This window comes from Phyllostomus discolor, chromosome 2 (genome assembly GCF_004126475.2).
Source record: "Phyllostomus discolor isolate MPI-MPIP mPhyDis1 chromosome 2, mPhyDis1.pri.v3, whole genome shotgun sequence".
NCBI classification, from domain to species: Eukaryota; Metazoa; Chordata; class Mammalia; order Chiroptera; family Phyllostomidae; genus Phyllostomus; species Phyllostomus discolor.
Window position 1 is genome coordinate 190,124,031 of NC_040904.2, and position 72,089 is coordinate 190,196,119.

The following is a 72,089-nucleotide window of genomic DNA, read 5'->3' on the forward strand; positions in this document are numbered from 1 at the left end:
CCTCATTTACTAATGCATCACACTTATTTGTGACTCCTGCTCTTCACAACATTTTTACTTGTTCTATTTGGGACCCTAACTTATGGTCTGGACCACTAGTATGCCTGAAGGCACACACACCATCCACATTTTTTCTTCCCTTATTTTTCCATCTTCCCATTCCAGCAAAGCACAATTAAGTATATATTGGGTTGGCCAAAAAGTCCGTATGGCTTTTTTCTGTAAAACAAAAGACACATTATTCATTTTCACTAACAACTTTATTGATTTGGATATTTTGAGTATGTCAGCTGACTCCAATGTGGTATAACATTGATTATTCTCAATTAATGTCTCGATTTGATTGCCATGAACTTCAACAGGTGCATCCAACCGTAAAGAATTGTCCAGCAAGAAATCTCCAACACGAAACTTCATAAACATTTTGACACATTCAGTAGGTCACAGCACCTTCTCCATTCACTGCACAACTCTTTTTCGCATTTCAGTTGTTTTTACCTTTCTTGAAATAATAAAGCATACCATGCCAAAAATGTTGCTTATTTTCTTTCATCTCCAATATTAAAATGGCTGTACAAAAATTCACCAACTTTGATAAGTTTTGTTTGTTTGTTTGTTTTTGGCCAAGAGAAAAGGTTTAATGAGTAAAAAGCAAAAAAATAAAAAGAAAAGCAAACTAGTGGAAAGAATAGAACATAACTACCACTGAGTCCCTAGATAATTTGGCCCAGTGTCAAAACTGGATGAAAACTATTTATATTATTTAAACCTCTGGATTACTTGAATTAAGAAAACAGAAAAAGAAAGATGAAAGAGAGAAAGTGTGAAAGGAAGCTGAAGGAAGGAAGGAAACTGGTAAGTTTTTTTTAATGCACTCTGGTATGACAGCTGTCACAATGCAATCTAACGAAATTGTTTTGAATGAAGTTAAAGACAGCTAAGTGCTACTAGAGCCATCTCACGGAAACAAATGAACTTTTTGGCCAACCCAACACTTTAGAAACAACAGCTAAGCTTTAGTGGTAGTTTTTAACTTTTTCAGTATGCCCAGAACTATGCATATGTCTCAGTGGTCCACAGACCGTAGGTAGAGACCCCTGCCTATTGGGAAAGTTCAGATTCCTTCAGAAGAATTCCAACCTCTCCTCCTTACCCACCACCCATACCTATTCAATGTCGGCTTGCTTCTGCAGCCACCCACTGAGCTGAAACAGCAACCATCGATCTTTTACCCACTGGCTAAGAGAGTTACCATTATCCTAAGCCATCCTGCAGATTCCCATCAGGAAAATACATTTAATGGAGAATTAGCCTCCAGTGGTAGGCACAACTCATAACACATAGTCACAAATACAGTCCCACTCACCTGTCTGCCTCTTCCTTTCCTTCCACCCTTTTTCTCCTTTCCTTTTTCATTGCCTCCTGACTCCTCTAACTTAGCCTTCACATAAACACACCACGAGCAGCAATGAAATTTGAGGCAAATTTAACAAAATAAGCCATGAGTTATATTTCAATGAACTCCACATGTTTTATCCAGAGGCACCCATCTTAGGATATATTTGTGGTAGAAAGCACCCTGCTACCAGTATTTACAAAAGACCTTCCTGTAATCAACAGCTCACATCTGACAACCACAGAGAATTTCACTGACATTTACTTTTCACTTCTCACCAGACACTTTGACTCTAAGAAGCACAATTTTGATCCATTCACTTTCATTTAGATGAACATGGAAAGTTTTTTTTGCCAAAACTCATTCTTGATCTGAAGCTATTTGAATTGCTTCATTCTGGTTCTGCCACTCAATACTCTAAAAAAATTGCTACGTTCAACAAAACTGATTAGATACCTTCTACGTATAAAAGCCCTCAGAGCACATGACAGTTCTCGACTCGAAGCGCAAAGTCATTTCTGATTTCCATTGCCTCTCCCCTGACCCACCCACTCCCGACAGTGCCAATGTCTACTTCCTCCCAGCGGCTGATGCCCCAGCTTCACATCTCCTGAATGAAACTAACCAATAGATGAGGCCAAAAGAAAGGAAACAGTGTCCAATGGACACCAATAAAAAGTGATGAAATTGGGTCTTGGAATTCCCCTATATTCACGATGTTCCCTGATTTTAATTGAGTCACCTGGAGATAAGACTCTATATAAGAAACCAGTCTTCCCAACCACCTGCTTAATCCAAGAGGCCAAGGAAGTGAATCTATTTAGGGTGTACAGTCTTACTTAAGGACTTTGCTCCACCCACAAGAAAAACATAACCAACCTTTTAGCTGGAATTTCTTTCAAAGCTACCCATCATCTTGTTCCGTTGCTGACTGACTTTTAAAGTCATAAATAATGTTTAAATTAAGGACACCCAATGAATTTGGCATGTAACCGCCAGTTAGCTCCTTACCCATGAGCAAGATCTTACTTAAATACATTAAGTCCTTTAACCTATAAACATCTTCAATAAGTCTGAATATTTTAAAAATATTTAAATTTATTATTTCACATTAGGTCTAACTAAGCACAAGCTGAAATTGCTTAAGTATCACCATTTTATAAACATAGGAGCTTCTTTACAATTACAGGTCAAGTACTTCATCAACCTGGTCCTTGACTTGAAGCTGAAAAAAGCGAAAGGTCTGTGTGAAGGGACCAAAGGACACATCCTCCTCACGGCACGAGCCAGAACCAAAGCTGAAAACAGTAATGACCCGCCATGAGCACTGGGAGCAATGTTCTGCGCCACTGGCACTCCAGCACACAGAGAGGGGGATAACTACGGAATTAGCTGAGTGGATTCCGGACGTAATTCTCAGATTTCAGTCTGAAGAACTCTGTTGGAGGCTTCTTTCTCTTCTTCAATCCCCTTTTTACAAAACGGAGCAGAAATCAAGTCTCTATCAAAGAGATTAGCGGCCTTTCCGTTTCTTCATTCTTCCTCCAGCCACCTTGTTCCTGACCCCAATAGCGCCCTCCGTATCATCGTTGTCCTCAGCATCCTCCCGTGCACGTTTCTTCTTCTCTCCGTGCTCCCTTAACTCCTGCAAGAAAGCAGAAGGACAGGACGGAAAATGAATCACCCTCACTGACAGTTAACACTTCCCGGTCTTCCTTCCTTAAAAATCAAACACGGAGTAACTTCCTAAAACCTCACATTAGCAAGGGGATAAGACCAAAATCCCAAAACACAAAAACTTTAGCCTTACTAGTATCAAATACAAAAAAGTTAAAACAATAAGACATTACTTTCACATGGCAGACTAGCAAAAATTTAAGACACTGGTAATACCTAGTATTGGTCAAAATGTGAGGACATTCACACATACTCTCACTGGTAGAGTAAACTACTCTAGCTTTTCCACAGGGCAATGCGGCATTCCAGGTCAATTCACACGTTAACTGTGTGTACTCCTTAGCCCAACAGTTTATTTCTAAGAATTATTTGAAGGGAACAGACAAGTGTGCAAAGCTATACACGCTACGATGCTCAACCCAGTGCTAGTTAAAATATAAAAAAAAATTAGAGAAAGCATATATATACATCAATGTAAATCATGTTACATATTAGTAACAGAACTCCTTGTAGCCATGAAGAAATGATTGAATGGATCTATATTTGTTGAAATCAAAAAACGTTAATCATATGCAATTAGATGAAATCTAATTATGGCTAAAGAAAGAAAAATAGCAACAGGTTACCAATGGTTCTCTGCAGGGGATGGCTTATGTTTCATTTACTATCTGAATCCTTTCTGGAATTTCTGAACTCTCCACTCAATGCATATGTAAACAAAAATAGAAAACAAAAATTCCCTGCTGGAAGAAAAACAAAAACAAGTCCACACTTGAGCTACTCAGAAGGCACCCCAGGGCTGAGGTTTCCCTAGCCCTCAGACAGAACCTCCGGGAGGAGGTAACACTAGCAAGGCTTCTCCTTAGAGTCTTCTCATCTCCACTACTCCTGGTATTGTTAGTAGCTGTGAAGTTTTCATTAGCTTATCTGGTGCTCATAAAACCATGTAAGGTGTTCACGGTAAGTATTATGCCCTACATCGGGATAGGAGCTGTTTGGTAAAGAACTGCTTTTGAGAAATCAGACACACTGTCCAAGCTCACAGCCAGGCCTTCTGATCTCAAGTCCGAAGGTTTTCCTGCCACACGTGAAACATGAACAGTAGCTGAGAACGTGGTCACTGTGTAAGACTTAGTTCGAACCATGATTCAACCACTTAGTTGTATGGTCTAATGATGGACTGACTATCACTAACTTGAGCATGCCCATCTTAAATTTGGAATAAAATATTATCCAGCTCCTGTAGTCTCTTATGAGGACTAATACAATAGTGTCTAGCACATAGTAACATCAGTTGCAAAGAAGTTGGTAAAAAGTAAGTTGCATACCATTCGGGCAAATCTTTGGGCTTCAGTCACACGTTCTGTCAGCATCATAACCTCGTCATCCTGTGTTGGAAAGACAGGCAGTTTCTTCCCAATTAGGTGTTCTATGCGCTGGAAGAGCTCCACATCATACCTGAGGAAGGGAAATTGGCATGCTTTGGCGGACTGACAATGCAAATGTCGGCCTATTCCAAAACTGTACGACGCATGACACAATGTAACAGTGTTAAAGCAATACTGAATCTACTGTTCCTTTTCCGAATACTGGCTAAATGCAATCTTCTGTGCACAGCACACTGGAAAAACCACCCAACAGCTTTTACTCCCAAAAAAGCACTGGGTACATAAAATGTGTTCCCCTGAAAACAGGATCAGAAATAGTTATTCTACTCGTTTGAGTTGAGGGAAAGGTCACTGCTCTTTGGCTCTAGCAGTTAAAGAAATAAAAAGGCTTTGTCTGTTCCTTCTGTATGTCGAACACTATACTAGACCTTGTGCATCTACATCTCCAATCTTCACTAACATGTGCAGCAGTGAGTTCTTTGTTGTGGGGCTATCCTTTGTACTGTAGGGTGCTTGGCAGCATTCCTGGCCTCCAACCACAGGAGGCACGGTGACAAACAGTTATGATTTCAGACTTTTCCAAAGGGAGGTATTATTATTTCCATCTTACAATGAAGAAAATGGGATTAAGGGAGGTTAAGTAACTATTATAGTAACTGGTGGAGTGAGGTTCCCAGTCAGTCTACTCCGAAGTTCTGCTCCTTGCTCTACACCATTCTGCCCCTAAAGCCCATTCACTTACTGGGTGACAAAGGTAATAGCCTTTCCAGAGCGCCCAGCTCGAGCTGTTCGACCTACTCGATGGATGTAATCCTGAAACAAAAAAGGTAAATTTGAGTTACATGAACTATAAATAACATGAATTAGTTGCCCTCCACACATGCCTGACTAGGGATCAAACCCACAGCCTTTCAGTGTACAGGACAATGCTCTAACCAAATGAGCCACACCAGCCCTTTTCCTTTCTTTTATAGAATGATAAATCTACAAAGCATATCTACATGGTCCCAAAGCATATTAACACGGTGTAGGAAAAATAGCATTAAATCTAGAGACAGAGATAGGTCACCGCTCTGGTTTTACCACCTACCAGCTATACAACTATCTGCAAGTCACATCATCTCTCTGAACCTTGGCTTCTTATCTATAAAACAGGGACAGGAAGACATGCCCAAACTCACAGTTACTGTGCAAGTCAAATGAGGCCGACAGCACCTTGTATACAGCAGTTAAATATACAGCCAAGAGATACCAGTTGTTCTCAGCCAGGGGCAATTTTGCCCTCCCTAGGGGATATTTGGAAAAGTCTGAAAACATATCTGTTTGTCACAATGTCACTGTGGTTGGAGGCCAGGAATGCTGCTAAGCATCCTACAATACAAAGGATAGCCCCCACAACAAAGAACTCACTAGCTCCAAATATGAATCGTGCCGAGGCTGAGAAACCCTAAGAAACACGAAAAACCACAAGCTGTCATTTCTAAAGAAATAAGACTGATGAAGATCAGCATATGTTGCATCTGTTCTCTGACTGTGAGCATCTAATACCTCTCATTAGCTACCTTCATTCACATGTAGTAATATTCTATCTGTGGGCATGTGTAAAATGATAAGTGAACAAATCAGGTTTCCCAGTTTTTGATACTTAACTAATCATAGACAAAAAAAAAGATACTGTAACTAAGGAAAAACAGAAAACATTTCCTTGAGAAATATACTCTGGATACAATGGAATAATACTCAGCCACTGAAAAGAAAGAATTAAAGCCCTGGCTGGCGTAGCTCAGTGAATTGAGCACGGGCTAAGAACCAAAGTGTCCCAGGTTCAATTCCCAGTCAGGGCACATGCCTGGGTTGCAGGCCACGGCCCCCAGCAACCGCACATTGATGTTTCTCTCTCTCTTTCTCCCTCTCTTCCTTCTCTAAAAATAAGTAAATAAAACCTTAAAAAAAAAAAAAAGAAAGAATTAAATCTTGTCATTAGTGAGAACATGAATGATCCTGAGGGCATTATGCTAAGTGAAACAAGTCAGAAAAAAACAAATACCATATGACCTTAACCTATATGCCAAATCTAAAACAAAAACTGAGCTCAGGCTGCCAGAGGTCGGGGTTGGGGATAGGGGAGTGAGATGGGTGAAGGCGGTGTAATAGGTACAAATTTCCAGTTATAAAATAAAAAAGCCATCCATCAGAATATAATACACAGCATGACGACTATTGTTATTAATACTGCACCCCACATCTGAAAGTTGCTAAGAGAGTAGATCTTATAAGTTCTTATCACGTACCCCCCAAAATTTGCTATTATATGTGGTTACGGATGTCAACTTGACTTATTGTAGTGATCATTTTGCAATACATACAAATATCAAATCTTATGTTGTACAGCTGAAACTAATATAATGTTCTATGTGAATTATACCTCAATTAAAGAAGAAAATACACTTTGGCACTAGAAGTCAGATCAGCAGCAGGACTCACCTTGGAATGGGTAGGAATGTCAAAGTTGACCACAACATCCACATGAGGTATGTCCAAACCTCGGCTTGCAACATCAGTGGCCAGAAGAATGGAACGAGCCTTTGCCTTAAACTTATTGAGGGATCCAAGACGCTTGCTCTGAAATGATGAAAAAAGAAGAAATGAAAATAATTTAAGGACTCTTGGAATCTAAGACATACCAACTAGACATGCTAATACAAAAGACAGAAATTTTTTAAACTATATTTCCCCTTAAGTCCAGATTGGATTCATAAGGCAAAAGGAAACACAGAAGCAACAAAAAAATATTTAAGACTAAGACTGGAAAATACAAACATGCAATAAGAATTTTTTACCATGATGGGTAATTGGGAAATAATTTATTAAAAACCCTTAGAGACCAGAGAATCACTATTACAACTAAATAAATCAACTCAATAGCTTCCATTCCAGACAACTACCTGGGAATATTCTAATCTGAGCTTCTGCTATCCTAGAGGAGGAAGTAAACATCCAGACAACACTTTGAAGCCATGGAATCAAACAATAATTGGAAAATGCACTGTCATGTGTTGTTATTGTACAAATCTATCGCTACGTGGTTTATCTTTCTTATGCCACCAGTTCACTGATGACACCAAGGAATCTTTACCTGACTCATCTGTCCATGGAGGGGGATGGCAGTAAATCCAAGATTTCGGAGTAGCAAGGCTGTTCTCTGAGTATTGTTACAGGTGCTGCAGAATATCATAAAGGAGTTTCCAGCCAATTCATTTAGAATATAAACCAGGTAGGTATCCTAAGTTACAAACCCAAAACAATATACATGTAATTGAACCTGGAAGAAAAGGTTGGAGTCCTGGGCATACATTGAGGTAAATCACATAAAAGACTAAGTTTATAGCTGCTTCTCAATTGCACAGACTCCTAGCTGCCTCATACAGCTGAAGCCAAGCACAGAGAGACCTGTACTCAGCAACCAGGAAGTCCTCACACCTAAGGCCCAGCACAAGGGTCCCTCAACTACAAAAAAGCCACATAATAAGCACATAAAACAAAAACTACCTCAAGGATGGGGCTGGGAAGGAATTATATCGTGACTTCATTACTGTGGTTGATTTAGTATGTTGTGAATTCCTGGAATGTTTGGCTCCCCCAGAGATAAACATAATCACAGCACCCTCTCTAAAACAAACAGAAGGAACTCCAATCTGCAGCACGGCTCTCAGCTAATCAAGAGTTGATACATTTTCAGATGCTTTAGTGAGGAAAGAGAGGGAGAGGCAGAAATGATCAAAGTAAACACTTTACCTTGAATTTTGAGGGAATAAAAATGTAATATTGCTGTAATTTCTCAACTGTCTGGTATTTAGAGGAAACAGCACATTTCACAGGATTCTTTAGTGCTGCTCGCTGAAGTTTTTGCACCTGAAGAAACAAAAAAAACCTGGAATAGTACAGATTCCCACAGACTCTTTCTATTTTTACTGTTGTTATTGTTGTTTTTATTTATCAATTCTTTCAGAAAAAAGTAAGAAGTCCTAGAAAATTTCACCTTCTTGGTCATGGTAGCAGAGAACAGAAATGTTTTCCGATCTCGGGGAATCACTTTGAGAATCTTGTCGACCTAAGGCACAAAAAGGAAAGGATATCAATATAACATTTCAAGTGGACACCTGCAATTACTCCTTGTGAAGGAGAGAGAATAGAACAACAAACTGAATACAGCACTGTGGAGGCTGGGGACTCAAAAATTCAATTCAGTCTAGCAACAATTTATGAAATATTTACTATTTGATACCGTGCCAGAAGCTATCAAAAAATGTGACTCAGAGAAAATGAACAATTTAAATTAGTAGATTAGAACTAATGTAAAAGAAAAGTCAAGAGTAGGTATTAATCAACTAAATAAACTATGATGAGAACATCAAAAGACAAAAACAAAAACAGATATTTCGAGGTACATGGAAGAGGTCCAGCCAATGAAATAGAAAATAAAATCTGGGTTTGATCTTTTCCTCATCTCTGAAACCAGAGTCAGAAGACATTCTAAAGAAGACGCCAAGACACTAACGACGGGGAGAACACCACGAATGAAAAAGGCCGCAGAGATGTTTAAACTAGCTGATGATGATGCAGCACTCCACCTGAAGCAGTGTGAAATGAATCGATTTTGAAACAGGGAACTTGAAATGCTCTAAGAGGAAACAAATTGAGAGCTCACCTCTGTCTCAAAATCCATATTCAATATTCTGTCTGCTTCATCCATGACCAAGTATTTGAGAGCTCTTAAGTTGAAACCTTTTGTATTTTCCAAGTGGTCAATCAGTCGACCAGGAGTTGCTGCCAAGAAAGGTTGAGGAGAAAGAGCAATGTTCAAGAACAAGGACAAAAAGAAAGGAAAAAAGTTACCAAGTCCCTTTTCCTCCTCCTCCCGATTTCAGAAATTAAGAAACTAAAGAGGATTACAAAATCTGTTCTTCAGCCCTAACCAGCGTGGCTCAGTTGGTTAGGTGTCATCCTGTAGAGCAGAAGGTCACCAGTTTGATTCACGGTCAGGGCACACGCCCAGGTCGTGGGTTCAGTCCCCAGTTGGGGCACATGCAAATGGTAACCAACCGATGGATGTTTCTCTTCCTTTCTTTCTCCCTTCCTTCCCCTCTCTCTAAAAATAAATAAATAAAATCTTTTTTTTAAATCTGTTCTTCAAAGACTTTCTGATGGAGTAAGCAGTTCGACAGGCATGAAGAGAGCAGCAACTTACAAAATGTCACCTGGGCAGAAAGTCCCGGGTACCTAGCAAGGGGCAAAACTAGGGAAACAACTACTACAGGCCAGGCCCTTGCCCCTATGGTGACCTTTCCTCCCCTAGTATGTCATCAGTCATGCAGTTTAGACCCCTAGAGGTCTAAAGGGGCTGGAGAGGAAGAACAAGGGGCTGGAGAACAGCCTCATCTGCCTCCTATACACAGACAGGCAACGACGACCAGACAGGCCCCAATTGAGGTCAGCTTACAGAAAGAAGCGGTCAGCCCCTCCTGGTTAAAAAGGAGCCCTTTCCCACAGCCTGGGGCAGCTTGACTCTTCATTTCGAGTGTACTTCTGCTTGACTTGCTGAATAAACTTACCCCTGCACTAGAGTTCTTGGCTCTGAATTCTTTCTTAGCCAAACTCAAGAACCCAGGTCCACATCCGCCACTAACATTTCCACACAAGTTACATCAAACATTGGTAGATTTTCTCTAATTCATCACTGCCAGTGTCTTTTACCTTTGGCAATTACTCACCTATTATTATATGTGGTTTTTTTGCCAGGGCCAGGGATTGGGACATTGAATCAATTCCACCTACAATCACAGCTACAAAAAAAAAAAAAAACATAGAAAAGAGATACTTCATTTTTTCCATAGTTCACTGATCATCTCTTAAAGCCAATGCTATATTTCAACTTAAATTTGTTCTTCCCTTAAGTTTATAACTTTCTCCAAAACTAAAATACCAAATCAGCTTTTTGGTTAATAAACATGTTAATTATACTTCCTTCCATTCTCCTTTTACACTCACTCCCAACTAGTGAAGAAACCCTAAGACTCTTTTCCTCTTAGACACTTACCACTCTGCACTCCAATAGATGACCCCAGGGCTTCAAACTGCTCAGAAATCTGGAAGGCCAGCTCTCGGGTGGGAGTGAGAACTAAAGCAAACAAACGCTGGGGCGTCTCCAGCAGCGCATTCAGAATAGGCAAAGCAAAGGCCCCCGTTTTTCCAGAGCCAGTTTCTGCCAGCCCAATGATATCACGACCTAGGAAAGAAAAAAAGAAAGAAAATATCTAACAGCAAAGAAATTGACTGCATTTTCCCACATTTTATGCAATGACACAACATTGAGCACAAAGCAGACACTGAATAAGTACCTGAGGAACTGGGTGCAGAGGAAGGCTGAACAGTCAGAAAACATGGTCTCTGTTCTAGATAAGTTCAAAATCCAGGGATGAGACACACAAGTACATAATAACGTGATGAGGGCTTTAACACAAGCCCCTGCAAAACACAGTGAGAACACCACAGAAGGCATAACTTACTGACCCAAGGAGTCAAGAAAGGCTGAAAGGGGTGATGGATAAATTAAATCTAAACATAAGCACGGAAGGAAAGGAAGGACATTCCCGTATGATGTATGACGAGAGGATGAAAGCTTTAGAACAGCAGTCCCCAACCATTTTGACACGAGGGACTGGCTTCATAGAAGACAGTTTTTCCTCCAAACAGGGCAGTGGGTAGAGGGGAAGAGACAGGAGGCGAAGTTCAGGCAGTGAGCGAGGCTTCACTGGCTCACCTGCTGCTCACCTCCTGCTGTGTGGCCCGATTCCTAACAGGCCTGGGGGCTGGGGACCCCCACTTTATAGTATGCACAGGGAGAGTGAAATGTGCAGTGTGGCTGGAACACAGAAGTCTTAGGGGAAAGGGCAGAAGAACGAGGCTAGAAAGGAAACTCATAAGCTACTCTGAAGAGTTTTGATGTCTTCTTATAAGTAAGAAGACCTGAAGGATTCAAAGCAGGGAATATCTCACCCAGTGTTATCCGTTAGGAAGATAAAGTAGGCCCGCTGGCACAGAGAGGCAACAAGGAGCTTAACAGTCCAGGTCACTTCTTTTGAGGGAAACACATCGTAAGGAATTCCTTGAGAACAGGTCCCCATGGGAAGCCCTCAACTGATGAGATTTGGAAATCACCTCCCAAGCCAAAACCACTAGAACAGTGCCCATGGGAATGCTTCCTGCTGAGCGATGATCTCCACGGATGTTCTATACTCAAATTCTAGCTCCAGCAATAACTAGCTACGTGACTCCAGCCCAGGTACCTAGTCCTGTGAGCCTCAATCTCACCAATAAAATAATCATTCCTACCTTTCAAGCTTGTTATAAGGTTTAAGAACAATAAATGTACTCAGGGCTCAGTAACTGTAGAAACCGACCCCCTCATTAGTACTCAAATTAAAATTTTCAAGTTAACTTTGTAGGAGAAAAGAAAAAAACTTTGTTAGGCTATTTAAATTATTTGTTTCATCAGAATCTGTAGATTCAAATGAGGCATTTATAAACTAGTCATTAAAGTTAGACAAGATCAACAATGGGAATAAACACATTTTCCATGGTGATTATGTCAATCACATTACTCAGTTCCCAGCAATCTTTCATTAACTCCTATTTTCTCTGCATTAAATACAAAGTTTTGACTGAAAATGTTAGAATTATTACCGCCACCTAATTTTGATTCCTTCTTCCCACCTGAGTCACAGAAAGAGAAAGTCTGAATGCCCCGACCCTCCTTTTTGTTGCTTGAAAGCCACGCTGGCACTGCTGGCTGCTGAGGCTTCTCCCCTACAATGGCCTTCATACAGCCCTTACCCTCCTAGCTTCCCTAAACAAGTCGGAAGTGTTTGCTATCTCCTCCATGAAACACTGTCCCTGACCTACTGTGTGTGAAACTGTGCTCGTGACTTTCAGCCCTGCGCTGACCCTCCATTTCTCCTATCATCTCTGGGCCTCTTCCGGCAACCTCACCCATTTCTGGTTTCAGCCATAACCTCTCCGGACATGATGTCTACATCCAGTTCTGGCCTCTTAATCAAGCTCTAATCCCTATGTTCCAACTATGCATTAGTCAACTCAATCTCTTTGATACCTAAAATGATTCCCAACTGAATTCACTTTTCCTGAAATTATTTTTCCTCTTGTGTTTGCTTTTTATATAAGTGGTATAATGACAGTATGTCCTAAACACATAGGCTAGAAACCTTACAATAATCTGAGATTTCCCCACACCTCACCTTCCACTTCAACAAACAGGTTGTAATATTATGATGATTCTTTTGTCATCATTTTCTCTTTTTCATCCTCACTACCATTACCCTACCCATTATTTATTCCCAAACGTATTACAATGGGCTCCTAATTGATCTCCCAGCCTCCAGCCTCTTGTCTCTAAAGTATCCAAGAATACAACTCCAAGGATTTCATTCTTCTGCTAAAAAATAATCTCCAAAGCTGCTCCACTGACTATGAAACAAAGACCAAATTCCTTTACCCAGCACTCAAGTCCTTCATGATCTGGCCCCAATCACCTTACTAATCTTTCCCACCACTCTCTGTTAAGAGCTTGCAGGCCTCCACTCCACACATGCCCACATTCCCCAGTCATCTTGGCTTTTTTTCATGCTCTCCCCTGTGGCTAGAAAGTCCTCCTCTCCCATCATCTCTAAATGTCTAAATTCTATTCAGTCTTTGAAGTTCAATTCAAATGTCTTTCGAAACTCCCCAGCCAAAAAATTCAACAAATGTTCTCTAATACATTTCAATTGCAAGTAATCTATTCTACTCCCTCACTGCACTTTGAAATAACTTTATGTCCCTGTTCACCTTGTGATAAATTTGTGTCTCCTGAAGAAGGCAGAATCTTAACTCCTGGTGCTTTACATTTGTATCACATACTTAGTAACTATTTATGGAATGAACAAATGGAATTTCACAGAATAAGTCTAATTCTTTTTCAGCACAACAGCTCTTCAAAGCATTAAAGCCAATTATCATACCCCACCCCCTAACTTTAGTCTCCTCCAGACCACAGGCACTCAGTTCCTTCAACTATTTGTGGTTATGCTTGATACTGTACCACATTCATTGCCCCTCAGCTGGTCCCTGAACCCTGATCCCCAGAACTGAGCATAGTATTCTAGGTGTGTTCTAAACAGCGTAAAGCACTATTCTCTCCCTGGAGCTAGTTCAGTTCTTAACCTGGCACTTGTGAAAGAGGAATTCAGGACACCATGTAACTTTTATGTGTAAATGTATTCATACTTTTTTTTCTGGGAAGAAACTCTTTAATTTTTATTTGATTCTCAAAGGGATAGGAAACCCGCAAAATGTCACCCTTCTCTTATGGCAATACACCTAAGGTGACATTCACTTTCTCTGAGGATCTCAATGACTTTCCAGTTAACTTCTTGGACTCTCCTTTTACCACCCACACTAATCCTGTCAAGTTCAGCTTTGGAATCTAAGAACAGGATTTCCCCTCTACTCCTATCAAAGTTCCTTCTGTTGGTTTCAGTCCCACTAGTCATAAGCCACTCTTCTGCAAATCTGATAAGCATGTTTAACAGCAGGAGCTCTCAACACCTCTCTATATAACACAGATTCCTGGCACCCTTATGTAAATCTGCCCTTATTTTTCATAATTTCTAACAAGTTTCTTGTTAATACATTTAAATCCAGCGCTTTCTTAAAGTCAGCATCTGCTGCAAACACTAAATCCTCTTATACAAAGTAAGCTCGGTAAAACCCGAGAACTTTTTGAAAAGCCGATAAGCCACCAACTTTTGTCTTTAGTGACCATATTTCTATTTCCCTTCAAGTATGCAAGCAAAAGTTCTCACAAGTGGTAAATAGTTGAGTAGAACTCCATACTAAATCTGTTCCGGGCCATATGTTTAATTTCAACCTACCTTCTAAGGCCAAAGGAATAGCTTCAATCTGGATTTTGGTGGGCTTCGTCCATCCCAACTGGTCACAAGCTTCACACAACACATCTGTCACACCCTTTGAATTCAAAAGAACACATTTAAGCAAACTACACACAGCCACCTCCCTCCTGATTAAATGACTGTCAGGGCCACCCTGCTGGTGACACGTGCATGCATCCCTTACACTTTGATTCAAAACGCACCTACTGTTCGCCTGCTAAGTCGGCATCTTGAGAGCTATGAGACAGTAGCTCAAGACTTAACACTTTCTATTCACCAGGGACAAAGCCAAGTTTCTTACACGTATTTCATTTAATCCTCGTAATTCTACGAAGTATTTCCCCAATTTACAGATGTGGAAAGTGAGGCGCAGAGAGGTAACAACTTGCCTCTAGTGAGAGACTGGGTCAGAATTCAAACCTGGCTCATCCTATCCCAAAGCCCGAGACATTAAAGAATAAATAAATAGAATAAGTCGATTGGCCGCATGTACAACCTCACAGACCGATACAAACGTCGCCACACTAACAGGAAGAGCTAGGCCCCAGCTTTTATACATCACCAGCGGAGACCCAAGGTCTCTGCCTGAGCCTGGCGCCAGCAGCACAAACAGAAAGCAGTGTCATCCACCCTCACCAGGTCTTTAAATGTTTTAGCTTCTTCCTCCTCCAACGCTGGCTGGGGCGCTTCTGTTGAGGAACTATGCTCCTCGGGCGCCGCCATGTTGTTCGGCGGTTCCGGAAGTGGGTGGGCGGTGCGCACTACGCCGGTCAATGTAGTTGTAGTTCTCCTTCAATGGCGTGTTCTGGGCGCCCCCCTGCGGGCTTGTCGGGCTTTGCAACAGCCGACCAGGAGGTGGGGCTTTGCGGAAACTTAGTGGAAAAGTTAGGGATGGATGTAAGCGTGTGGGCTTGTGGAACTGAGCGGAGGGCAGGAGGAGCTTATGACTGGAGCCTCCAATGTGCCCTTCGGGTCCCTTTTAAAAAGCTTTCTCTATCCATTATGTTCCTCACTTTTTTAACCACAGAGTTTTAAACAGGTTAATATCACAGAACTATGCATTATCATTTCTTTTCTTTATTCAGATATTTGTTGAGTGCCTACTATATGCTAGAGCTATGTTAGATGCTTAGTGACAAGGACAGCGTTCCCTACCCGCGTGGAGAAGACAATAAGTAAGTGATTATAGATCCTTTCAAATTATGAAGAGTACTGTGATTTAACAAATGGAGATAAAAATGATAGACTAACCTAGGGAAGGCGGGTTTGGGGCATTACTGCAAGATTAGGGAAGGCCTCTCCGATATTTGAGCTGAGATCTTCACTGCTCAGCAGAAGGAAGTTCCTTCAAGAGCCTAGGGGACCATTATTTCAGGCTGAGGGAACAGTAAATACATAGACTCTAAGGGAGTGTAGCTGGTGAGGCTGTTCTGGAATCTACCACCACTGAGGTAAATTAAGTATATTGCATGCTCTGTGCCCAGCATGCAGGTTCTCACATGGTGCCAGGGTTTTCATTGCAACAGTGTACTGGAGGTGGATAGTGGAAGAAATCTGGTGTCCCTCACTGGGAGAGTGGATAGTAAAAATGTGTACACGGTGTGAACAAACATGCCCATAACAATACGGCTGTATCTCAAAAACCTAATGTTGAGTGAGAAAAGTATAAAAGATATTATGTACATTTAAAATATATGTTCACAAAAAAAGAAAAAGAAAACATATGCGCACAAGATACCACCTTCTTCTGGAACACATACAAACAGAAAAATACACTCTAGACATTTTAGAATAATTGCCTGTGGAAAGAGAGGAATTGGGATGAAACTGGGAATTGGGGATTAAAGACAATACATACACAAAGCAAGAGAGGGGACTTGTGATGATAATGATAATGTGCCTTGCCCCAAGAACTGTCATCTCAACAGGACTCAATTCAGTGTGCCCAAGGACCTTCCCATCACCAGAGCAAAAAAAGCCTCTGACTTAGGAACCCAGTGGTGCCCACAACAACCGGGCCAGGTAGGCTGAGGTCGGAGAGGTGGGCTCAGGTCAGACCCCGAGGTTTTCTCTTGCACAATCATGCTCAGAATTCCTCTGCCGCACAGATTGTTGTTGTTTTTTTTTTCTGTAAAAACAGAAAAGCAGCAGAAGTATTTATTTTGCTCCCCTGAGACTCACTCTCTGATTCCATCTAGGAGAGAAGAATGGGAAGTGAAAAGCGCTGAGAGAAGGTGGAGGACCTGCCTGGGGAGTGAGGGGAGTGGAGCTAAGACACCCGAGAGGGGGAGCCAGGTGGAATCAACTGGAAGGGCCATAAAATTGTATGGAATGTAAGGTCTAAAGTGACCCACGTTTTGTTAAAATGTGTTACAGGAAAGAAAGAAAAAAAAATCACACACAGATTTCTGCAAATCTGGTGCTGCTCCAAAAGGATTTAAATCAACCACCTGCTGTTATACTATAAAACTCTGTCCATTTTAGCCAAGCAAAAATCTTTTCTGTTTGTTCTTGGATAATTCAGCTATAGGCTATATTTAGCACTTCCTCTGGCGCTAGTGTCCCTGAGGTGTGCGATGACGAAGGCAGCAGTGTCTCTCTATGCCTTGGTCCAGGGTGCCGGCAAGGGTTGGACCTCAACCAGCGACAGGCACATGGGTGACAGGGTTCATGTCAGACCAACTGGTGACTGCAGGGGGGTTCCAAAGAGGAAAGCCTGCATCAGCTGAGAGGAGGGTCTGCTTTTGACTATTCCTACCAGGTTTGGAGTGATTTGGACATTTACATTCTGGCCGTAAAAATAATAGAGGTTCCATTCTAGTAACGGAGATGGGTCATATCCTGTGCTTCCAGAACAATGAGGAAGGTTAAACAGGAAATCCTAATGAACCTCAGAATGATGGTGGGGATGGGGTGGGAAGCCTGAAACAACGTACAGGCTTCAGGGTGAAAGGTTAAAGGACTGACCCCACCAAACTCTGAAAGCGTTTCTGCTTTCATGGGCGGGCCCCTTCCAACACACACACATACACGCACATAAAAATTACACTTTATGGCTGCATTAGTACAAAGACAAATATATTAATATTATAAATTAGCCCTGGCTGGTCTGGCTCAGTGGACTGAGCACCAGCCTGAGAACCGAAAGGTCGCCGGTTCAATTCCAGGTCAGGGTACATGCCTGGGTTGCAGGCCAGGTCCTCAGTTGGGGGTGTGTGAGAGGCACCTGATTGATGTTTCTCTAGTACATCAAGGTTTCTTTACCTCCCTTTCTCCCTCCCTTTCCCTCTCTCTAAAAATAAATATAATCTTTAAAAATATATATTAATATTATAAATTAAATATTTTTGACTTAAAAGTTTATTTTTGCTATTGGTTTTAAAAGAACTTAAAAACACTTTGATGGGCCTGTAAAAGTATGGTGGGCACTAAACACAGGTGGGCCTTCCTGGTTGGATTAGGGAAGAGCATGCAGACCATGGTGAAGCCTTCAACAGGCCAGTAACGCTAGGCTGTGTGGGGTGCGAGCATCTTAGGATAGTGGTGGCTCCTGGACCAAAACTCGGGGACAAGCGTGCTGAGGAGGGATCAAACAAGAATCAGTTATTAATCAGCTACTGCTCAAAACCCTCCTAGAAATTGAATACCCTCTAGTCTGTTTGGGAGAAAGTTCACTTATAACAAAGTGCTCTATATTCATCAAGAAGGAGCCAATGCAAATTTTATCACTCAGAAAATTATCTTGAACCATAATTTATCATTACTATGAATATGTATTAATATGTTATGAATATGTATGTTCTAGTGAAGAAAAGACATTTAAGAGCCTGTGGAAGTGAGAGGTCAGGTTCAACGTAGATCAACCTTTTCTCTCTGCTTCGGCTTCTTCCCAGTAAAGGTCCCTCAAAGACTTTGCATTAGTGGCATGCAGTGGTCTGATTTTTCCCTCCAGGTCACTCGGAACCACTAACTAGGCCTGCGATTTCACAGAGGATGCCCACCTGGTGGGGGCCTGATTGTGCCTTTTCCAGCTGCTCTCCCTCTGCTTTTCACTCCCCTCCCCCACCTCCACCCTTGGTCCTTTTCTTCCTGACTCTGCTTTTTTTTTTGTAACATCCCTAAACTACATCATCGTTGTTGTTTTCATGAAAACGACAGAAGTTCATCTTAGTTCATCTTAGCCCTTCGTAATATCACCCATCACAATACACTGTTAAAATATCACAAACACCATAGGAACTCAGCCCCCTTCTGGATGTGTACTCAAATTTGGAGTCCAGTTTTAGGTGAGGGTGCCTTCCATGTGACGGGAATATGAGAAAATCCATGTTTGTGTACATGAATCAAGGACTGGAGTGTAGCGTGAATTTGAGCAGAAAGAACCTGGAGTCAGGGAAACCAGCTTGGAGGTTGTTGCAGACGTTAGGGGACAAAAGTCTGCATGGGTTGTGGCAGCAGTGGAGCGGATGGAAGTGCCTGGGAGAGACATTCGCCCGGAAGGACCTACCTTGGCAAAGCTTTGTCAGAGATAAGGAAAGAGTGATTCGGGATGACAATGGGATTTCAAGGGTGGTGAAACTGGGGCAGTTGTACAGATGAGGAGGTGCGTACAGTCTAGCTTCGGTTGTGCTGGGAAGCAATGCCAGTACACCCGTGAGAGTAAAGAGTGCTTGTTCATTTGTTCATTCAGGCAATGCTCATGGAGCATGTCCTGCGGCAGAAGCTGGAGAGACACTGTGGGGAGGCTTGATGACAACTGAGATTGTTTCCATCATTAAGAGCCTTGGGGGAGGCACAAACATCTGTAACAAAAGGCATCGGGTGATAAGTTTGTATAAGACACACAAGCAGATTGCTGTTAGACATCCAGATGAGAGCAAGCCCACATCCAGCCAAAATCAAAGTGGAGCACTCCAGTGAGGGGAATGGGGTAGGGGGAGCACAGCTAGGACTTTCCTCTTTGCACTTGTTCCCTGAAACCTGCTTTACTCTGCCAATGACCTTCATCTTTGTTTCGTCTCGTCTAATACCCCACAAATTCAAATTTTTTTAAAGATTTTATTTATTTATTTTTTAGAGAGGGAAGGGAGGGAGGGAGGGGGAGAGAGAGAGAGAGAGAAAGAGAGAGAGGGAGAGAAACATCAATGTGCGGTTGCTGGGGGTTATGGCCTGCAACCCAGGAATGTACCCTAGCTGGGAATCGCACAAATTCAAATTTACCGAAGAGAATCCTTTCAGCACTGATGTCATGCACACCAGCCTCCAGCCCAAGACTGGGGAAAGCCTGGGGATGGACATGAGGGGCTCACTGAGGGACTGTGCACGCAGGAGGTAGGAGGGGAAGCGGCCTGGGCCCGCGGCTCAGGGAACACCTGAAGTCCACCAATGGAGGAGAAAGAAAAGCTACTAAGAGAGGCATATAAAGGCTCATGTCACAGACTTCAGGAGAGCAAAGTGTTTTCAGAACTGGGGAGTCAATGATGTCAAATGCTACAGAGAAGTTAGAAAGAATGAAAGTCCAGCAATTCGTAGTGTTCACTGTGCAGAAGGTCAGGAAACAATGTTAGAAGCAAATCATCCACAGACACAGCGTTACCATTTTGAAGTTTTATGATGCCTAAAGGCTTATTCCTTCTCACACCTCTCCTCACCCACAAGTCCCCTGCAGTTTCAGTCCGTGGCTATCATGTTGAAATTGAGCACACACCTCTAACAGGAAGAAAACTGACGAGCAGGCTCAGTGCTGGTTTCAATGGAATGACCCCAAAGAAGTTTCATGTTCAGAGGTTTTTATACAAGATCTGGAATGGCCTGCCAAACCAGTCAGTCACCCCTTCCTTTATATGTGTGCCGTCTCTGTCGATACCTCCAGTCCCAGCACAGCAGCCAGCAGTTGACAAAAAGTTGTTATTAACCACATCCTCTCGTTCCAGGTGTTGTGCTCACAAGAATCATGTTCAGGGCATCTGAGGCAACGTTACAAAATATCTGTGTGTAGGCTTTTATGATCAAAGCTGAAGCTTGATCCTTTTCAAATTGCTCCCACATTGCTTTTTTTCCCCCCCAAATACTAGCCATTTGCAAAATGACATTTTAATTTCTTAGTGGTTAACCTACCAGCATAAGATTCCCTACCTAAATTACCAGGTTGTTAGTGCCATGGATCTAGAAGCTTGTCTGCATGGCTCACAAGTGAGAGTAGGTGGTACAAGGTGAGTACTCAATAAACGTTTTCTGGATGAAGGAATGAATCTGTCCGTTTGTTATTAATGTTGCTGCTATTGTGAGCTATTATTTTATCTTAGGAAAAAACTTACTCTGAGAAGAGCTACAAGTGTTACCCCGGAGTCAGACTGCCAGGCTTCAGATCCTGGGGCTGCTCTTGCTGGTTGTGCACCCTCCCTGTTCCCTCACTTTCTTTATCTAATAATATGGGGTAACTTTAGTCTCCCTCTCATAAGATTTTTGTAAATGTGATAATACATGTCAAATTGTACTTAGAACAGTGCCTAGCAAGTTTTCCATAAACATTACCAATTATTACCATTAAGTAGTCACATTTATTTTCTATATTTACTACCTAAATGTCATTTTATTTAAGCACTGAGGAAAGTATTGTTCTTCAATGGCATTTTGACGGTGCAATTTCAGTAACAAGGGGCGGGCAGAACAAATGTCTACATGTCAACCTGGGAGCCTAGAAAAAGACATGTTTAGCCTAAAAGAAAGGTTTTAGACATCACCCCTTCTCCCTAATTCCATCTACGCAAAAAACTTCTCCCAGTTACAACTATTTGGGTAAATTAAGCAATTGTATCCACACAAATGCTGGAACAAGCCTTGCTACAACTTCTCCCGTGTGTTTGGAAGGCAGAGGCCTTGGCTGTGACTCATTGTCAAAGTTCCGGGCAAATCAGTTCTCAGGCCTGCCTGCACTCCCAACCCTGGGGTTACATTGGAAATATAAAATGGGATTAAACATCATTCTCTGCAGATGTAGCTTCCTATAGATGGGCTTTACCTGTCCTTTCGAGACCACATTGGAGGGTCCCTAAAGTTCCTTCCTGGTCCCTAGAGGGGTCTTGCTTCATCAGCACAATTTCCCCTCCCCTAACAACCCTACGGTTGCTAAGGAGTTATTTCCAGATTTTATCTTTGTTTTATTCCAGACCACAGCAGGATTTACCAGCATTTGCCAGGAGCAAAAAGTTAACATCCACACCTCCTGTCAATTCAACAAGGAAAGATTTATTGCAATTAACTAAAAGGGCACTTGTTATGACAGGAATGCATGTGCTACAGCAAAAACAGGATTCCCGCTTGTGGCTGGCCTTTGCAAACAGTCAGGGTCTTGCCAACACAGCTTTTTTTTTTTTTTCTTGGTTGCACACTCACTAACGGTGCAACATCAGACCCAGGGGTATTTCCAAGGCCGGGAGACTCAGAGGCTGCCACTCTGGGAGATCACCTCCAGGGCAGTAGCTCTTAACCGAATGTAGCAACCACTGCAGGCTCTTTGTTTGGGTCACTGGACCCCCTACCCTGGGTCTACCTTCCTTTTCTTCCTCACAAACAGAATTCTAGGTATACTAGGATTAGCCAATTCTCAGTTAAAAATTACTGCATTTCCCAGCCTATCTTACACAGTCAAGATCAGTGACTCACAAGGTGAAGTTTCCTGGAGATTCATGAGATGATTTTGCCTCCTAATACAGATGCTGTCCCCTTGCCCTCCCTTTCTGCCTCTCTCTAGGTTTTGTGAAGACTAATTTAGCTAATTCTAAATTCCCTTTTGATTACTTCCTGGGTGGCAATTACATTCAATGATTTGGAAAGTGCTGGAAATCTGATTTCTAGATAATAAGAGTATTCCTGTACATGAGTTGGTTACATTTAAAAAATTGATTTACAGTTTGATAACTGAATATTCTAAGTGAATTATTAAATACTTGCTCTTTTCCAAAGTTATCAATTCATACACAGGCAAACTTGAGATTAGGTAATTAATTACAGAGATCAAAAAGTTTGCCCTGACCAGTGTGGCTCAGTCGGTTGGGTGTTGTCCTACAAAGCAAAAGGTAGCCAGAGCACACGCCTGGGTTGTGGGTTTGGTCCTTGGTCAGGGCATGTAAGAGAGAGAACCATTTCTCACATTGATGTTCCTCTCCTCTTTCTCCCCCCCTTCCCCTCTCTCTAAAAATAAATAAATAAAAATTTTTTCTAAAATGTTTGAGGCATAGGCAATTCATTTCAATAAAGAGAAAACTAATTTCACTGCAGTGAAAAAAACATGCAATTCAAAGACTGCTGCATTTAACTGCACCCCTATTTGTCTCTGCATAGTGTCTTTACCTCAATTTCCCAATTCCCTCTTCCTTTTCACACCAAGGTATCGAATGAGAACTACATCAGGTTGACTGTTTGACATACCTGGTCAAGAGTGGCTGCTACACCACCTTTCTCTTTTTTCTCTCCGTACACACTTGTGACTTTGACATTTACCATATTGGAAATGACAGGTGCCTGAGAGTAAATGCATCAAAGCAGTTAGAGAATGTTTGCTAAGGATTTTTTTTTACTAGAGCAGAATGTATTTTTATTGAATCTCCTTTATTGTGAAGGAAAATTACTGGAAAACCTAGAAACTACCAGAAGCACTTAAACCTTTAGTATAAACATATTTATTTTTCAAAATTGGGGCCATTTTCTGAAGTACACTTGTGACCTAAATACCCTTCTCCCTTCTTCCCTTTACAGCATACCATTACAATCTGTTTGTTTACAGAATGTAGGCCTTAAGGAAAAGCCTTATTCACATTTCCACAAAAGAAATAAATAAATATTTGTCTCTAGATTCATTGAACTGAACTTGACTAAATCCTAATAGAAGCTCCAATCTTTATAACAGACATGTAGAGGATCAACAAATCTCTGTTAACATAGCTAAGCAGTTTATTAAACTATTCAAATGCATTTATTGAGCTCCTACTACGTGAACATTGTTGTTCCAAAGTAGACACTCTTCCTTAGGTGTAAAGTGGGCAACTGAAAACTTCAGGAGGACCCTGGCTGGCGTAGCTCAGTGGATTGAGCTCGGGCTGCAAACCAAAGTGTTGCAGGTTCGATTCCCAGTCAGGGTACATGCCTGTGTTGCAGGCCATGACCCCCAGCAACCACACATTGATGTTTCCCTCTCTCTCTCTTTCTCCCTCCCTTCCCTCTCTAAAAATAAATAAATAAAATCTTTTTTAAAATTAAAAAAAAAAAAAGAAAACTTCAGGAGGGCTAGGACTGTGACAGATTCACAATGCCCTAAGGACAGGAAGTGCTCACTGCCGAAAGTGCCCGGTTCATTTCTAGGGAACGGCCCAGGCATTGGGAGAATATGATTCAAACTTAAGCATTGACAGAAGATGGAGTTAGGGGGTGGTTGTACCTTTGAGACAGAACACAAATTGCAATGCGAAGTACATTCTGGTGACCTAAAATGCTAGCATCTATGCAAGATAGTCTAGGAAATGACACCAGTTTAAAAAGAAACCAGGACCAAACTGAAAATAAACCTGGATACAGATCGGTTGAAATTTATAGGAAAAATTAAAATATAGAACCACTAACCACCTCCCCCCAGCACTGAAGTTATACTTCCTCAGACACACTGCCATCATTGGGAAGCATGGGAGAAAACAGAATAAATTAAAAGCCTATTAAATAATCAAGAAGTACAGCTAAGTATTGTGTGTATGGTCCCAACGACTTTTCAACATGCTTTTCAACATTAAAGTTGTAGAAGTGGAAATTAAGGAAAGTACATTTTCTTAGAAGGAGCTTATAGATTTCTCACAGCTCCCTACATGAAAATAGGACACATCACCACCATCACACAAGCTATTTTGTCTATCCCCCTGTAAGACATAACTTCACAGGACATCTGGCTTCCAAGGTCTAACTGCTTCCTTCACATGCCTTTCATTTTTTTTCCTGAAAAATAGTTCGGAACCCTGAGCTCAGTAGGTTCTCTTTTCAGATCAAGTGTCATCTGCTGGCAAAGTACCTTTAGGTTAAATATGCCCGCATCACTTGTATATCCTGCAAGTCAAGCCTCCATTCCTAAGCTTAAACGTAGCTCCCGTCTTTCTATTCACAACTTCTCACATTTCCCTCATGTGGGAAGGAGGGAGACTTATTCTCAGAGAGCTCATGGCCAGCCTCAGAAAGCCAAACTCAACCTCTTCTGAAAAGAGCCTCAGTAGTCTCCCATTCAGACACTTGCTATTCCTATTATTTTCTAAGTGTGATGATTAAATAAAATTAGAAGCAAATAATAAACAGTAATTAAATAAAAAATTAAAATAAATTAAAAAATACATGGTCTGGCAGTTTTCAGAGAAGGCAATAAAGGTCAATTTCCAATAAATTCACATTCCTTTGGGTACCAGTTTCTACAACGCGTGGACAACACTGCCCTCTGTAGGGCTTGTGTTACATCCCTTAGTTAACATGGTGGGAAGCTGCCCCAGGTGCCTTGGCCAGTGCCCACACATTCTTTTATTTCTGGGACACACTCCATCCTTGACCTTCAGTGAATGACTCTGAAGACCATGGAGCCCCTAGAGAGGCCATAAGACTCTGTGAAAGGTCATTGAGGGGATCAGAAATTAACATCTGTTGCAGTGGTTTTGTTTCAAATCTTAGCAGGCATCAGCATCCCCCTGTGGGCTTGTTTAAATACAGGTTGCTGGGCTCCACCTCCAGAGTTTCTGATTCCATAAGTGAGGGGTTGGGTCCAAGAATCTGCCTTTCTAACCAGTTCCCTACTGCTGCTGCTGCTGCCAGTCCAGGGGCCGCTCTTTGTGAGCCAGACATTGTGCTAGGCTCTAGGCACTTTATCTCACTTAAGACTCAGGTTTTAGCATCTCTCTTTTACCCACCAGAAAGCCAAGAGTCAGAGAGTCTAAATGGCAAAGATCACACAGTAGTGACAGAGTCTGTAATAAACCCAGGACTGCCTAACTCAAAGCCATCGCTGTGGTCTCTACACTATGTCATCAGTAAATGAAGCTGTAGTCACCTCATCTACCTTGGCCTCAGCTTCTTCCTGCAAGAATCAGCACTTAGATGAATGGTTGATTCCCCCTCTCAGAGTCTGGGTATGAGGTCACCCAGGAAGGTCCACTCCAACCCCAGGCTGGATCTGTAAATGGATAAGCTGAAGGGGTGGGGGAGGGCATGTCAGAGGGAGGGGCCTCCTTTGGGCCCTGAACCCTCCTACACTGTGCAGAGAGGGTCACTTTGCTCTGGATCCTGGAGGTTTTTGTACTCAGAAACTCTGGAAGACAGGTTTTAAAGCTTATGTGTCCTCCCACAGGCTTTCTGAGGGCCTCCAAGCCCAGTAAGGCTTGGAGAGGACCCAGAGATTGACTAAGTCTGCTCCCTCTCCATCCTCAGCTCAAACCTCCAGGGCAGGCACAGGGTCCACCCAACAATTGAAACAGGAATGCCCAGTGACGGCAAGACTGAACAGTTGTGTAAAGGAGAAATGGTTTTCAGGTCACATATTCTACTAGGATCAGGCAAGTAAACAGTTTCTAGCACTCATCCTCAGCAGGATGTCACAGTGACGGGAAAAGAAGGGCTGTGAGAACCCTCCACTTCAAGAGCAGTTTTTCTCATCCTTTGCACTCAGCTCCTAACACAGCTTAGTGTTTTCCTGAGGGAGCTGCATATCTGGAGCATCCCACAGGAATGGTTTCTGGCCTCGGTCATTAGGAGCAAGGATGTTCTCAGAAAAACAGCGCTGAGGGCTGGTCAGCAGAGATCTTGAGGTCGTGGCCACGTCTGGACTTCGTGCAGAGCTGGACCCTGGACTCCAGCTGCTCACCCAGTTCGTCCAGAGCCCCCGTGCAGGACTCCAGGCTCTCTGCCAGTTTCTGAATCTTGGCCTTCAGCACGGCCTGGCTAACCTTGGTGGCCCCCTCGGCCCGCCTGGGGATGAGGAAGCCTCGTGAGCCGAAGAAAACGATGAAGTAGACGGAGTTGTACAGGGCCATGCACGCGTTCCTCCCGCTCTGCAGCAGCTGGCGGTCCCCGCGGCCCTGCCAGCGGCAGAAGAACTCGAGGCAGCTCAGGATCTCGCGCATCTGGTCCTGGCAGGTGGCCGCGATCTCCTGCACCCTCCGCACCTCCCGCCAGTTGCAGAAGATCAGGGAGAGGTCAGACGTGATGGTGACGGCCCCGCCGGCGGTGGCCACCCCCAGCCCCACGGCCGACGCCACCAGCGAAACCCCCAGGGTGACCGGACTGAGCGAGAGCCCCACGATGGCGGCGACGGCGCCCGCGGCGCTCAGCGAGCTGCCCGCCACGTTGGCCGCCAGGGAGCGCCGGCGGAGGCGCTCGAGGCGCCGGGCCACCTCGCGCAGGCGCAGCAGCTGGCCGTGCAGGCAGCCGCGGCGGTCCATCAGCAGCCCCTGGAAACGCCGCAGCGCCTCGGCGCCCTGCGGCTCCCAGGCCGCCGGCCCCTCCATGTCCTGCGGGCACAGAGACACGCAGTTATTCCAGAGTTTCTGTGACTCACAGAGGCTCCCAGTCGCGGTTCCCACAGGCGAACGAGCAGTCGGCAAAAGTTAAACACAGCAGCTACTGCCACGAGAGGGGAAACGGGTCATTTTCCAGTGAGTCATGTGTCACGTTCTCAAAGATCAGCTCTGTAATCTGGGACAGGACACACGAATTCCCAGAACCTTGAATCCGCATATGCTCTCCCTCCCAGGGGACTTTATTAACTATTTGTTATATAAGATGTAAACTCAGTGAGGACAGAAGGAGGCTTCTAACACCTGCAGTACTCAAGTCTCTGCTGTTTGGAAGATAATACTTTATAAGCGGGAGGTTGTACCTGTGCACAAAATCCCTTTGCTACATGAAGACTTGGATCCTAAGAGTTTTGTAATTCAGCCCCCTCCCCCCATGAGTGAAAAAGGCAAGTCACCAAAAACTCAAAAATCATATTGTCTATCCAATGTGAGAAACTAATCTTTCTAAGTTAGATGCCTGCCTCCAGCAGCTCTTCTGCTTGTTATTCTTCCAGGCTCTTATCTTAGAGTGAAAACCGTATCTTATCTTAAAATGAAGCCTAAGACAGGGTTTCTGCTGTTTATTCTAACTAGAGGTCATCAGGTCTCCCTCTTTGATGGGTGCTTAATTAAAATTAAATTAAATTAAGTTAATACCACTATGTCTTTTTATTATTAAAGCTTCCTTTTTAAAATGAATAGCGATTGAATTAAAGTCACCCAAATTTTTTGTTTAACAACTCACTGAGGGCAAACCTTGTACCAAGTTGAATTAAAGCCAATTGCACATGACTACAGTGAAACAGAACGGTATGCCCTGGGGTGAAAGCACATCCTTTCTAGTTGCCAGAAATTCCCACCTTCATATCCACTGTGCTCATCATTATTAGGAACTCCTTAAAAGTGGCAAATAAGCCATAGAAATAGAGCATTTCGATCCTGTGATATATCAGGGCAGAAATCATTATTCCCATCTCAATGATGAGGAAATCGACAGACAGGTTTTGGATGCAGCCAATTCTTCACAGAGCCAAGTCTAGAATCTTGGTCTCCTGACTCCTCCAAGGTCTTAATTTTGCTTGCATGCCTCCATAAGTCCACCCACCAGTGCTAAGTTTCCAAGTAAGGACATCTCTTAGCAAAATGAGGAAAAGTCACTCAAAATATATAATGGACCAGGGATATAACCCTAGTGTTACAAGTCCAATGGCAAGTTTTCAGACTGCATCCCTCTAGGCTCCCCACTTACCATTCACCTCTGGCCACCTCCAGGAAAGAAAAAGCTGAGGCCGTTTCTGGATGAGCATGCTTTATAGTTCCAGGGAACCAATGACTGCCCTGGGAAAGCCTGGCCTCATTCTGAGAATTTGCCCTTTCCTGTCCTGGCCCCTGCTGCCTTCATCCAGAAGGATGTGACATGGTGGAAAATGACCTTCCAGGCGCACAGCACATCCCGTATTTAGGAAATGAACATTGTGTGTTCGCTCTCACCCAAACGCAGGAAAAGAACAGCAGGCTGTTCCCCCAACTTGAAACAAGTGTTGTCATTCTCCCAGGAGGGTATACCCTGCCTTTCCTCTCCTGAGAATAGACAATGACGTTATCTGGGAAGACATCAAACACATCCCAGGCTGACCAATTTTAGTGTTTCTTGTGAGGCAGCAATTATGAAATCATTTTTTAAAAAGGGGAAGGGGAAACTCATGTTTGATATAGCCACTTGTAGCCCACTCTAGTATTTGAAAAAACACTAAATCTGTGAGTGGTTGAAACACGTGATCCAATCCGCTTGAAGCCTTAAAAAAAAAAATAAAGCCGCAAGGCCACACCCACAGGAAGTGCTGCGTGCAGTTTTGGGCATCTCCAGCTGCGGAGAAGATACTGGAGGTCTCAGAAAGGGCACACTGCAGGCCAAGTGCGTCAGAAAAATCTGTGGGGTCAGCCTGCACAAGGAGCTAATTATATACTCGCAACAGCAGCAGGGATTCCGCTTCCCGGGTTTTCATTTGAAGTAGCAACTGTAGCCGGTGCAACAGTTAAATGACTGGATACTATCCCCAGGTTATCGAAGCACGGCTTCAAGGGCAGTTATGTGAGTAACTTGGGAGGGTAAAAGCGAGTATACCATAGCATCTGTGGGTGCTCTCAGCCCCGACCGCAGGACCTCCAAAGTCTCATCTTTCTCCTAACCCTCACCTTGAAATAAGGAAGGCCAAATTTGCTTCTCCCTTAAATACTTGTTGTCTCAACTCTCTGGTTCACCTGGAAAGCCTTAACAGCCATATCTTTCTGGAACGAAATTAAATTTTCCACCTTTACAACTATAGTTTGTATTTATCAACACAACACCATTTGCTACTACTCTCAACCACGGTCCTTTTGAACCTGACTTTTCTAAATCTGGTCCATCTCGAAGTATTCTGGAGCTCCTCAAAGGATAAATATAACCTTCACCAAGATGCCTTCAGTACACACCTGCGATACTGAGATAAGAGGTGGGGAAATATGTCCCCATAGACATTAACACTCTAAATGGGATGTAAGCCAGGGTGAACTGAGGGCAGGGATGCAGCGGGCAAAAAGGGACAGGATTCTGAGTCTTCAGTTCCCATATGCTCCTCCAACTTCCTGGGGGGGTGTGTGTGGGGGGGGTGTGTTGAGTTTAGATGAACACAATTAAATCTGTATTTCATGGAGGAGGAATTATGATGGGATACAGAGAGTTGTCATCTTCGGAGCATCAGTGATCACAGTCCAGAACTAGTACAGGAGGATGGAATGCACGTGTACTGACTTCAGCCCATATCCCGAGGAATTTGTTTTCTCTGTGTTGTAAACCCATTGCTCCATATCTGCAAATCTATGGAGCATAAAGAATCCAGTCCTCTGACGATGTGAGCTAGCTGAAGTTTTACTGCCTGCAAAAATTTGGTACTTGCCATTTTTTACAAGAACAGACACTTGAACGTAACACTTTTGACTCAGCACTTATTTACTTTGAGACATTTAAGCACTATAAGAAATTTAAGGAATAATGATCATTTAATCAAAAGTTTTATGTGGGCAGTCACCCGCCCAAATAAAAAAAAATAAAAAGCAACTGTGGACTGCATCCTCAAATTTCTTTTTTTAGTTGAATTTATTGGGTGACATGTTAATAAAATTATATAGGTTTCAAGTATACAGGTCCACAATGCATCATCTGCATGTTGTACTGTATGTTCACCACCCCATCAAACTTCTTTTTAAATTGTTTTTGGGCACTTAAAAACACATCACCCCGGAGAGTCTACACTGAAAAAGGTGGCTGACCCTTCAGGTCTATGAAATCCATGACGCACCTAATCTATACCTATAACAATACTAGCTGGAATTCTGAATTCTGGATCCATAGGAAATTCCGTGCAAGAAAGAAGAGAGGAAGAGAGATTTTTAAGCACAGGAATCTCCAAACACCAGCCCTGGGGAGTCTAAATCAGGAGGTCTGGAGTGGCATCTGGGCATGTGTACGTGACTCTGACCTGCAGACAGGGCTGTGAAGTACTGCTCTAGAAGCTGTGGATCTTCTGATCACTACTTACCCGGCTACGAAAACAGTAGGGCAAGTAGAGAGCAGTTTATTAGTTAGGTGTTTATACAGTTAGGCTATTAACAACCCATTTGTTTTGGACCCCTAGTTAAAACTATCACATTTTTAAGATAAAGTGATAGTAATCAGGGCCTCCCAGAGATCTAGAGAAGCCTGGGCCATGTCTAGTTATTGAGGCTGTGGGAAGATTTTCAAAAATAATAAAGAAATTATGAGCCCTGGCTGGCGTAGCTCAGTGGATTGAGCGAGGGCTGCGAACCAAAGTTTCGCAGGTTCAATTCCCAGTCAGGGAACATGCCTGGGTTGCAGGCCATGACCCCCAGCAACCGCATATTGATGTTTCTCTCTGTCTCTATCTCCCTCCCTTCCACCTCTGAAAATAAATAAATAAAATCTTAAAAAAAACAAATTATGAAACAGGATATAAAAATTGTGGTTTATTTTTTTAATTACAATGTAATGTATCTTGCAATGTCAATATTTTGCTATTCACAAGACAATCACAGGATTTATAAAATATTAATGCCAATGTACTACAGTGCTAATGTGACACAGCTTTAGAGTTATATGATGATGACCTTTTTATTTTAATTTTTATTAGTATATCTCAGTGACTATATATAAGACCCCTTTGGAGACAACATCAAAAGCATAAAATCGATGCAATTTTTGAGTGTGAGGTTTAGGCCCAAGGTCTTTGAGACTTACCTTTGTAATAGGGCCTAATATGTAGAGTCAACTCAAATAAAAGTAAGTTAAAATAAAACACATCCGCCTGAGGATTCTGCCCATAGCTTTTGTAAATTTCATGAGATTGTAAATGTTCTTGCACATTGTGAAGCTCTCAAAATTGCTCATTGAATAAAACTAAAGAAAGGTATTTTGTTCTCTTAAAGAAATGTCATTATTTTTGTAATAATTTAAAGAGAATTTAGCATGAAATGATCTCTTGGAGTACACACCAAGGAGGTGAGTGAGAGCCCTTAATCAGCAGAGGGCCTCCAGGTTGTCTCCATGGCAGGACCTCTCAGCGAGGATTGTCATGAGCTCACGGCCTGAGCAGGGAAAAAAAAGACCCAATGAACACTGAACTCCAGCTGCTTCCTTCTCTTCGCATCAGCCTAAGATCTTTGTTAATGTACACACATATCCTTAACCACTAGTGTTTAAACACTGCTCTGTGTTTTTTCCCACTTAACGTCCCTGCAGATACACACTTCTCTGTATTGACATAGTCCTCACCTCTTGTCATTATTAATAGCTATGTAATAATCCCATTGTTTGTTTAGTCACTTCCCTATTAGACACTTGGATTGCTTCCAGTATTTTATAGCTGTTATAACTACAGTTGCCATGGGAACATCTATGGGAACTTCTCCTCTTTGGGTTATTTCTTTAGGGAATACAAACAGGAAAAATACCAGGTGAGGGAGAATGAACGTTTTCACAGTTTTTGTTCCACGTTGCTATATTGCTTTCCAGAAGAACCAATTTGTAATGCCATTAGCTTTGTAAGAATCCAAGTTGCAGGCTATGGGACTGCTCACAATATCCTTATATTAACAGCTACTTTATTTGGTTTATTTTAGTTCCGTGAACATGTGTTGAATACCGACTGTGTGCCAGACATCATGCTACATTCTGAGGACACAAAGACGAGTAAGATACCACCCCTGTCCTTCAGGTGATGGCAATGCATTGGAGAGACAGATACCGACAAATCATTCCAGCTCAGTGTGGAAAGTGCCAGAGGTGTGTGCACTAAAGAAGCTCAGGGCAAGTGCCTGCCAGTGAAGGACTAGGGAGGAAGACTTTCTGAAAGCACTAACATTGAGCTGAACCTTGAGAATCAAGCAGAAATTGTTTGGACAAAAATTAGGGGAGAGGAGAAGACAAGCTAGGGGAACAGAATGAAAAAAAGCCATGGTGAAGTGTTCAGGATGAATCAGGTAATTTAGTATTGCTGGCCATTAAGTGGGAAGCTAAGAGTGGCCAGGGATGAGGCTGGAGGAATATGTAGGAAGCAGGTCATCATGGTTCTCAAATGCCATGTAGGGAAGAGGGAGCCATCTGTGGCCTTATAAGGTTAGGTTAGACATCATTGACAGGTGTGTGAAGGATGGATTTCAAAAGTGCACAGCTCAAAGGCAGTTGAGTTAGTAGGCTAAAGAAGCAAATGAACTTATCATAGATTTGAACGGTGTTCATGGAAGAACGCAGTGGATAAAGTAAAAAATATATATATAAAGTAATATATATATATATATATATATATATATATATATATATATATATATTTTGGCAGTAAAATTGGCAAATCCTACGTAAAGCTTCTGCTCAGACATGCTACTCATCAATTCCACTTACATTCTATTGGTCAATCAAGCCACGTGGCCAAGCCAGCATCAATGGGATAAAGAAGTATACACCTTCCATAATGAGAGGCAAGAAGTAGAAATGCAAACTGTCAGATCATCTACCGGTGCCTTCTTGTAAAGGAGATATTCTGAGATTAACTATGACTCTACCAACTACCTCATGTACTCTCTTTCCCCACAGTTATTTCTTTGGAACTGCAATCTCCATAGGTATGTAGCAAGACTCTCACTCTGGATACTATAAGCAAACTATTGCTATGAGTCTGGGGAAACATATTTGAGAATGGGAAGGGAGCAAGGAGCTCTGGAGAATGAAAGCTAGAAGGATAGCATCTGTTTTATAGTTGGAAGAGCTGGTTTGGATGGCACTGTTCTTTTGTGTCCTTGCAAGAGCTTAAGAATCAAAGTTCTAAGAGTAACCAGTGGGTTGGCTGAGTTTAGGCCAAGTACTCATCTCCTGGCTGTACTGGGTAGTAAGAGGAAGGGTGAGTAACTGTCAGCTTCCAAATGAAAGATGGAAACAGAACTTAACCCTCCCATCAACACTACATATAGTCAGGGAGAAGAAATTTCACCCTAGGAAATTATGGCAGGGATAGTATATTATAGAGAGGAAAATTGATGCTTAAGAAAGAAAAAGAGAAAGACAATATCCCCAATAAACTTTAAAATCCAATTCGACTCACCTGGAGTTTAGTACAGTGCATGGTGGTAGTTAAGCTAATTCTTCTTCAGATTGATCACTTTCATAAAATACGCTTTTTTAGATGTGTTATTGCTGCCTTTGTTGTATTCATTTATTATTATCATTTACATCTACTTCTAGAAGCTCTATTCTATTTCACTGATGGATTTATCTGTTTTTTTTTTATTCAGTATAATGTAATTTTGAAAATCACTGCTTCATTATAGGATTTTTATTTTCAAAGGGTGAATCTGTCATCATTGCCCTTTCCTGGGAAAAAAAAGCATAATGTTATTTGCTTATTCTTTTGGACCAAGATGATGCTGGGAACTCCTCAATTGCCCCAGTCTTTTTAATGTGATTAACAGAAGCCAATTTAAGTTTGTTTCACTTCCTCCTCCACAGGTGTGCACACCTGCACAGAACACCTGGCATCATGTGGGTGAAACACATCATATCATTAATATAGAAACGTTGCCCCATGCACCCTGTTACAGTACATCTTCTTTACCACATGCTTCTTCTTCTGGCGCCAAGAGGCCGCAGCTAGGTCCACACCCCTCCAGCAGCCATAAAGATTCTTTACTCTACCAGGACACCAGGAAACTATTACCTTTGTCTCTCCCTTTCCCAGGCTTAGTCATTCTCTCTCATGTTCTCAGACATACACAACACTCACTGCAACCTGGATTATAACATCTGCTTGTTTTGTGCATATGGAGCCATAATAAATCTTAAACTCTCCCTCAACTTTTACACAACTTGAATAGTTTCATTTTTTAGTGTGTCTCTTATAGGCAAGAGAATACTGAATTTTGCTTCTCTTTTGTTTTTAACTTGGCTTAAAGTCTATTTTCTAAAGATTTTATTTTATTTATTTTTAGAGAGGGAAGGGAGGGAGAACAAGAGAGAAACATCAATGTGCGGTTGCTGGGGGCCGAGGCCTGCAACTCAAGTATGTGCCCTGACTGGGAATTGAACCTGCATTGCTTTGGTTCGCATTCGCAGTCCACGCTCAATCCACTGAGCTACGCCAGCCAGGGCTAAAGTCTATTTTTTAATAGAAGAATTCAGTCATTTCACATTAAACATTTTAGTGAAGCAAGAATTTATCTTTCAACACCCTGAAAGGTGATTGTTATTGTTCTAATTATTTGCTTTTTATAAAATATTTCTTTAGTGGGTTTTCAACTTGGTTTGCTTTTGAATTAAGGGAGAGAATAACTCTTGTAATCCACTTTTTCCCCTAAATATTTAGCACCTTAAAATATTTCTGCCTTTACTTTTTATGTTAAAAAGGTTTAAATGAACTTTGAAGAAGTGGGAAAGTAGAGTCTATAAGGTAGACCTCTGTGCACAGTGTGAGAACACAGGGCTGAGTCTTGATTCGCTGGTTCCTGTGTGACTTTGGGCAAATCACGTAACCTCCCTAAGCCTCAATTGCCTGTACAGGGTTTTCTTTATTCAAGTATTAAATAAACATGGAATCCTTTTGAAACCTATAAAATGTGGTACAAATATAACTTATTAGGACCTTTTTTATAAGCCAGTGACTATTTGCAATTTCTGACTATCTGTAGCCTTTTTTTTTACAAAGTGGGTTTTTATAATTTATTTATTTAAGATTTTATTTATTTACTTTTAGAGAGGGAAGGGAGGGAGAAAGAGAGAGAGAGAGAGAGAGAGAGAGAGAAACATCAATGTACAGTTGCTGGGGGCCCATAGCCTGCAACCCAGGCAATGTGCCCTGACTGGAAATCGAACCTGCGATGCTTTGGTTTGCAGCCTGTGCTCAATCCACTGAGCTACGCCAGCCAGGGCTATCTGTAGCCTTTTAAAATAATTTAACATCGCCCCGGCTGGTGTGGCTCAGTGGACTGAATGTGGCCTGCAAACCAAAGGGTCACCGGTTTGACTCCCACTCAGGGCACAAGCCTGGGTTGGGGGCCAGGTCCCCACCTGAGGGCCTGCGAGAGGCATCTCTCCACATCAATATTTCTCTTCCTCTGTTTCTCCCTCCCTTCCCCTCTCTCTAAAAATAAATAAATAATACCTTAAAAAATAAGAAAAATAGTTAACATTCGTATTTTATTATTCTGATATTATATTATTTGACTTACTAGCTGATTTTATTTTATATCAGTGTGTACCATTGCCTTTCTGTGGCTCCCTACTTTTTACTTTCAACTTGGAGCAATTCAAAAGTTTTTTATTTTATCAATTTATAATGTTCTCTGCCCTTTTTTCTTTTTTATTTTTATTTTTTATCGCTAACATTATTACAGAGGTCCCCCATTTCCCTCCCCCTTGTTGTCCCCTCCCCGCAGCTGCCTGTGTTTCAGCTGTAGAAAGTAACTTGGAAGCATACGCCCTACCCTGGATCTAACAACACCTCTCCATCTCCACCCAGAGGACTCCAGGATCTGTGTCAGTATCACATGATCCAGCTCCATTGACGATAGCCAGTTGGACCAGAGGTAGACATCGGAACCAAACTTGGCCAATCAGATTCTTCCTTCTGAGATTCTTTTTAAAGATATTTATTTATTTATTTATTTATTTATTTATTTATTTATTTATTTTTAGAGAGAGGCAAAGAAAGGGAGAGAAACATCGATGTGTTATTGCCACTCATGAGCCCCCTATTGGGGACCTGGCCCGTAACCCAGGCATGTGTCCTGAGTGGGAGTCAAACCGATGACCCTTTGGTTTGCAGGCCACATTCAACCCACTGAGCCACACCAGCCAGGGCAGATTCTTCCTTCTGAGATTTTGAAATTTGGACCCAGAGAGAGCTGAGTTAGTCTTCCCAGAGGCTGGAACTCAAATATGGAACTTAAAATCTGTGGGTTTATAATTTGCTATAATACTGAAGTTTATAGTTAGCTATATGTTCTTACCTAATGTTTATGATTACACATTTTGCCCAGTATGTGCCCCAAAGAGCAGAGAAAGTTTGTTTACTGAGAAAACTAAAGAGAAAAGGACCTAAGAAGCAAAAAGAGTCTTAATTTTTATATCTTGCCATCTTTCTATTCTAAAAAATCCTTATTTTTTTAACTCCTTTTTTATTCCTTGAGTGATCTTGATTTGACTTCTTACCCTTGCAACAAAGAGCCCTAACCAACACTGCAGTATATCAGATTTACTCTTTGCCTCTAATGTTAAAAGAATTGACATAGATATTTGGAGGTGCTTATCCAGTACCATTAAGTGAATCAACTGTTTAATAACCATTTAGGGGTTCCTCCTACCTTTGTCTTCACCTTAGGTGTAACAATGCTTTCTTTCATGACAAATATAGCTTATTTTTCTAACACCAAAAGGGATACTCCTTGTATAAAACAAATTTATATAATATAAAAATGTGGAGAGTTAAAAATGAAAGTTTTCTCTCTCTGTTTTCACCCTCTAGAAGTAATACTCAGGTTGATATTGTAGTTTGCTATATGTTATTACATAATGTTCACGATTATACAAATATGGGGTTGTGATTGTCTCTTACAAAAATAGCATATTGCTGCATATACAGGGTCCAGCAGAAGTAATGCCTGCTTGAGTGTGCTCAGTAGGGTAATAACATGGGTGTAATAATTTATAGTTTTAGTGTGAACATTTCACCTAAAATGTCATATGGTGTTCTTCAGTGTGGTATTGTCATGTTACAGAATTACATGCTTATGATTTTGTAATAAAAGATTTTGTAATAAAAGAGGGGCATTAGTTGTGCCAGACCCTGTATTGCTATGCAAATTTTCTTATCCACTTAAAAATATAACATAAACATCGTGATTGCCTATCCCCATAGATCATTTTTGCCCTTTCTCTCTGGCCTGCTCTGTGCCCCAGCAGGCTGCTTCTGATGGGGTTCAGCCATTGGGAGGAGATCAGAGCAGAGGAGGAAAGAAGTCAGAGTATTCCTTCTCTGCTTCCCCACGTTTCAGCTCTGTCTTTTGCAATAGCTCTATCCCTCTTCGGCTATTGGCCCACTGAGTGGCTCTGACTGTATGCTTCTGAATTTCAATGGGCTACTATTATATATGTCCCCTTCCTTGTACCCTGAGCTCTAGGTGTGGTACTAGTTTTTCTCTGTTGCTGATCTGTAGGCACCTCCCATCTCTTTGTTGATTTAACACTGATCAACCTCTTGTAAGGAAACTTTTCCTTAAAATCTCTTCACTCAAAACATCTGGAATGAGTGCTTTTTCATGCCAGAATGCTCTCTTATGCAGACATTGTTCCAAGGTGATACTTGTAGCTGTCACTCAAGATACTAACGGGTCACAATATATTTATCCATTCTTTCATTGATGGACATTTATCATAATTTTTATTGAACTGTGTATTACAACAATAGTGTAGTGAACACCCTTGTTTGTGGTTATGTGTATATGTGTGTAAACTTTCAGTGAGTTTTTTCATAGAAGAGGGTCCTAATATTGGAATTGGAACAAAAGGCATATATATTTTGAATTTGATTAATATTTCTTCTCCCTCCTGGGCAGAAAGTCAATAATTTCCTTTCCCTGGAATATACTTGTATCTAACAAGCAACAAACAAACTATAGCTATGATAAATAAGAAAGGCTCTAGTAAAACATTCATGTCATACCATTAGTTCAAAAGAAATCATGAAGTTTTTTAACCTAAAAATAAAGTCTTTATAAAGGAGCTTCTGAATCCTGTAGCTATTCAGACAATGTAATCCTTCAATCAGCTTTATTGCAAGGAAAGAGAACAATTTCTGACTGTTTGCACTAATCCAACCAGGAAAAGTTCCAATAGTCTGTAATTAGTCTATTTAGTCCAATAGTGTATTAGATTAAGCACATGATTAAGAATAAAATCCAAAGAACATTCTGATGGTATGTTTCAGAGTACATTCACATAACACACAACCTGTTTTGGGGGTCCAGATACCACGGTGTTTGCTACCACATTCTAGGTTTAAGTTTATAAGGTTTAAAAAACAAAAACAAACTAAGCAAACAACTGGAATAGGAAGAGAACCACAGAAATGGAGATCACGTGGAAGGTTATCAGCAGGGAGGGAAAGGAGGAAGAATGGGGGAAAAGGTACAGGGAATAAGAAGCATAAATGGTAGGTACAAAATAGACAGGGGAAGATTAAGAATAGTATGGGAAATGGAGAAGCCAAAGAACTTATATGTACGACCCATGGACATGAACTAAGGTGGGGGAATGTTGGTGGGAGAAGGGTGCAGGGCAGAGGGGAATAAAAGGGAGAAAAAATGGGATAACTGTAATAGCATAATCAATAAAATATATTTTTAAAAGTTTATGAGGTTTAATGTCACAAAAGCAGGGAGAGGTTCAAGGAGGAAAGAGAGAGATGTTCATTGAGCACTGAATGCAATAAATTTCCATCAGTAGGTAAATGGTTAGTTAAATTTTAGTATATCCATACTATAGAATACTATAGTGTAGTCTTAAAATGAACTTCTTTGATGGTGAGTGAAGTCAAGCACTTTTCATATGTTTACAATAGGGTTTTTTCTGGAGGAGGTACTTCTTTTCTGCCCATATCCTCCTATGTAGATTACCTGCTTATATCTTTTGCCCATATTTCTATTGTGTTACCTTTTATCTTATCCACATATAGAAGGTTTACTATGATATAGATACTAATTCTTGTTATGTATATATAGCATATTTCCTTCCATTCAGTTTGCTTTAATTTTACTCATGCTGTTTTGTAGTCCTAACACCATGTAACCAAATTATCAATCAATATGGCTTTTTGCCTTTGTGTCTTATAATCATCATCATCATCATCATCATCATCATCATCCCTGGCTGGTGTAGCTCAGTGGATTGAGCACGGGCTGCGAACCAAAGTATTGCAGGTTCGATTCCCAGCCAGGGCACATGCCTAGGTTGCAGGCCACAGCTCCCAGCAACCACACATTGATGCTTCTCTCTCTCTCTATCTCCCTCCCTTCCCTCTCTAAAAATAAATAAATAAATCTTAATAATAATAATAATAATAATGGACTCATCTAGGTTCTTAATACCATTTCAATTAATATTTATGAAAGGTAAGAAGTAGACATTTAATATCTTCTTCCAAATGGAAGGCCACTGATCCCAACATCTTTCCCAGAAGCCAAACCTTCTGGGCTTTCATTGACTGTGGTCATGCCCATTTCTAAAGTAGTCACTGTGGACAGAGTGACTGGACATGCTGATTGGCTCAAGTCAATCAAGGCAGCAAATGGAACTGAAGACGGAGTTAGCCCCTCTCAACACATTTTAATAACGCTGAATGAATCAGGAGTGATGACCAAAATAAATTGAAACTATTCCTAGTAGAAAGTACAACTAATTCTGGCTCCCTGCATTTACCATTTCAAGAAGCTCTATGTCTGGGTACTATCCCCTCTCTCAGGCAAAGCATTTGAGGGAGGTGATGCCTTCTTGTAAAGTTTAGAAATGTGCAATGGCAACATCCTCACTCATCAGACCTTATTTGAGGGGCTGTTCTTTCCCCACCAAATATCCAAGACCGTTTAATTCCCACGTCCCCTTTGAACTTTTGGTGCCTGCACTGCAGTGCTGCAATGAAGGTGGGCTCAGGCTAGTAACAGAGCTCCCACAATCACTGGGGAGGGTTTTTTCTCCCGTGCTGCAATAGATTCTCCACTGCCTCTTCCTTAGGCCAAAGAAAACTATCACCTGGGGAAGATTTCTCCACCATATTTAAATAGCCAATTTCTAGCAGCCTTAAGGACAAGCAGAGGGAATGATTCTTGAGCCATATGAATGCAGACTTGGTCCATCCACCCTGCCTTCTTTTGCCCTTGAAGATAGTTCAAAATAACACAAAAGAGGAATTAAAATTCAGGTCGTTTGCTTACATTACCACCCAGACCTAGCACTACTACATTGAAAACTAATCTCTCACTAATGCTCTGTGGTCCAGAGAGAACTGAACTGCCCCACAATTTAAAAGCAGCAAATATTTTTGCACTCCTTTAATATCTAAAAGGACGGCATATGAAAAGACTGTTTCTTTCTCCCTGTAATAGAATCCTTGCCTCAGCTCTAACTGCTTATTAAGTCCTCTTCAGCCTGCTGGCCCCTGCTAAGGCCCTCTCATGGCCTCTGTGCCCACGCCAAGCCCCTCTTGCAGCCTCCAAGTGATTTTTCCAAGGACTTTTCCCCCAGGCCACAGCTTTAAGAGCCAAGTGTGCCACCATAAAAACGTACCTGGCCCAATATAAGCCTTTACAAAGTGCCAAGATCAAAATGTCCTGCACACAGAACAAGACCCGAGGGCCAAGGCCAGTCCCTTGCCACTCCAGAAGCCTCAATCACTCCATGTGTATTCATTGCTTCTCCCTAGCTGTGCTCCTTATTTCTTACTTACGTATCAATTTTCTGGCCAACTGCATCAAATGTTTGAACACTGAAGGGACACCCAACAAATAGCACTCTTCCTCCTTTTCCTAGTCCAAAACAAATTAAGAAATAAGCTAAAGGAATGGAAGAAGAAGGCCAAATTATGAATTAATTCCTGATAAACCTGGGTTGCAGGATGCAGCTTAATAAGAGAATCAGAAGAGTTTCCCGACACTAAGCTGCAGGATACGATGCCACAGTCCTGGTCCAAAGTCAACTGGCTTCTCCGCAGGTGGGAGAGTCAGCTTGCCCACAGAGCAGACCTCATGCTGGCTGGATTTCAAAGAGGAAAGGGAACAGGAACCAGCTGAGCATGCCCACATTATTTCCCCCAAATTTGCCAACTGAATCATGCCCTCCTCAGTTCAGAGTTAAGAAAGGACAGAGAAAAACCAGGTATTACACTGATGCAATTGCCTTTACCCGAAAGATCAGTATTTGTTTACATTTTTGCTAGTAAAATATATGTATTACTTGGGCAATTAAATAACTTGGTTTTTGTAAAACTAAGATTGTAGAAGCAGCTGTTTGATGGGGCTGGGGTGCTTGTCTATCATTTGGAAGACGAAAGGTAAGACTTCTCAAACATTATCAATTAGCATTAGTGAATGATTTCCCACTCTTTTACATAGCTTTCCATATGTCTTTACGAGTACACTTAAGTTCATACCTTTATTAGCCATGCATTTTAAAACACTATTCACAATTTGGAGCAAGGTTTAAATAAAAGATTTTCTCAATCACAGAGACAAACGTTTACAGGCTTCCCAGATTCCTTCCATTGGTCCTCCTGTTCCTCCTTTTTGTCAGTGCCTCACCCATGCGAGCCACGTCCCACTTCCAGACTTGAAAGAAAGGGCCACGCCACAAGGTGTGACAGTAATTTCCTGAGTGGTCACTAAGCGCCCAGACGACACTCCCTGGGAGTTCAGGGCTCTGTGTAGGGTAATCCTTGGCCAAGGGAAAGGAGACAGGAGGGAGCAGGTCAATAAAAGCCCTCTTCTTTCTTGAACTATTCCTGAGGTGTAGCTTCTTCCTGAAACCTTTCTGAAGAATTTTTCTGAGTACTGAGCAAACATGCCTGTTGAAAGACCTGCTACAGAAGAGACCACTCTGGATTCTGCCTTCCCTTCCCCTCATTATTACCACGGGAACCTGTTTGGGCCGGGGCCATCTTACTCTCACCTTAAGGCGCCAACCTCAGCAAACAACATACCCAATCTCCCACAAATGTGACACTTACTGAGTGTTTCTTTAGGAAGGCAAAGAATTATGTTACACATTCTATAGGAAACCTTCTTTTAAATATTCTTTGACTTTCTTTCTCTTTCCTCAAAGGTTCTACAACTTATAGCTCACCCATCTTCACTTCCTCTTTTCTTCAATCTTCGTATAAAATTTCCTTCAAGTATCGCCCTCATCCTGTGGTGGGTAGAGCAATTTGGTCTCCTCTCAGCATTTTAATTCTCCGCACTGCCAATACCCTGCTTAATTCAACAAAGGTCCTCTGGTGAGCTGAGTACACAAAGCATTCATTCTTCCTCGTAGGCAAGAAGGGAGGTGTTGCCAGTCCATCGTTTTAATACATTTTCCCTATGTCACACAGACATAAAACAAAATCTCAACCATGCAAGAAGCAGAGGGAAGAAAAAGCTATGTCAGGGTGAAGTAAATATGGGATCTCAAAAGGCACAGCTTGCCATGATATTTGGTGAAGAGAAAGCAGATCAGGAATGTGGTCTCGAGGGAGGGGCAGGCACAACCTTAAACTGGGTTCAAATGAGGCCAAATCCCTGGGCAAGAGGAGACCAGGAGCTGGGGAAGGGTTTTCAGGAACACTGGGCGTGGGCAACAGGAACGCAGTTTAATACTCAGTAAATATTACACTCAATAAACGCCCCTGTATGTTTACTGCCAGAACCAGAACTGATCCCCCTGGCAATGACACTGATTTTGAAAGTGGACAAATAGACCGCCTGCCTACAGACCAGGGTTGAGGACCCAGGAAACCAAGAAGTTCCCTATTCCTAATACCGTATTTCCCCCTCGTGCTTAAGAATAATACATCCAACTGATGTATTAGTTCTCTATTGCTGCTGTAACAAATTACCACAAACTCAGTGGCTTGAAACAATAAACGTAATATCCTGTAGTACTGTGGGCTAGAAGTCCCTCATGGGTCTGGCTGGACTGACATCGGGGTGTTGGCAGGGCTAATTCCTTTCTGGAGGATCTAGGGGAAAACACCCGTCCTGGCCTTTTCCAGCTCCTAGAGGCCCTCTTCCTTCCTTGGCCCGTGGCCCCTTCCTCCATCTTCACAGCCAGTGGGTTGAGTCCTCTCATCGCTTCACTCTGACCTCTTCTGCTTTCCTCTTCCACTTTTTAGGACCCTTGTGATTACCTTGAATCCACTGGGAAAATCCAAAAATAGTCTCCCTATTTGAAGGTCAGCATGTTAGCAAACGTAAATCCCATCTGCAACCTGAACTCCTTGGTGCCATGTGATATAACACAGTCATGGACTCGGGGGATTAGGGAGGGTGTCTTTGAGGAGCCCCTATTCCGCCTCTCACACTGTTGGTGATGTAAGTACTCTGGAGGAAAAACAAAGCAGGGACTGGGAGAGGGAGTGACCATTCTTCCCTTGTCCTGTCTCCCTCTGACCACAGGTGGAAAGGTTCCCTGTTTTTGCTTTTAAGGATTCATTTTGATTAGCTTGGGCCCACCTGGATAAACCAAAATATTCTCTCCACCTCAAGGTTCAATAATCACATATGTAAAGTCTCTTTTGCCATGTAATGTAACAAATTAATACCTACAGGTACCGGTAGTTAGGATGTAGACATCTACGAGGAGCCATTATTCTGTGTGCCACGTGTTACCTACGGTGGAATGTTCCAGACATCTAAGCTTGTCAGTGACTGAAATCTCCAGCTGGTGTTCTGGCAAAAGCCCTTATGGGGAATTCCACTTGTAGATGTCAGTATTTCAATTCAGTCAGAAAGCAGAAGTTGAGGTTTTCCACTCTTAGCTCCCTAGACTGGAAAAACGTGTGCATCTTTTTTTCTCTTCTCTTGGCTGGGAAGTGAAGCAGCGGTACGGTGCCACCAGGACCATCAAGATATGAAAGAGTTACATCCGCCCAGGTAATTCCCCCTGGGTAATCATCCCATCTCTCCCCAAATCCCTGGCAACCACTGATCTGTTCTCCATCCCTTTTGCCTTTCTGAGAATGCCATAAGGTTTGTAGTCTTTTGCCCTTCTTTGACCAAAATGCACTTGAGATTCACTTAAAGTTTTTCCCTTTAAAGTTCTGAGTAATAGTCCATCATATGGCTATACCCCAGTTTATCATTCAATTGCTGATGGACATTTAGATTTAAGGTATTTGGCGATTATGAATAGAGCTGCAATAAACATTCATGTACTGTTTTTTGTGTGAATTTAATTTTTCATTTATCTTGGGTAAACATCTAGGATTACTGGGTCACATGATAAGGGCATGTTTATCTTTACAAGAAACTGCCAAATCCTTTTCCAAAATACATTGTTGGTAGGAATGCAATAGTGGTGGTACCATATTGCATTCCTATCAGCAATGTATGAGAGTTCCAGTTGTTCTTAATCTTTGTCAATAGCATTTAATATTGTCAGTTTTATGTTTTGTTTTAGTTTAGTTTGATTTGGGTTCGGTTTTTAGCCATTCCAATAGGCATGTGGCCTGGCTGGTGTGGCTCAGTGGATTGGGCACCAGCTTGGGAGCTAAAGGATCATCAATTCAATCCCCAGTCAGGGAACACACCTGGGTTGTGGGCCAGGTCCCCAGTAGGGGGCGTGCAAGAGGCAACCAGACATTGATGTTTCTCTCTTTGTCCCTCCCTTCCTCTCTAAAAATAAATGGATACAATTTTTTTTTAGAAATTTTTAAAAGATTTTATGTATTTATTTTTAGAGAGGGAATGGAGGGAGATAGAGAGAGAGAGAAACATTAATGTGCAGTTGCTGGGGGTTATGGCCTGCAACCCAGGCACGTACCCTGGCTGGCAATTGAACCTGCAACACTTTGGTTTGCAGCCCGTGCTCAATCCACTGAGCTACGCCAGCCAGGGCAATAGATACAATCTTTAAAAAAAATAATACACATGTGATATTATCTCACTGTGGTTTAAATTTGCAATTCCCTAATTATTAATGATGTTAAATATATATTTTTTTGTTTATGGGCCATTCATACAAGGTCTTTCCAGAAAAAGTCCAACCATTGCTAATATAAGGAGAACAGTTTGCTCGACATGAATGTAACCTGGCAGCCAAGGAGAGTGGAGTGGAATGCGCATGCGTGAGTAAGCAAGTATACCGTGTGGCCATTGCATTCAAAATGGCTGAGCCCATAGCTTAACAAATCTGCACCAATATTTGCTTGAAGTTTGAACATTCCTCCATGGAAACTATTTGAATGATTCAGAATACCAGAGCTATGGGCAACTGGTGATTGGCAGCTTCATCATGACAACGCACCTGCTCATGGGTCACATTTGGTGCAGAGCTTTTTGGCAAAACATCAAATCACCCAGGTGACTCAGCTCCCCTACAACCCAGATTTGGTGCCCTGTGACTTCTGGTTTTTCCCAAAACTAAAATCACCTTTGAAAGGAAAGAGATTTCACCATCAATGAGATTCAGGAAATACAATGGGGCAGCTGATGGCATTTGGGAGAACTGTGAGGTCCCAAGGTTCTTAGTTTGAAGGAGACTGAGGCATGGTATGTCCATCATTGTCCAAGAAACCAGTGTTTCTTGTATCTTCTTTAGTAAATGTCTCTATTTTTCATACCTCATGGCTGGATACCTTCTGGACAGGCCTCATATATCTTCTTTCATGAATTATCTGTTCAAATTTTTTGCCCGTTTCTAATTGGCTTATTTTCTTACTAATAAGTTTGAAAGTTCTTGTAAATTCTGCATATAAGTCCTTTGTCAGATATATGATGTGAAAATATTTCCCCTAGTCTGTGACTTGTTTTTTATTCTCTAACTAACAAAATTTAAAATTTTTGATGAAGTACAATTCATGATTTTTTCTTTCACGGGTAATGCTTTTCAGTGTCATATCTAGGAACTCCCTCATTCAAGGTCACAAAGATTTTTTTCCTGTGTTTTCTTCTAAAAGTTTTATAGTTTTCCATTTCACAGTTAGTTCTATTACCCATTTTGAGGTGGTCTTTGCACAAGATAAAAGGTATAGGTTGAGGTTCTTTTTTTTTCTTTCCCCCATTTTTTTTTGCACAAAGTTGTTGTTTGTTTCAACACCACTTATTGAAAGGACTCTCTCCTTCCTACATTGAACTGGTTTTGCACTTTTGTCAAAAAATTGATTGACAATACATAAGTGGATCTATTTCTGGACTCTGTATTCTGTTCCATTGATCTTTGTATCCTTGCAATAACCACTACTCTCTTGATTAAAGTAGCTTTGGTGAATTGATACAGCTATATCTTTAATCCAAAAATCTCAATCACTCAAGATGGGTCATGTTGCACAAGTCACATAACCTCTCTTAACCTCAGTTTCACGTAGCACCTGTGTGAAAGAACGGTTATAGGGATTGAGGAGGTAGACTCAGAGGGCGTGCTAGTAAAGATTGCTTGTTTTGTTTGTCCAGACTCTTCTTTCCAGAATCAGCACCTCTCTGAGGGAACAGCTCTTCTGACTCTTTTCAAGCGCAGGTTCCTATTGTAGTTGCCCGGGATACTACCAGGTCCCCACCCTGCCCACAGGGAAAGGCCAAGTGACAAACCCAGGAACCAAGCATAGCTAATTAGACTTTCTCCCTTGAGTCCTATGGAAGATTGAATTACTGGCTCAGATTTTTGCTCCTCCCTCTATCCACACCCTTTACCATGTACCTTTGCAAATTTTCTCACTCAGAAATAAGTATTTCCCTGAATTTTCACTTTGGAGTTGGCCATGTGACTTGCTTTGACAAACAGAATAAAGCAAAAGTGACAGGGCACTTGTTCTGTCTAGAACTTCAGAGGCCATAGGATGGTTCTTGCCCCTGCTGGTAGGGAAGAAGTGTTTCCCTTGAATGAAGATGGAGTTTGGGGTAACCATCACACTGGGTAACTTGAATTGCTGAATTGACACTGAGAAAGAGGAGTTGTATCATGTGAGAGTATGTTAGCAAGCAAAAGGGGTACCCGGACTGAGACTCAGCCAGAGACAAGTGAGGCCACTCCCACTAAATAGACCACAGGTTGCGGTGTGACACCACATAGAATTGCATTTTTATATTCCACAGCCCCCACACGTCTTCAAATATGCATGTTAAAATTGTTACGTCTTCATTCTCTATTTTCCCCTTATTTTATCTAACTTCAATATTGTTCAATGGCTTTCTCTTGATGTATTTGCTTGGTACAGTTTCACTCCCTTTCTCTTCTTTTTTAAATTGTTCTTTCTATCCAAGTAATACATCTTACTCTCAGTATTATAATGCTGAGAACAAAAACAACATTCCTTTGCCCATTTCATCCAATTTTTTTTATTGAACATAGTGAGGTGACATTGGCTTCAGGTGGACAATTCTATGACACGTCATCTGTATATTGTATTGTGTGTTCACCACCCCAAGTCCCCTCCATCACCATTTACCCTCTCATACCCTCCCCTACCTCCCCCTGCCACACTTTCCCTCTGGTAACCACCATGCTGCGGTCTGTGTCAATGAGGTTTTGGGGTTTTTCCCCTTAATCCCTTCACCTTTTTTATGCAGCTCCACAACCCCCCTCCCCTCTGACAACTGTCAGTCTATTCTCCATCAATGAGTCTGTTTCTATTTTGTTTGTTAGTTTATTTTGTTCATTAGATTCCACATATGAGCGAAATCATATGGTGTCCATCCAATATTACCCCAAGCCTTGCAAGAAACATCCACCACAATGGAATTAGACATATAAGAAATTTATTAGAGAAAATGACAGTAGAGAAAATGAGGAGAGGTTGGGAAAACTGTCAGACCATGATGCAGGTGTGCCCCTGAGTAAAAAAGAAAGAAGGAAGGAAGAGAGAGTGAAAGTGTCTTCGACTGCAGTGCAGTTCTAGAGAAAATTCGGCAAGGCCACTGGGGAGTCCTCAAGTCAAAGTCACCTGCAATCCATCACCAAGTTTGGGTTTTGGGTCAAGGCCACACTTCCCACGGCTACTCCTAGCCAATGACTGAGTGCAGCGGTGACACTAAGGTAAGACGACACCAGGGAGACATGAGATTCCTCTGGCTGCTCTTTCCACATGACTCACTCGACCTTGGCTTTTCCTAATTAGACCTTTTATTTCTTGCATTTTCCTTCTGTGCATCCTTTCAAACCACAGTAAAATGGTCCAGAGACTGCTGTCATTTATGGAGAGGGCTCTGTTCTAGGCAGTCAATAGGAAACAGCCTAAAGTACAGGAGAAAAGAGAGTGAGGAAATTCTTAAGCTTTTTTGCCTAGACCCTCAACTAGGAATTGGTGTGACTCTTAAAATTCAGCACTATTTACCAGAACAGGAAATTCAAATGATATACGAGGTCTGTCCAGAAGGTTCCAGCTATGTACTATGAAAAATAGGGACATTTACTGAAGAAGATACACAATACAAGAAACATTGTACAGAGGACAATGATGCCTCAGTCCCTTCAAAGTAAGCACCTTGGGACCTCACACAGTTCCCCCAATCGCCATCACCAGCCCCGTTATATTTTCCTGAATCTCACTGACGGTCTGAAATCTCTTTCCTTTCATTGGTGATTTTAGTTTTGGGAACAGCCAGAAGTCACAGGGCACCAAATCTGGACTGTAGGGGGGCTGAGTCACCTGGGTGATTTGATGTTTCATCAAAAAGCCCTGCACAAGATGTGATGCATGAGCAGGCGCATTGTCGTGATGAAGCTGCCAATCACCAGTTGCCCATAGCTCTGGTCTTCTGAATCACTCAAATAGTTTCCATGGAGGAATGTTCAAGCTTCACGCAAATATTGATACGGATTCATTGCTTTACTGGCTCAGTCACTGTGAATGCGACAGTCACACAGTACACAGGCTCACTCAGCCTTGTCTACTGCTCCCACTGCCTAGAACAGTGAGTTGTTGTCATCGTTCATGCATGTGCATTCCAGTCCACTCTCCTTGGCTGCCAGGTTACACCAATGTCTTGTAAACCATTCTCATTATATTAACAGTGGCTGGACTTTTTCCGGACAGACCTCGTACACAGAGTATAGTGTGTACTCTGCATACTTACCATTCAAGTGGCAGGAGGCGACTGGTAGGGGATTCAAGGCTTCAGAGTTTCACTCATGTCTGTCTCCAGCCAGAGACTTGACTCACAAGAGCCCTATTGATCTTCCCAAATTCCACACTGTAAAGTGGAGGAAAAATAACTCTGGCCCATAAAAAGCCGATTTCAGCATATGGTTACCACAGCCATAAACTCAGGAGCACATCTGTAAAATGTCTAATTCCATGGAACATGCATCCAGGCACTAGTGACACCAACCTCTACACCCTATTTCCCAATCACGTGCTTTCATGCCTCAACCCAGTGCATTCCCAGACTCTGTTCAGCCACAAGAGCAGCCCACCTTCTACTTGTTGTTTGTTGCTTTGGGGCTGGGCAAATTCCCATTTCTCCTTCAATACTTAAAACCACATCTCCCCAGCAAAGCCTTCCCAGAGCAGTCCTTTCCCGTGTATACTCACAGAAGGTTGTTCAAACTTATTTCATTGTACTGTGACCTCTCTCTTTCTCTCTTGAACACACACACACACACATATACCACTGAGCTTCCTGAGGGCAGGAAAAATGTTTTTTTACACCTGAAACTTAGCGTACAGTAGGTGCCTGATATGCTTTTATTGGAAGAAAAATGACTAATACAAAACTCCTTTCCAGATAGATATTTGCCTGAATGAACTGTATGCACATGTGCATCCTCCAAGCTACATTAGATAATTCTCCCTCACACCATGTATGAGAGCCATAGTCCACAGAGTTACTTTAGCTATTTTAATGACTCAGCCAGAGGCCACAGAATTATGCCATGGATTGTGCCAACCACTAATGCAGTTATGCCATATGCACATGGCCTGGTTCTCTCTGATTAATTAAGATATATTGTGCTCAGGAAGGAGGCACTGGCCCTAGGAAGAAGGTCTAACACACCAGTCCTGAAGAAAACATACCTATTATTCCCAGTATGTGCCATGTTACATCAGATTATTAAGTAGTGTTATAACATGCCCTTGGCTTTGAATCATTCTCAGTGTTCCCGAAGTGAAGACTAATATATAGTCTGTGTTCACTTCATACAGAATAACCAAGGAAAACAAATACAATGCTCCTGCTGCTAAAACGGAATGGAAGAATGTGTTTATACGGATATCCTATGCAAACTGAGGGCGAGCAGGGAGTGACGGGAACGTATGCTGAGAAATATCAGTGAACAGATAGGGAAAGGATATATTTTGAAAAGTTTCCATGCATGTATGAATCAACTTCTTCCAGTTAGGCATAATATTGACTTGCACTCCTGTTAATCATAGCTAACATTTTGTAGCACTTCCATTAGCCACCATTTTCATACATTACAGTAATATATTTATAAAGCACTTTCAGGCACATTATTTCAGTTGCTCATGACAACAACCTGATGGAGGTTATTAGTTTTCTTCATAAACTTACAGAGGTTAGGCCAAGCATCCTACACAAAAATAACCCAATCTGCAAATTTGTTCTGACCCAGCCAACGGAGACATTGGCTATGTCCCATTAGGGAAGATGGTTTTCAGTTTCAACGAGTCAGATCCACCATCCTCCCACCCACTCCCACCCCCAGCTATGGTTGTATTCCCACCCGAAGAGCAACTGGCCCCCCCAGGGCCTAAATGATGGCTGAAAAAAAGACCTAGGCCCAACTGTTCTTTACAGAATTATCTCCAAAACAGCAAAACAGATCAATGAGAACACTCCCCTGGGAGCTCTTTAACGGCACAAAAGAGAAGACCTTTTTAATGAGACTGATCGCTCAGTAAACAATTAGCAAACATCACTTGGCTCTTCTCTGCCTACAACCTTCCCCAAAGTAAGCTAGGTCCACCCTCCCAGGCAAATAACATAGGAGGTAGGAAACCAACACACATTTAGCAAATATGAAGCTTTTGAGCAGGCCTTCTCGCCTAACTTCCTTGCAAGAAGATGGCCTTTGTAAAGCACCTCAATTTACATGGAGGTAAAAGCAAAAGGAGGTCCAGAGGCAAGCTCATATTTTTTAAGAATTCCTTCCTTGGGCCTTCCAAGCTTCTTTTATCACTTCATCCCTTAAGAAGGTATTAACCTAACCTTAAAATGTTATTTGTAGTCTGCCACAAAAAAAAAATGTCTGCAAATTATAACTAAGTAACATCCACTGTTTGTCTTCTTTTAAAGCAACTATTTTTTTTGCATCATGCCTGAGGAGAGCCTGAGGAGAGTCTGAGGTGCAGAGAAGTAGAGACTGTCCTGTACTCATTCCAAAGTTAGCAGGGGCTTTGTTTTTGTTCTTGATGAAACAATTATTAAAGATTTGGGGGTATCACTTACCCATAAATGGCAAGACATTGCTGGCCAGAAATATTTAATCACTGTACCGTCTTCCAATCTGGCAGAAGGTGAAAGAGAACGATTTTGGATCAAGTGTCAAAATGAGCCAGTTGGCCCTGTTCTCATCGAGATTATTTACAGGAATAACAGGACAGCCTCTAAGCCAGGCTGGGAGTCCGCAGGACCTAAATTTGAGCCCCGGTTCAGCTGCTTCATGTGACCCTGAGCAATGGTTCCGGGACTCGGTTTCCTCATCGACGCAGCAGCTTCTCCGAGTTTTCATGAGGGTTAGAAGAAATAACAAAGATAAGCAGCTTAGCACACACTGAGTGCTCCATAAATATTGGCTGTTGTTATTATTTATTTAACTGCAGAGAGAACATCTGCTTAGCAGACTAGTGGGTTGTTTGTTTGTTTGTTTGGTTTCCTGCATGCAACAGGCACTTCAGGAAGATATAAATCAAACCCCTAATATTTTGAATCATCTTTTTATATTTCTTCCCATTATAAACAAGGGACAATGAGTCATATGTGACTATTAAAATGGAGTTGGTAGAAAAAGTATGGAAGTTTGCAACAGGCAGTCCAGATTATAAGTTAATATGCAGTCACTTGCCTCCTCGCGTATTTTTTCCAAATGAGGGGAAGTGGGACAGACATAATCCATGGGCGAGAATTTTCAGGTCATGCTGTGCACATCTGCCCTTCCCTGTGCAGGGGGAGAGAGGCTGAAGGCCACTGCCTTAAGAGACCCTGAACTTTGTAGTTGTGCTAAGTTTTCCAATTACCTGTTTGAGCCAAATTTGGAAGGAACTTTGAAACTGCCAACCCATTTTTTTAGGAAACAGAGCACGTCTAGTTCAGAGGAAAGCTATGTTATACTGTCATATTTTTATAATCCATATAAACAATAATTAAACATTTTATAATCCAAAAGGTGTGAAATTACCTGCCCAACATCAAGAAGAAAAAAGTCACTATGAAGAGACAGCTAATACCCAATGTGATCACATGAAGCTTAGTGTAAACTAATAAAACAGTTTTTCCCCTTTTAGAATTTTTTTGCATATGAAATTATTTTTACCCTGCAAGTTACTCCAAGGTGCATTTTTAAAATATTGTTTACAGTTGCTATCCAGTAAAGGATACATTTCAAATGTATCTTGATTAGACAATCACATGTAACAGAAGTTCCTTTCCTTGAAAATGTCTGGAGCTCACAACACATAATAACTTTGTTTTGCTGTAACACTGATACTCTTTTCCTATTCCAGCTTTTGCCTACTTCTTTTTAAGGCACAAAAAGTATCCCTCTTCTCAATCTCCCTAGCTTTCAGGCCACGTAACAATAGCAGAATGCAAATTACTCAATAACTACATATTTAAATAACCACTGTAGAATAGAGCTTAGCAGAGGTGTCCTGGGAAAAAACCCCAAATCAATGACCCTGTACAAGATGTGTATTCTCCTCATTGAAAGTCTCCCAGCACTATCTATCCCCACCTGCCAAGCCAACTTTATCTCTTTGTATGTCCGGAACACCCCTCCACCCCCTTCAAATCTGTTTCTTGCAGACCTACCAATCAGAATCAGTGCCTCACTCAAAAATCCTCAAGGACTTCCATATCAGTTAAGATTTGCATTTGGCAGCTAGTAACAGAGCCCAGAAATAATAGTGGCTTGAACAAGATAAACGTTTATTTTTCTTTTCTGTAAAAGAATTCTGCAGATAAGCCACGCAGAGCTGGTGTGGCATCGCCTATAGTTCCTGTATCTTTCTGCTCCACAATGCACCTTCTATTCTCAGGAACAAAGGATGCCTCCTCAAGTTGCATCCATCTTATCCACCTTCCAGACAGCCAGAAGGGGACAGACAGGCAGATGTCAAACTTCTCTGCAAATGCCTCCAGGGCCGAACTCCATGCAGCCAACTTCCAGAGCACTCCTTAAATAACTGCCAGGTCCATGAAGGAATTAATTCTGAAGTAGGGAGATTTATCACTTACAAAACTTTACTAAATTTTAACAGTATACCCAGGGTCTCATGAGAAACTAGGGCATAAAATGAAACTCCTAAAGTGCAACCTGTTTTAGAATATCTATATAACTAGCTCGCCACGGTGCCTAAAATCCCCAGAGTTAAAGATTTATTCTTTTGGGTTAAGAAACTACTGTGTTCCCAGTAAAAGGCACTATATTATGCTGACGGATCAGGGAGAGTTCCGTAAGTATAAGGCAACTTCTAACATATATAAATGTAAGGCTTACATGAAAAATAATACTATCAGCAGCATAGAAATGTCAAGATTAATAAGGTATTTCAGAGGATAGAAGTCTATGAACATCTTTTGGTAAATTTGTGAGTCAAGTGACTCTTTAGCACCCCAACAAGGCGTACACAGAACAAACAAGTTTAGGAGAGGAAGGCAAAGCCGCCTAGACTGGTGAGCGAAGCTGCCTGGTGGCTGCGCTCATGAGCCTGGGTTGCCTGTGTGTGGCAGGAGGGCTTAGAAACAGAGTGACAAGCAACCTGAGAAGAGGAGCAGAAAGTTTAAGTAAAACCGTGTGTTGCACGATGCAGGCCAAGGACAATGTGAGTGTCGTACAGGAAGTGCTACATCAAGAATCCAGGAGCTCTGGGTTCCAGTCCTGCCTCTGCTGCCCTCTAGGTGGGTAACTCTGGGCAACAGCAGCGACTCTGGGCCTCTGCTTTCTTTAAGGAGAGGTTGGTGATGTAAGGGCCCTGTACAGCATTAAAATGATCAACACTAATACTAATAGCTCATGCTTTAGCCAGTCTGGAAAAGGTCGTTGGAAGGAGGAGAATGAGTATTTAAGGTATAAAGTCGTTAGACTTGGAAAGACAGGGCGTGGGAGCCACTGTGTGGAAACCACCTGCCAACCAAAGAGGCCTCTCTGCCACTCTGTTCCAAAGGGTGGGGGTGTTACTTTGGAAGTGGATTTAGCTCGCTTACCCTAGCGAGCCTGGGGAAGGCCTCTTCTCATGGATAGGAGTTGCGGCATATTCCAGAGTACAAAAAATAATAATGAAATAGCAAACATACATGTAACTATGATCTTTAGGCAGGCTTTGTTCTAAGCTCTTCACATATATTAAATATTTTCCAGAGAAAGATGTTCTTAAGATTATGAATTGGGAAGCAAAGCAAGAAACAGAATAAAGGTACATCAAGTACTTGGCCTATGGCCTGCACGTAGTAGGCACTCATCATCATCACTGGCAAACAAAATATCTCGAGGAAACCTTCTGTTTCTCCTACTGCACAGCCGCCCTCACATTCTCAAGTGTTGGCTCTCCCATTCACCCAATCTCCTTCGTTTTGTGCACCTGCATTCCCACGGCTGAACAAAGCCATCAGAAGATACGAATGGGGTCAGTGGCTCTTCTTAGGTATGTAGCCCCAACCTCGAGTCCCAAGCCTGAATATTCACTTGAGGATAAACTAAAGATAAGGGGGTAAGTTTCCTCCTTCTCGCTTTTCATCAGCAGTACTCTCTTTTTGAGGGAAGATTTGTTTTATTTGGTTTTACTGGTGGAGGCCAGGAAGGGAGGTAAAGGACAGACATGAGAAAGGAAGCAAAGAAGATAAAAGTCAGAAGTTATTTATTTCAGGTCTGGGTTCTGGCTCAGGCTGACAGTTGAAGCTGTCATTGTTCAGAAATATAAAAGGCTAAGACTTTTCCTAAAGGCATAAACAACTGTGATTGGGGCTTGGAATTATAGGTCTCATAAATTAGCTCCAAAGAACCTGAGTTGACAGCTGAGGAAATGAACAAACAGTGAGCAATCAATGTGCTAACACCTACCTGTGAAAACTTGAAGGACAGCTTCTTGTTGGGTGACAACCGACTCTAGGTCTTATACCATTTAGCCAGCAGAGGTCTCTCTTTTACTAATCTTCAATTTAAAAAAAAAAGTCCCTGTGGTTGTTCATTTTTATTATCCCTCTTTTGAAGTCTCTTTGCAAAATCAAGTAAATAGTTAATCCTTTGAGTTGTTCAGTAAAAAAATGAAGAGTAAAATGCTGAGCTATTTGAAGAAAATGATTCTGTTTTCACCCCTAAGCTGTACACTTGCTTAGAAGATTCACACCAATTGTACTGGCAAAGAGCGAAACATGGGGTGGCTCCTAAAACAACATAAAGAGATTGCAAGCTAAACGAGTGGCGGGTGGAGCAGAGGTGGCGAGACCAGCTTGTTCGGCCGCCAGTTCAGCAGACCCACACCCAGCCATGGACCTTGTGTGGGTCCTTCCCTCAAAACCTGAAATGTATCCATTGTGACCAGTATCCGTTGATGGTCCAAGAACCTCATGTCCCCTTCGCTTACTGAAAAACTGCATACCCCCCAGCACTTTTTAATATTGTTTACATTGTGTATGTTCATGAAGAAATGTAAAAGTGCAAGCCTAAACTTCCTTTCCCACATTCTATGGGAATGATCCCCATACAAAACTAAGGGTGTTGACTAGAATAAGATAAGGTAATAAGTTTAATTAAAGCTGCTCAAGTCACTCTCTTCAATTATCCAATGGTTTCCCATTGCTCTTGCACTAAAGTTCAAAATTCCTAACGTGCCTTGAAAGGCCGGCCCATCACCATCTGGACCTTCTTACCAACCATTCACACCACTGGTTCCTGCTGCCCTGTTCACACCAGCCCAGTCACACACACCTTCTTTGACTTCCTCAAAGTCCTTCCAGACTTGGGGCCTTGGATGTTCTCTGCCTGGATCACTCTCATTCCCCTCCTGCCTTCAACTGGCTAACAACCCCTGCTCAGCCTCCATGTCTCAGCTGGAAGGTCATTCCCTTCGGAGTGACTTGCTAGCTTCCATCTCTAGATAAGGTCCCCTGTTTCAAACTCTTATAAAATCCTGCAGGGCAACCACTACAACATAAGAGACTTTCAGAAAACTGCAGAAGGCATTGCATGGAGGATGGATTTTTAAAGGCTCATTTCTTTGGGGCTGGCCTGGGGAAAGATTTTGATCCCAGACCATGCTGACTCCCTCAGCTGGGCACCTTTGTAGAAACATAAGGCAGAACACCTGAGCTTCCTTCATAGTACATATGAGGTCTGTTCAGAATATGTCCAGCCATGCACTATGAAAAAATAGAGACATTTAATGAAGATACAAGATACAAGAAACATTGTACATAGGACAATGATGCCTCAGTCCTTCAAAGTAGGCACCTTAGGACCTCACACAGTTCTCTCAATTGCCATCAGCTGCCCCGTCATATGTTCATGAATCCCATCGATGGTCTGAAATCTCTTCCCTTTCAAAGGTGATTTTAGTTTTGGGAACAGCCAGAGTCACAGGACTCTGGGCTGAGTCACCTGGGTGATTTGATGTTTCACCAAAAAGCTCTGCTTCAGACGCAATGCATGAGCAGGCGCATTGTCATGATGAAGCTGCCAATCACCAGTTGCCCATAGCTGAGGTCTTCTGAATCATTTGAATAGTTTCCACAGAGGAATGTTTAAGCTGACTGCAAAATTTGATGCAGATTCATTGCTCTACTGCCTCAGCCATTTTGAATGCAATGACCACACAGTACACGTGCTCACTCAACAGCATCTACCACCCCTACTAACTAGTACAGTGAAGTCATCATTGTTCACACATGTGCATTCCAGTCTACTCTCCTTGGCTGCCAGTTTACATTGATATTGCACAAACTGTTCTCATTATATTAACAATGGCTGGAGTTTTTCCGGACAGACTACTGCATATCCTTGAGAACACTCATTTAAATTCCACTAAATAATTACAGCTATGATTTTTCTGTCCATCTCCTCAAACAGCCTGTAGCTCCAAGAGGGCAGGGCTCTTACTAGCCACGCTGAAGAAACAGAGCCTGACCCTTAGGAGGGTCTCCAGGAGTATGCTTGCAACAATGAAGCAGATTGTTACCACCAAGCAACCACTACTTATACTTTCCCATGCTTTTTTCTAGCAAGACAATAAAAGTTCACTCTTCAGCCTACACTACTATACTATCTATAATCTTTCTTTGACTCTTGTGAATATGTAGTTTGCGGCCAAAAATCAGTAATCTAGCTCCCCTGGAAAGAAATCTGATCCACAGGGATGGACTGCATGATCCCGACTAGGAAACGAATTACAGAATTGTAAGCCAAAAGGGACCTATAAATCATCTTGTTTAACGTCCCCACTTTACAGGAAATCAAGGATTAGAATCTTCTCATTCGTAAACTGAAGACTGGATGCAGCGCTCTCCCATTCTCGGTATTCTGAGATTCTCAGATCGGTCCCAGGTCCGTCCCATGGCGAGTGACAGCTCGAGTCTGGTCTAACTTGAAATTTAAAACGCTCTCCCCAGCACTATGTCCTAAGTAACTAAACTACAGGCAGAGAATCGAGCTGTTGAATTCCAAGCAGAATCCTGGTGTGCCAAATGCCAAAGATCAAGGAATGTGAGGTTTGGGATAATGTTACCACCAGGATCCCATGTGGCAAAAAGATGGAATAGGCTCAATTCTCCATGGTTTGTTAAGATAGCTCTGAGTTAATGGGGTGATATTTATACCTTACTTATGTGCTCTGGAAGCAAAACTGTATACCCACACACATATACTCCTCATAATTCATATAGGGATTTAACAATATTTGGAACGAAATACAGAAAAATGGGAGGAAAATGAATTAGGGAAATGCCTAGTTCTGTTTTAACATCTGAGAAGGGATACTATGTGAGACACAAAGAGAAACTTATTCTCCATTCAAGAATTTCAAGGATAATTATTTTTTAAACTTGAAATATCTTTATGGGGTTTTTCGTGTTAAAATCCATCATTAATATATACAACCAATACTTAAATGAACAAAATGAAAGATTCTTCATAATTCTACTCTCAGGAATTTAAACCAGGTGACCTTCCAGGCCAGTTCTATGGATATAAAAGTGAATTGTCTTTGATTTTTAAAAAGGTTTTTTTACAGAAATGGAGTCATGCTATAAATATTGTTCTGTGCCTGGTTTAATATTATGGACAACTTTTTATATTAGCACATATAAAGCTACCTGGATGTTATAATAGTTGCAATCTGTGTCATTCTTGGGTATACTATAGTTGCTTCAATTGAATAACCAATCCTTTGATCTTACATCTAAGGGGATGTTGGTGGGTTGTTTACTTTTTTGTTTTTTTTTAAGTCCTCACCCAAGGATATGTTTATTGATTTTTTAATTTTTTTTAGATAGAGAAAGGAATTGGGGAAAGAGAGACAGAAACATCGATGTGAGAAAAACATCAATCGGTTGCCTCTCATCTCCCATATGCACCCCACCTGGGGATCGAACTCACAGCCTAGGTATGTGCCCTGACCTGGAATTGAACCTTCAATCTTTTGGTGCATGGGACAACACTTCAATCAACTGAACCACCTGGCCAGGGCTTTGTCTGTTTCTTTTTAAAGTCTAGGCGAGTGAGCTGGGATGGGAGTAAAAGACAGAAAATTGTACTGGAACAATTAAAATTTAAAAAAAATTAAAAATTAAAAAAAATAAAGTCTAATATGTAACTCCACAATTATCACACTGGTAGATGTATCTTTAGTCTCATATCTGACCATTTCCCAAAAGTAAATTTGTAGAAAAGGAACTCCTGATCAAAGACTAAACCCAAGTACAGAATGTACAATGTGTCATGTATGTGTAGTTCCAACCTAACACCATTTACTCCATCATATACTCTCCCTCTACTGATTTGACATTTCATATTAATCATGGAATAAATTCTACTTGAAGCTTTTAAGAGAATAGAGACCTTGAAGGGAAAGCCAGAATAAGGTCATGATTTTGGAGAATCAGATTATCGGCCAATATTCAGGCATTTAAAAACAGGAATGGATGAGATGTGTGGAGAAAGGTCATTGCTTGCTTTAAGAGGCTGATTCAGATTTCTAAGAGCAAGTAAGGTGATGCCAGTAAGACAAAGATTAAACAGTTTGGATAAGGGAGATTTGACCCTGAACTTGAAAGGTGGTCATGGCTTCCACACATGCAAACTCCTTGCTTCTCTGGTCACCAGTGAAGCTAGGGAAAAAATCACTCAGCCTTGGATAGAAGGCAGGGAAGCAAAGGTTAAACTATCAGGAAAGGATAATGATCACCTTTGCATGAATGGCACTGACTGTAACTCTATTTCCTTAAATTTATGTATTCTGTGTATAATTTATATCCCAGCAGTCTCAAACTACAACTGAACATAGTTCCACATTTGAGAAGCCGTTTGTATGTTCTTTTCCAAAAATTGTGATTCATAGCCCTTGTTTATTTTTCTATTGGTTTGTTTGCTTTTTCTCTTTAACTTGTAGACTCTATTTATCAGGGAAATTAGCCTTTTGATAAATGGGTTGCAAACATTTTCCCCAACTTTCCATTGCCTGTATGGATGTGAGCATTACTGATTTAGTACCACAAACAAATCTATACCAGGTCCTTTCTGAGCTAATTAGAGATGACCCTAAACTCAGCCAAATGCCTTATTTTTTAAGCATTTTTGAAAATTGTAGTGAAATGTTATAAAATTTACCATTCTGACAATTTTTGCAATACATGAATTCCGTTCATTAAGTGCCCAATAAAAATCATTTGTTCTCCTTGAGGATAATTAAAAGCAGCATTTGAAAATGAGGAAACTGTCCTGGCCAGGTAATTCAGTTGGTAGGGCATCATCCCAATATGCCAAGGTTGCCGGTTAGATCTCTGGCCAGGGTATAAGAATCAACCAATGAAAGCATAAGTAAGTGGAACAACAAATTAATGTTTTTCTCTCTCTCAAATCAATAAATTTTATAATTTTTTCAAAAATTAGAAAACATTTTTACAAGGGTAACATTGTGTTGGTTGTGGTCACTTGAGAATCCAAAATACAAACTGGATGTCTCTGTTAATTACACTGTTTGTAAATATATAATGGTTATTCATTATACAGCGGTGGACAAAAGTAGATTTACAGTTGTAATACAAATAAATAACACAATCATCAATAAATAATAAAAGAAAAAATGTTTTGTGTACTCACAACTGTAAGCCTACTTTTACCCACCCCTATATACCACCAGGCCCTATGCTAAGTACTGCACATACATCATCTCACCTGACAGTTCTAATAACCCCATGAGAGAGCTGTAAACATTCTCATTACATAGCCAAAGAAGCAGAGACTTCAAAAGGTGAAGTACCTTGCAACACAGCAAGTCCCACGAGCATTAAGTTAGGTAACCAGGACTCGAACCCAAGCAGTCTGACTCCAGATCCTGAAGTCAAACCACTGTCTCCTGGAGGATGGGGCCCAGAATCCCATGTGAGACTCTTGTAACTAGAATGTGAATGAACTTTAAGATTTTTCCAGTGGTTATATATTTATTTACTACTGTAGTTACACATAATGTAAAATTTACCATGTGAAATGTTTTAACTAGAGAGTTCAGCGGCACTAAGTATGCTCACACAACCCCATCATTGTCTTCACACTCTGCTATGGCAGACGGGGTATGCAACATGTTTTTATTTTTATGTCATTGAATTTATATTCTATTTTATGGATTCTGTGTTTTGTGTCATACTTAGGAAGATCTTCCCCACTCTGAGACTATACTTTTTTAAATCCTCTGAGGGATGTTTCTTCTGGTATGTCTATGGCTATTTTTTTTTAACACTTCACTCTTAAATCCTTCAGGAATTTATCCTGGTATAAATGTGAGATAGAAACTTAGATCTAGACATCAAAAGAGAGATCACAGTTAACAGACTTAGAGTCATTCAACTTTTGGTGACAGCTGAAATCAAAGAGAAGGTATGATGGCATTCAGCAAAGAGTTTGGACCTTGAGGGATTTGCCTGAACCAAGAGGAAGGTTGAAAGACAAAAACCTGTGAATCTAGAAAAGGCACTAGTGTGGCAGGAGGAAAACCAAGATGCAGCAATGCCTTGGACACCCAGGAAGTAAGGTAAGTTTCATTCCGTAGGAAAGGGTGAGAGGGGCCCTGCACCCAAAGTCTAGCTTAGTAACCATTCTCGTTTTCCACCAAGAATCAGGGTAAAACCAGCAGTTTCAACTTCACCTTGGTTTTTTTTTCCCTCCCTCCCTTTTTTTCTGTTATTACTACAATAGGAACCAGAGAACATAAACTTTAAGAGCTCATGTCACTTTGAGAAAAGTAGTTTGGTCAAGTACAATAGTGGAAGAGCATCTTGTGTTGTAACCGTAAAACATTTCAATCCCAGGAGGCAACCCAGAAATGGGAGGCATTTTAGAGGCCCAAATGGACTGAGGGGCTGGGTTTCCAAGAGGCTGGCTTTATTCACTCTGTATTCTCACTTGTCCTGGCTTCTAGCAGCTTTCTGTTGCCAGGGCCTGCAGATGAGAACTAGCAGGAGAGCTCATGTTTGCCTAAGGCCCAAGTTTTTGAAACTATCTTAATGCTTACACAATCCCACGAGAGACAAAACCTCTCTGAACAAAAAAAAACTTCTGTTTTCGTCTACATTCCCCCAGAAGACCCCACTCCTAGAATTCTACAATAAATAAACATTTATCAAGAACATGCAAAAAAAGATGTGAGATGAAGGTTTCACTTTATTTGTTTAATGCCAATAGAAATTATATTTGCATCTAGACAAATTCATTTTAAATTCATATGAGGAAGAAAGGTGAGCAAAAGAAGCCAGAAAAATTGTGAAAAAGGGACCAGTCAGGGTGTGCAGGGTTAGTGTTACCAGCAATTAAAACATACTCTAAATTTATAGTAATTAAAATAATTTGGTCCTGAGTGCTGAAACTGATAGAGCAATGGAATAAAATAGGACAATCAGAACTTATCAGAAGTTAGTGTAAAGGTATAAATTTCATGTTAAAGGTGTAGATTTACTTGCCATCTTTATCATGCTGAGCATTCCCATCCAAGAATGACACACCTTTTGCTTTGTTCTCGTCTTCTGTTAGAGATACAATCTCAGAATGAGAACACTGTTCCATCTCTCCACCGCCTTCCTGTCTGCTGAAGAGTGGTAGTGAAAGTTACCTGTGGGAGTTCTGTTTGGGGTCTAAATTCTTTCCCAGAGTCATTCCTAACATACTGGGCTTCCTAGTCTGTGTACAAAATGTGGAAAGTGGTGATCAAATCTAACTTAATCAGACAGGTATTAAGTGTTGGCAGAATTATTTTTAAAGGTTCTAGTGGCTAAGATATGGCCTTGATTTAACTAACTTAGGAAGTTAGGACGGCAGCTGGAGGTTACCACCTACTCAGTATTATTAGCCACCAATCTCAAAGATGGAGCTTCAAGTCACCATGGGTGTTGGTCTTGGATAACAATGTTCAACAGAAATAGAATGTAAGTCACATCTGTAAATTACACTCTAGTAACCACTCTAAAAAAAAGTAAAAAGAAACAGATGGAATTATATTTAATATTTTAAACTAGTACTTCAAAAGTATGATCATTTCAACATCTAATCCATATAAAATTATTAATGAATATATTTAACATATTTTTAGACTAATTCTTGGGAACCTGGTATAAATTTCTCATTTTTACATCTCTGTAAAAGATGCTGTTTACAAACACAGCATTTTTTCATCTTTACAAACACAGCATAATTCCACGGTTGGAAATACAGCATCTCAAGGGTCGGGAACAGACTTTAAAAATCACAAGTCCTAATATCCATTTGATTGTTCAATCTTTTCTACTATGTCCTTATCAAGGGATCACCCAGACTAGTGCTTGACTGGCACAGTCAGGCATGATGAGCTCACTGTTTCCTAAAGCTAGCCAGTCTATTTGGCGACAATCTTAACTCAAAAAAATTCCTTACTGAGAGCACAAGCAGGTTGGCTTGTGGCGGTCTGAGACACTCAGTTGGGTTGTGCTAACCTTAAGGAGTTAGTTGGTTGGGCTAGGAAGTATTGGGGGGATTAAAAACTGAAAAGTGGATAGGGGTAGTTTGGATAGGAACTGTTAGACGAAAGTCTGAGACTGGACACCTGGTTCAACTCCTCAGCTACGCTGCAACAAGAGAAACAGGCAGCCCCCCCACCTTCACCCCCCCCACCCCCGCCCCCACAAACTGTAGATATGCTAATTTCGCTCATCTGGAGACAAATGGATTTGGAAATTAACTTAAAACATGACAAACTTGAAAAATTTCACCATGAAGTAAAACCTAATTGGTTTATAATTAATGAATGATAATGTATTACACCTGTATTATAAATAACATTTTTTCCTAAATCTTAAAGTACTTTACCAAAGGAATGAATTTTTAGATACAGAAGTCAAAGACACTTTCAAAGTCATTCCCCCTCTCGATTTTGTTTTAACCTTTTCTTCACACAAAAACACTCAGAAATCAGAGACAGAAAACTTGTTTTAAAAAATTCAGTAAAAATGACACCGACTGCCTGAGTTAGGATGAATTCTGACTGGGTGGCTCCTGAAATAATACTCCCCCCCGTATTTGCATTTCTTGTTTGTTTCTTTCTTTTCTTTTCTTTTCTTTTTCCCCTTGGCAGTGAGGTGCTCTTTTCCAGGCCACCTTCACCCTCCCGCCTTCCCCAATTCTACCTTTCCAAGGCAGGGGAAGGTGCATCCTCGCCAGAGCTCCTGCAGGCGCCTCCCTAGTACCTCTGCCCAGCGGCCGGCGAAACGGCGCAGCCTGGACATCCATTCACGTTTATACTACATCTCTGGCTTCGCCAAAGGGTTCCCTGGTCGTTGACCGTGGCCCCTCACTCCCCACCCGCCTGCACACTGTGAAACGCACTTGGGGGTAAAATTTTGGAACAGAAGCTCCGCCCACCTTCTTCTCTCCCGCCTCTGCAAAACCACTCAATACCCCACTTTGGTCCGCCGAAGCGGGTCCTGTCACACGATCTGGGGTACCGAACTTTTCGGAAGAAAGCAAGCATCCAAAAAAAAAAAAAAATTCAAACTACAGTCTTCGGCCAATGGGGAAGAAGAGGGCGGTGGGCGGAGGAAGCGCGCGGCGGGCGGGGCGCGCGGGGGCTGTTACCACCGGGGATTTGTAAAAAACTCGGCGGGCGCCGGGTTTGGGGCTTTTTTTTCCTCCAAAACCAGTTCTAGCGCGAGTCCCCGCCTGTAGCTGCAGCCTCTCGGATCCACCTTAAATCTTCAGTGGACTCAGCGCAGGGGTCAGTGGGCGCAGCCAATGCCAATCAAGTTTACAACCACCAGCACAGGAGGGGAAAAAAAAAAAACGAGAGGAAAAAAACAATCTTCAAGTTCTCCAGTCCACACACACGCACAGTCACACGGACGCACGCACACACTTACACAAGCACACAAAAGGAAGGAGGGGGGTGGGGGGACAGGCGGGCGCGCGCGCGCGCGCGAGGGAGAGGAAATGTTTGCAAAACGCTGGCTGGAGGCTCGGTGCCCGTGGCTTGAGCGCTCGGGGAAAGCGCGCGGGAAGCGCGGCCCGGCCCGAACGCCATGATGGTGGCCGCGGTTTGGAGCCCATTTTCTGGCGGGGGAGCTGCAGTGATGCAATCCCCCAGCCCCGGGCCTGGCTGCGTGCCTCCTCCCTGCTTTTTCTTCACGTTCCTTTCGAGGTGCCTCGACGTTTCGCGCCCAACGCGCAGAGATTTCTTTTACTTTCCGATTCCTGCCTACTGTCCCCACGCGAGACCAGCCTGGTACGCGGGTGGGAGAGACACACAGAGAGACGAATTTACGTGTAAACACTACACTTTCGGTTCTGCGGGGTCTGAGGCTGATCCCACTCCCCCACCCCCACGCGAGCCCTGATCCCCGAGGTTCTTCCCCCCCGGGGTGGTTCTAGCACAACCGTGGTTCTTCCCCCTACCCCCCACCTCCTCTTCGCTTCCAGGATATTTATCTTCAATTTGCCCGGGAGGGAAGGGAGCGTGATTAGGGTGTGGCTCAGGTGAAAGAAATAGTAACTTAAAAAAAAAAATTAGTACTCTGGGAAACAGATTGGGAGAGCCTAGACGAACTTTCAAAACACTCTTTTCAACATAAAAAACAACTTATGAAGAACAAGTGTCGACGCTAAGATGATGAAATGGCGAAGACAGCGTTCCACGGCTGCCGGGAAAGGTCGCTCCGCGCAGCCGGGCGGTGGACGCACGGTGGCCACAAAGGCCGCCCCCGCCCTGCTACCTTTTTGTTGATTTCCAGGGTCCCGCCGTCCCCCAATCGTAACCCCTGGACCCATATTTTCCTAGTGCCTCCCTGGCCCACTCCCGCTCTGGAGAGCTGGGGATGCGATTGGGGAGACTTCGCAAAGTGGGTAGAGGGGGGAAGCAACCCCCGCGAGCCGCTCTGGCGCTCGGCCCTCATGCGCTCCACTGAGGGCCTCCGTGCCGCCGGCGAGCCGGGAAGCCTTTCGAAATGCGCGGGGCTGCGGGTCATTGGAGCCCGGGGTGGGGGTGGGAGCGAGCTGCTGCCCTGGAGGATCCACAAATTCTGAAAGGTTCTCCCTTTCGCTCATGTCCCCCCACCGCTCTGCAGTTGGCAGGGCACTGATGGGGGAGCGTCTATTTGTGGAGAGGAATGAGGGACTTTCGCTTCCTTCTTAGCCCAGAGAGATGATGAGAGAGGCAAGTTTCTGAGAAACCGCCCAGCTCCGCTGAGCTAGCGGAGGCGCAGCCGACCCCCGTGGCCTGCGGGCGCCCTGGCCGCGGGTACTGCGCGCAGCCACCCGCGCAGTGCGGGACCTCAGGAGCTGCAAGTTTCAAACCTGGAGCCAGACTCAGTCTTTCGGTCCCCGAGCGCCGGCCAGCCCGACACCGCAACTGCTGCGGCGGGCGAACGCGGGGCTGAATTGCAGTTTGGAGAGACGACCGGCGCAGTGACCAGGGTAGCGGGGCAGGGCGTGGCTGGCGCCGGTGGCTCGGTCCCCTCAAAGGGACGTTTGCAGCAGGCTACGCAGTCCTGGACCCTGGGGAGGACGTCCCGAGTCGCGGGGACGAATTTGGAGACTTGACACAGAAGTGTGGTGGATCCACTCGGCGACTTGGGGACTGCGTTCCTGTGAACGTGCCTAGCGCGGCGAGCATCCACTGCTTCCTGGCCCAGCACTCCTAAAACGCAATCTCTAAAAATTCACATTAAAGGTGCCTATTCAGGGAAGAAAAAAATGGAAGAAGAAATGGGGTACATGCAACAATTATGGGGATTTTTTCCTGTTAGAGATACTTTTTAAAGTATCCTTTTTGCTCAGAGAAACTTTAATTTTATTTCATTATTTCTTAACTCCCTCCACTCCTTCCTCCCCGTCTTGAATTGTTTTTCTTGCTTTCTCAGTGTCTTCCTGAAAAACACTCTGTATGCGTCTTTTGAACAGAATCACAAAAACACCTTTAAGTCTTTAATTAAAATAATACCTGCTTGAAAAATGTAGCCTAGCCAAGAAAGGACCTATTTTTTACCTCTCCTTTACCGGCAGTTGTACAGTCAACCTCACTTAAAAAAAAAAAATTCCTCAACCTCGGGTCAAAATTAGTTGAAAATACCTTGTTTAGAGCTCTTTTGGGGTACAACAATTTGAGGAAAACAGTTTAACTCAAATTCAGGTCCTTGCGATTTAACCATTTTCAGTTTCCTAGAAAAAATAATTTACATTTACGCATTAACCACATTTTTAAGGGAATGTAAAATTGCATGAATTATTTTAGTAAATCTGACTTTCAAATCTTTTCCCCCTTAACTAAAAATAAATCTCTCTGCTATATATGGGGGCCCCAAAACCCTTAGACTTTGTGTTTAGATTAACTAGTTATTGGTTGTGTAAATTATTACCAGGAAATTCGGAAATTTAGGAATTTGTGTGATGACTTTAATTTTAATACCTGTTTTATCTAAATTAGTGTGGAATACATATCAATTTCTAAAAAACTATCTGAATATTTTGCACAAGAGGTATAGATCAGATGGTCTGAACAACTGCTCTAATTCTTCACACTCTGCATGTGTAAACAGATAATTTAGAAAGTCACCAATGTTACTTTCATTTTCAATCCTGCAAATGTGTAATCAGTGTACACTTATGTAAGAATTTTTGGTTCTGACACATTCATATCCTAGAAGACATAAATATTTAACTAATGGAGATCTGACAATCTTATTTATATGAAAATGTGGCTTTTCCACTTTATACTTCTAAAGCTTCATCCACCCACACAGAACTAAGTGGAAAACAGTGACTATTACATTCAGACCCACAGAAACATCTGAGCTGTGGGCCTGAATCATCTAGATTATTTACCACTTCACACTCGATTTGTGTAAATGTGACTAAAATGCCAGGTTGAATACCTTAAGCTTAGTAAAAGCACATTAACATACAGTTCAACTCAATGAATAGCTATGGAAGTTTTCTTTATTGATTGTTTGATATGTAACAATAATTGGCATCTTTTTCACACATTACCAAAAATTATACTTGGCTCAGTATGCAACCTTTTAAGCACAGCCATATTATTTAAAGAAGGGGGAAAATCTATTCTACCCAATACAGCATTTACAAATGCACAAAACATGCCACTTTGGCTTGTATATTGTCTAGATTAAAAAAAAATCTCTTTTTAACATAAATAAGTTAGTATAATTTTCAGTGTCTTTACAGAGTTATGTACACAGGTACACTTCAAATGGTTTTGTTTAATACACAGGTAATGTAAAAATACTGTTTAAAGATGTAGTATCCATTTCACTTCTACCATACTGTCTTTTCTACACACATTTTCCTCTTAAAACACTGCTTTCCTTTGGGCAAATTAACAAATAATTTTTAAATTTAAAATTATTTCATCACTCTTTATATGAAGTTACATACAGATCTTTATTTTGACTGTGTCTACACAGCCCAAAGCAAAAAGAAAATCAGAAATTTTCTCAATAAATCTAATAAAAATTAGATGGTCAATTCTGAGCACTCAGAACTCCCCCCTATCTTTTTGCCCAGAATTATCTGGAGTGATTACCTAACTGCTGAATAATTAACTGGTAAATTCCAATTTTAAGGGGGCCTAGAGGGGAGCACTGAGGACAGTTTGTTGTTTAAAAAAAAAGCTATTTGCTGCTAAATAACAGAATTATCAGAGCTCCCAAATGAGAAATAGCTTCCTGTAAATAAATAGGGATTATTTGTAGCCAGTGTTAAAATTTGAATGATTTTTAAAATAAAGTATCAGTTTTCACTGAAAGGGACATTACATCTTTAAAGAAAACAATTCAAACCCTTTCCCTAAACTGCTTTCTTTATACAAGTCAAATATTTTTCTCCTTGCTCTAAATGGAGGCAAGCTCTTCACATCCCCATGCCGATTCCTTAGCCCCACCCTCCCTTCCCGTCCCCAAAGTTTATGTGCTACATAAAAGGTAAAAACTATATACACAGGTAGTACAATGAAGCAAATAAGGAAAAACCTAATTGCACAATGCTACATCCAATGCTTTTAGAGGCAGATCATTTAAGAACGCCTAAAATTTTAGTGTTATTATGTTGTTCCTTTTCAGTGCTTATAACAAGACGTCCAGTGATATGGAGTCAGCGATATGTATTTAAAATTTTAAATTCATATTTTCCTTGCTTCATCAAGCAGTGGGGTATCTGACACACAAGGAAACATACTCTCAATTCTGCAAGAGAAACAGAGGAAAGAATTAGGAGAAATGTACTAGAATAACATTACCAGCAAAGTACAGTAATTATTTTGTCACTGTCTTAGTTGGAAATACCTGAGTGATGGAAAAGACAGTAGGTACTAAAGGCTGATGACAACAGTCATCTCTACCCAATGTTTCCTTCACTGGATTTTTACTCTTCTCTGTGTTGTAAACTTTTATCTCCAGCACTGGGTCTCAACAGTGGGCAACTTTGTACCCCAGGGGACATTTGGCAATATTTAGAGACATTTTTGGTTATAGCATACTAGGGGAAGAGGGTGCTACTGGCATCCATGGGAGAGGCCAAGGATGCTGCCAAACATACAATGCTCAAGACAACCTCTCACAACAAAGAATTATTTGGCCCAAAATGTCAGTAGTGTAGAGGTTGAGAAATCCTGGTCTAGAGAATCAGGGTCAAAGATGTAGAGAAAGAAGAGAGGAAAATTAAGAAACTGTATCACTTAAGAGTAGCAAAACTTTCTAAATTTGAAAAACAATGTAAAATATAACTTCTAGTTCTCCAAAGAAAATTCTAACACTTTTTTTTAAATATTCTAGTTTCTTAGTCATATGCAGAATATACACATGAGTGCTTCTGCACAGGGCTTTACTACTATTTCTAGTATTCACTGAACTGGCAATATTTACTAACAAATGCCTCTCTATGTCAGAATAAGACTGGGTCATCTGATGAGTTAGGCCACATGTCACAAACCAAAAATAGCTGCAGGTGGTTGTGTCAGAACAATTTTTCACCCAATTTTCCCACTTCATATACAGCTGTAATACAGAGGTGTTAGAGTGCTATTTTGTATAAGGTCTCAAGAATATCAGATGTATGTGAATAAGTCATAGACATGACATTATGATTTAAAAATACAACACACTTGAATCCCACCTTAATCCTTGTATTCCTTATTTTTAATTTTTATAAATAAGGATTTTTTAAGGTTAGTATCACTATTAAGATTTCTTTATACTGTAGGCTATGAGCCTGTAGAAGGGCTGGAGGAGAGAGGTCACAGCCCTGTTCAGGGTAGAACTCACCCTGGCCAGTCCTGATGTCTACTATCCATTTCCCCTACAAATATCCAAATCATTCTGTTGTAGCACGATTAGCATACACATGCTGACCTGTTTCTGAATTGCTGACTCTGGCGGAATTCATTTAACTTCTGCTTTGCAATTTCAGTGTTATTAGAACTTCTGAGGAACCTTAGGGTTTTGTTTGGTTGGTTGGTTTTTTGAGCTTTCTACTTTGTTGTGTTTTTTTTTAATACACAGCTTCCTTCTCTGTCCCCCAAATTTATCAGAAAACAAGGAAAATGAGAGTACGTGAAAATGATAAAAAAAGAACACAACATACCTCTTTTTGCATTTCTAACCATTTGATTAACAAAATACAAGCCAATTGCACCTAAAGTTTCCCACAAAATTTAAATGTAACCATTTATTTGCCATTTTTCCATGTATGGCCTAGAATATGCTGACTCAACTTGAACCTCTGGGAAACAAATTCTCATGAAGTGGGTCTGAGGCATACCCCGCGGTGGTGTTCAGATGAGGAAAGAACCTATTGTTCCCAACATGTTTTGGTGGGACTCACAGGGAACTGACCTACCTATGCACAGGGCCCTGGTTACAAGTACTTGCCTGGGACACTTGCTCTAGTCATTTTGTGGTTCAAGGGAAAATGACCTCAGGACATGGAAACTCTGAAGAAATACAGTACCCTCACAGTGATTCCCAGCCTCCTCCTATTCCTTCTTTTTTGACTTCACAAAATATAAACAAAAACCCACAAGCTCTAATCTGCCAGCAACCACTAAGATCGGGTATCTTGGGGTCTGAAAGCTCACGGAGTTCCTGCGCCTAATTTGGGTGCTAACCAGTTATTTGCTCCTGGTAATCAACCCACCAAGCAGTTTACGTTTGACGTCTTCTGAGGCCGGGTTTCTTGGGCGTCTGCTCCACCGAACCCGCGTTCTGGGAACCGTCTGAAACATTTTCTTCTGTTCTGTTGGTTCTTTTGTTTTGAGAAGAGGCATCTAAGGACAAGAGGGAATTTTTAAAAAGAACACACACAAACAATCTTTATTAGAAAAAACAATGGCTGGCAGAAGTTGGCTCAATAGTCAGGGGATGAAAAACCCACCACGTCCACCCACATTGGACCCGTCATTCCGAGTGGCCTTTAAAGTCACAAAATGAGGCTGTTTTCACAGAACAGACACTGTCTGCTACGCCCCAAAGCGCTCTCTCCAAAGCGTAGAGGGAGGCCGATGATAAACATCCCAACGTTGTCACACACCTACCCCCGGTTAGACATAAGGATCTGCGATGTTTTGGGTTAGAAAAGTTATCAGATAATACAATCTCAGGCTTCTGACTTACAAATCATACACACACACACACACAGACACGCGCGGTCAGGTAGCACTCACAACCTAGATTACGGAAGTTCGCTCCTAAGAAGCTGTATCAGGATACGTTGGAAAGAAAGCTGATGGGTTAAGCCCTGCAACCAGGCAAGGCGGTGCCCCAGACACACAAACATGTTATGGTTTTCAGAGGGTCATTACCGTCTGTTGCAGGTCGCTTCCTTATCCCAGTGCACGGCTCCGCTAAGCCCGCCTGG

General features: G+C 41.9%; 3 protein-coding genes and 1 long non-coding RNA gene across 5 annotated transcripts in view; all 4 read right to left on the bottom strand.

The window, feature by feature from the left end:
* Positions 1-1,391: 1,391 nt before the first annotated feature.
* On the bottom strand, positions 1,392-15,227 carry DDX47 (DEAD-box helicase 47). The gene is made up of 12 exons (XM_028532888.2): positions 15,105-15,227; positions 14,451-14,544; positions 10,559-10,747; positions 10,233-10,304; positions 9,170-9,288; positions 8,501-8,572; positions 8,257-8,373; positions 7,598-7,744; positions 6,946-7,083; positions 5,204-5,274; positions 4,402-4,531; positions 1,392-3,041 (listed from the first exon to the last, which is right to left on the bottom strand). Exons 1-12 carry the CDS (start codon positions 15,189-15,191, stop codon positions 2,910-2,912), a joined length of 1,368 nt encoding a protein of 455 aa, XP_028388689.1. The 5' UTR covers positions 15,192-15,227; the 3' UTR covers positions 1,392-2,909.
* Positions 15,228-23,877: 8,650 nt separating this feature from the next.
* Positions 23,878-28,748, bottom strand: APOLD1 (apolipoprotein L domain containing 1). Its single transcript, XM_028532683.2, has 2 exons — positions 28,290-28,748; positions 23,878-26,995 (listed from the first exon to the last, which is right to left on the bottom strand). The coding sequence occupies exons 1-2, from the start codon at positions 28,290-28,292 to the stop codon at positions 26,252-26,254; spliced, it is 747 nt and encodes a 248-aa protein (XP_028388484.2). The 5' UTR covers positions 28,293-28,748; the 3' UTR covers positions 23,878-26,251.
* Positions 28,749-61,875: 33,127 nt separating this feature from the next.
* LOC118499132 lies at positions 61,876-64,616 on the bottom strand. Of its 2 annotated transcripts, none has more exons than XR_004901650.1 (2): positions 64,361-64,616; positions 61,876-62,787 (listed from the first exon to the last, which is right to left on the bottom strand). It is a non-coding gene; the product is annotated as an uncharacterized LOC118499132 (long non-coding RNA). The 2 variants fall into 2 exon arrangements; XR_004901649.1 differs by having other exon boundaries at positions 61,876-62,790.
* Positions 64,617-68,141: 3,525 nt separating this feature from the next.
* Positions 68,142-72,089, bottom strand: part of CDKN1B (cyclin dependent kinase inhibitor 1B) — a 4,938-nt gene continuing 990 nt past the window's right edge. Inside the window, exons 1-3 of the mRNA XM_028532015.2 lie at positions 72,034-72,089; positions 71,370-71,499; positions 68,142-69,421 (exon numbers count right to left, since the gene is read on the bottom strand). The exon at positions 72,034-72,089 is cut by the window's right edge and continues 990 nt beyond it. Of these exons, the coding sequence (XP_028387816.1) occupies positions 71,378-71,499; positions 72,034-72,089 (178 nt within the window). The 3' untranslated portion in view covers positions 68,142-69,421; positions 71,370-71,377. The remainder of the gene's footprint in view (positions 69,422-71,369; positions 71,500-72,033) is intronic.

Bases quoted from the DNA above. Each gene is read 5' to 3' on its own strand.
- DDX47 (XM_028532888.2), bottom strand. From the start codon at position 15,191: ATGGCGGCGCCCGAGGAGCATAGTTCCTCAACAGAAGCGCCCCAGCCA. The intron at 14,545-15,104 runs GTGAGGGTGGAT...TTGAATTCAAAG, and splicing joins CTAAAACATTTAAAGACCTG to GGTGTGACAGATGTGTTGTG. The intron at 7,745-8,256 runs GTAAAGTGTTTA...TTTGTAACTTAG, and splicing joins TTATTCCCTCAAAATTCAAG to GATACCTACCTGGTTTATAT.